The 64,505-nt window shown below is 49.0% G+C and overlaps 1 protein-coding gene across 1 annotated transcript; it reads right to left on the bottom strand.

The window, feature by feature from the left end:
• Positions 1-20,392: 20,392 nt before the first annotated feature.
• On the bottom strand, positions 20,393-55,741 carry LOC145359226 (uncharacterized). The gene is made up of 15 exons (XM_080213714.1): positions 55,639-55,741; positions 46,933-47,680; positions 43,966-44,117; positions 40,976-41,075; positions 35,672-36,038; positions 34,596-35,107; positions 33,813-33,899; positions 32,784-32,912; positions 31,292-31,381; positions 31,059-31,136; positions 30,175-30,252; positions 28,639-28,807; positions 27,484-27,552; positions 25,804-25,830; positions 20,393-22,626 (listed from the first exon to the last, which is right to left on the bottom strand). Exons 2-15 carry the CDS (start codon positions 47,561-47,563, stop codon positions 22,485-22,487), a joined length of 2,631 nt encoding a protein of 876 aa, XP_080069840.1. The 5' UTR covers positions 47,564-47,680; positions 55,639-55,741; the 3' UTR covers positions 20,393-22,484.
• Positions 55,742-64,505: the final 8,764 nt, after the last annotated feature.

The following is a 64,505-nucleotide window of genomic DNA, read 5'->3' as shown; positions in this document are numbered from 1 at the left end:
AGAGAATTCCAGAGATTCACCACCCTTTGAGTGAAGAAGTTCCTCCTCAACTCCGTTCTAAACCGCCCCCCCCCTTTATCTTGAGGCTGTGCCCCCTAGTCCTACTGTCTTTTTTGAGCGGGAAGAGTCTCTCCACCTCTATCCTATCCATCCCATTCATCATCTTATATGTCTCAATGTGATCTCCCTTCTCCTCATTTCCATCCTAGATAGCTGCCTGAATAGTAAAGTTTCTCCTGAATTCCTTCCTGGATTTATCAGTGAGAATATTTGATCATTGCCCCTATCTCTGCACTTCTCCACATCTGAAAACCCTGGACTGTGTGATGTGTGCAGGAGAGCAGGCTCGATGGACCTGTCAGGGTACAGTATCGTTGGTGGCTCCTGTTCCACACTCCCTCCACCCCCACCACCCCACCCCACCCCACCACCCCACTGGGATTTTACAAGGGGCAGCCGGGCATCAGGTGGTCACCCAGAAATGACCAATTGAGGCTTTAAGAGGCCAATTTCAGGTTACCCAATCTTCAGCCTCGTTATTCTTTCCTGAGAGTTATAACCTCAATAACTAGATACAGCCCATTGGATAAGAAACTCTGTGGCCAGGGTGACTTTTGAGCACACGAGCATTCTTCACATGAATTCCTGGGCTGAGCGGATTGTTCAGTTGACTAGAAGGAGCCTGTATGAGTGTTAGAAGAATGTGAGAGGATCATATTGATATGGATAAGATTCTGAGAGGCTGTTTCAAAGAATCATAGAATATACAACATGAAGAAGGCCCTTCGGCCCAAACGGGTCCATGCCAATCAAAAAACCTGACTAAGCTAACCCAATTTGCCTGCATTTAGCCCATATTCCTCTAAACCTTTCTGATCCATGTATCTGTCCAAATGCCTTTTAAATGTTGTCAATGTCCCTGCCTCAACCACTTCTCCCAGCAGCTCATTCCACACACGTACCACCCTCTGCGTAAAAAAAAGTTGCTCCTCAGGTTCCCATTAATTCTTTCCCCTCTGAACTTAAACCGATGCCCTCTAGCTCTCGATTCCCCAACCCTGGGAAAAAGACTGAGTGCATTCACCCTATCCATGCCTCTCAGGATCTTATACATCTCCATAAGATCATCCCTCAATCTCCTACACTCCAAAGAAAAAAGTCCTAGCCTGTCCAATCTCTCCCTATAACTCATTCCCTTGAATCCTGGCAACATCCTTGTAAAAATTGGTGGAAAGGCAAATTGTGCGGAGGGTGGGGAGAGTCTACAGAAGGATCTAGATAGGCTGGGCGAATGGGCCAGGAAATGGCAAATGGAATTTAATGTTGGCAAGTGCGAGGTGGTCCACTTTGGTAGGAATAATGGTAGGAAGGATTATTACTTACGTGGAGAAAAACTGCAGCATGCGATGGTGCAGAGGGACCTCGGGGTCCTTGTGCACGAGTCGCAAAAACCCAGCTTGCAGGTGCAGCAGGTGGTCAGGAAGGCGAATGGGATGCTGGCCTTCATAGCGAGGGGGATAGAATATAAAAGTAGGGAGGTCTTGCTGCGGCTGTATAGGGCATTGGTGAGGCCGCAGCTGGAGTACTGTGTGCAGTTTTGGGCGCCATACTTACACAAGGATATTTTGGCCTTGGAGGGAGTGCAGAGGAGGTTTACTAGGCTGATGCCGGAGTTGAGGGGGTTGAGCTATGAGGAGAGGCTGAATAAATTAGGCTTGTACTCATTAGAGTTTAGAAGAATGAGGGGAGATCTCATTGAGACGTATAAGATGATGAATGGGATGGATAGGATAGAGGTGGAGAGACTCTTCCCGCTCAGAAAGGATAGTAGGACTAGGGGGCACAGCCTCAAGATAAAGGGGGGGCGGTTTAGAACGGAGTTGAGGAGGAACTTCTTCACTCAAAGGGTGGTGAATCTCTGGAATTCTCTGCCCGTTGAAGTGGTGGAGGCTACCTCGCTAAATATTTTTAAGATGCGGGTTGATGGGTTTTTGATAAGAGAGGGGATTAAGGGTTATGGGGAGAGGGCGGGAATGTGGAACTGATCCACTTCAGATCAGCCATGATCTTATTGAATGGTGGGGCAGGCTCGAAGGGCTAGATGGCCTACTCCTGCTCCTATTTCTTATGTTCTTATGTAAATCTCTTCTGCACTCTCTCCAGTTTAATAACATCTTTCCTATAGCAAGGTGACCAAAACTGAACGTAATACTCCAGGTGTGGCCTCACCAATGCCCGGTACAACTGCAACATAACTTTCCAGCTTCTGTACTCAGTGGCCTGACTGATGACGGCCCCCGCCCTATTTCCTAAAGGCGGATCAAGTTTTGTCCTTTCCGAAGTCGGACCCTCCACATGCTGCCTGATGAAACTTTCCTCAACACACTTAACAAATCCTACCCCATCTAAGCTCTTAACACAATGGCAGTCCTAGTCGATGTCAGGAAAATTAAAATCCCCTATTGTGAAACTCTATTACTCCTACAAGTCTCCCCAGTCTCCCTGCATATTTGTTCTACTAATTGCCGTTGACTATTTGGGGGCCTATAGGCCTAAAGGAGATATTTTAAGGGGAATCAGTATAAACACAAGTCTAAACGGAATGGAGGATAAGCTGATAGGGTGAGGCCAATAATGATGGAAGAAGCTTGAATACAGTTCCCTAGCACGGACCTAGTTGGGCTGAAGGGCCTGTTCCTATTCTATCCAGTTACTGTTATTTGTTTAGCCGGCAGTGCAGCAATCCTCCAGTAATGCCCTGGAGTGGAGCTAAACCACAGAACAAATAGGAATCCGTTCAACCTCTGACCCCTGCAAGCCACATCCGAGGTTGACTAATCCTCGGTCATTGACCAACAGAATGTAGATGATGCTTGTATCTGCGCACACTCAAAGTCTGAGTTCCAAGCCACCATCAACATTTTCACCAAGGAAACAGGAACTTGGGCCTTACACTAAACATCTGTAAGACAACGGTCCTTTACTAACCTGCCCCACCACACAGTATTGCTTCCCCCACCCGCTTATCAAAATCCATGACGAGGCCTTGGACAATGCGGACCACTTTTGACATCTTGGGAGCCTACTGTCAACAAGGGCAGATCTCGATGATGAGGTTCAACATGATCTTCAGTTGCCTGAGGAAGAATGTGTTTGAAGTCCAGGACCTCAGACCTCAATCTCATGGTCTCCAGCAGGCACCTCAGAACACTGGAGAAATATCACCAGTGCTGCCTCTGCAAGATGCTGGAAATCCATTGACAGGATAGGCACATCACCATCAGTGTTCTCACTCAGGCCAACATCCCTGGTATCGAAGCAATGGTCATGTTTGATCAGCTCTGCTGGGCAGGCCACACCATCCACATGCCTGACACGGGATTCCTCAAGTAAGCACTCGACTCAGAATGTCAATGAGGCAATCGAGCATCAGGAGGGTGGAGGAAACGCTTCCAGACACCCTCAAAGCCTCCTTAAAAAAGTGCAACGTCCCCATGGACACCTGGGAATCCCTGGCCCAGCAGTGCCTGGAGCATGTGGGTTAGTGTGAGGGTCAGTGTGTGGGTCAGTGTGTGGGTCAGTGTGAGGGTCAGTGTGTGGGTCAGTGTGAGGGTCAGTGTGTATGTTAGTGTGTGGGTCAATGTGTCGGTCAGTGTGTGGGTTTAGTGTGCATGTTAGTGTGAGGGTCGGTGTGTGGATCAGTGTGTGGGTTTAGTGTGTGGGTCAGTGTGTGGGTTTAGTGTGTGGGTCAATGTGTGGGTCAGTGTATGGGTTTAGTGTGTGGGTTTAGTGTGTGGGTCAGTGTATGGGTTTAGTGTGTGGGTTTAGTGTGTGGGTCAGTGTATGGGTCTGTGTGTGGGTTTAGTGTATGGGTCAGTGTGTGGGTCTGTGTGTGGGTTTAGTGTGTGGGTCAGTGTGTGGGTTTAGTGTATGGGTCAGTGTGTGGGTCAGTGTGTGGGTCAGTGTATGGGTTTAGTGTGTGGGTCAGTGTGTGGGTCTGTGTGTGGGTTTAGTGTGTGGGTCAGTGTGTGGGTCAGTGTATGGGTTTATTTGTGGGTCAGTGTGTGGGTTTAGTGTGTGGGTCAGTGTGTGGGTCAGTGTATGGGTTTATTTGTGGGTCAGTGTGTGGGTTTAGTGTGTGGGTCAGTGTGTGGGTCAGTGTATGGGTTTATTTGTGGGTTTAGTGTGTGGGTTTAGTGTGTGGGTCAGTGTGCGGGTCAGTGTATGGGTTTATTTGTGGGTCAGTGTGTGGGTTCAGTGTGTGGGTCAGTGTGTGGGTCAGTGTATGGGTTTATTTGTGGGTCAGTGTGTGGGTCAGTGTGTGGATCCTATGGTCACTGTTTCGATGGAATAATACAGTTCTTGTCTGATTAGCAGCGATCAGATTGGGTGGAATTTGGGGATTGTTGGTGTAAACTCTGGCAGCGAAACAGTTAAAATACTGGGTTTAATTTTCTCCTAAAATGTGAATGCCTAGTTTTGCATTTGAACTTTTAACTCGGGCTTTCACCCAAAGTGTTATTCAGTGCAGGACCTGCTCAGTTTAAGCTGAAACTTCTGGACCAAAAACAGAAAATAAGAATTGCTCTGGAGTGAGAGCAGAATCACAATATTAATTACTCGAATCATTAAAGCAGACAGCTGGCCAGTGACTGCAATGGAACCTGGCACACGCAAACATTCAGAGACTCATTAAAAAACTGTCTGTAGTGGAACAAAGTTCACTATTCTGACCAGGAATATTCTCTGTTGGATCTCAGTAATCCAGGAGAACACTGGCAGTTCCCAGGACCTTGCAACTCGCAAAGATATTCATAGAATTCCGGATCTGCTGATGCCAATCCCAAACTTCGAAGTTACAGAACCTTTTGCTCCTTGGGGTGGGGTGTGTCTCTGTTCCCAGTCTCTGGGGTGGTCTCTGTTGCAGAGATGCCGGCGTTGGACTGGGATAAACACAGTAAGAAGTCTCACAACACCAGGTTAAAGTCCAATAGGTTTATTTGGTAGCAAAAGCCACTAGCTTTCAGAGTACTGCTCCTTCGTCAGGTGAGTGGAAGAACCCTGATGAAGGGGCAGCGCTCCGAAAGCTAGTGGCATTTGCTACCAAATAAACCCTGTTGGCGTTGTGAGACTTCTTACTGTGTAGTCTCTGTTCCCAGTCTCTGGGAGTGTCTCTGTTCCCAGTGTCTCAGTGCTGTTAGGGAGGGAGTTCCAGGATTTTGCTTCAGTGACAGTGAAGGAACGGTGATATAATTTCAAGGCAAGATGAGGAGGTTATTGCTAATTACTGCCTGGGCTGACCCTGTGCCCTAAATTCCCACTTGCCCAGTTAAAATCCCAGCTTGTGTTGACATATCGAGCAGATTAAGAATTGGAAACTTTAGAGCAATGGTTACAATTCTGACTCATGGTCATCAAACTGAAACACTGGGGGAATTTTCCCACCCGCCTGCCACGGGAATCGGAGCAGGCGAGGGCAGTCATGGGAGGCTCTGCAGAACTCTGGTGGGATTGTATGGCTTCAGGACGAGTAAGGCTGTAAAATTCTGTTCATTAACCCTTTCTCACTCCACAAACGCTGACTGACCTGCTGACTATTTCCAGCATTGGGCGGCACAGTGGCACAGTGATTAGCACTACTGCCTGATGGAGCCAAGGACCCAGGTTCAATTCCTGGCTTGGGTCACTGTCTGTACGGAGTCTGCACATTGTCCCCGTATCTGCGTGGGTTTCCTCTGGATGCTCTGGTTTTCTCCCACAGTTGGAAAGACATGTTGGGTAGGTGGATTGGCCATGCTAAATTCTCCTTCAGTGTACCTGAACAGGTGCCAGAGTGTGGCGACTAGGGGATTCTCACAGTAACTTCATTGCAGTGTTAATGTAAGCCTACTTGTGACTAGTAAACAAACTTTAACATTGTCTGTTTGTTTGGCAGTGGTGGAGGTTGGTGTGACTTCAGCTTTGAGCTGACGGTCGCTGCACTGGGGGACTGGGATCTGAACGGAGCCGAGTGTAGAAACCAACAGGATTGTGGGAAATGGGTGAGGGAGGGAGGGAGGGAAGGAGGGAAGGAGGGAGGGAAGGAGGGAGGGAGGTTACTGATTGGAAAGAATCAGAGGATCAGACATGAACAGGGAGCCGTGAAGTGTCGAGACGAGAGGGCACAGATTGAAAATAATAGTCAAAAGAAGCAAAAGCGATATTTGCAAAAGATTTTCACCCAGTGAGTGGCTTGAGTGGAATGCACTGCCTGAGAGTGCAATGGAAAAAGGTTCAATCAGGAATTTTAATAGGAATAATGATCCATTGGGAAAAATAATCGCAGGGTTACAAGGAGAAGGCAGGAAATTGGCACTAGATGAGGCTCATACAGAGAGTTGTTGTAGATATGATGGGCTGAATGGCCTTCTTTTGCACTGTAAGAACTCTGGGAGGTGTCATTGGCTGAGTAATCCAGTGCGTCAAGCCAACGGAGACACAGGGTTCAAATCCCACAGTAGTAAGAACTGGAATTTAAATTCAGTGAATATAAATCTGTAATATAAATCTGGAATATAAATCTGGACTATAAATCTGAAATATAACCAGGAATACATATTTGGAATAAATCTGGAATATAATCAGGAATATAAATCTGGAATAAATCTGGAACATCAATCTGGATTGTAAACCTGGAGTATAAATCTGGAATATAAATCTGAAATATAATCAGGAATATAAATCTGGATAACAATCTGGAATATAACTCTGAAATATAAATCTGGAATATTAATTTGGAATATAATCTGGACTATAAAGCTTGTCTCAGTACTGGTGACCAGGGTGATTTTCTGTGTCATCACCGTGTGTTACCTAGCAGAGGATGTACTGCCAGTTCTGAGCTTCTGATCCTGCTTTGGTCAACAGGGATTCCTGCCCTCTGCACCCGCCCCCACCGGGAGACCCCCGGCAGGGTTCACCATCAGCAGAATCCCACCAGTGGGATTGGCTGGTTTAGGGAAGGAAATCTGCCATCCTTATCCGGTCTGGCTGACATGTGACTCCAGAGCCACTCTCACCTGCCCTCCGAAATATCCCAGCCAGACACTCAGCTCAAGGTGCAATTAGGGATGGGCAGTGAATGCAGCCAGTGACCAACCTCCCAGATAGGAATAAAGAAAATGAAACAGTAAAATAACAACAGGACATTGAGGATTAATCTGGGGTTGGATAAGATGGAGTTGAATGTGGGCTCATTCACTGGGGGAGGAAGGAGAGGGGACACAGAGTCACACTGAGGTTTCATCATCAGTGTTTAATAAATCACCTCCAGCTCGTTGGGTCCCAGGCATTCCAACGAATCGAGAGCGAGAGAGAGAGAGTGAGAGAGGAAACAAGAGGGACAGGGAGATTTATTGTGCAATGAAATAAAAGCAAAATACTGTAGATGCTGGAAATCTGAAATAAAACCAGAAAATGCTGGATAAATTCAGCAGGTTTGGCCACGGCTGGGGAGAGAAACCGAGTTAACACCTCGAGTCTGGATAACTCTTCATTAAAGAGAGGGAGAAACTTTACTCTGTAAAGGGGATGGGGCTGGAGCAGAGTAGAAGTGATGTGGGTATGCCGGCGTTGGACTGGCGTAAACACAGTAAAAAGTCTGGCAAAGTCACTTGCCTGGGTTTGCAAAACCTCACTTACTGTACTGTCTGGAGACAATACACATCTCTTCAACCTGTGATCAGTGCTCCTTCCACTCACATTATCAGCCACTTCAGGTCTTGAACAGCAGGTTAGGTGTAAAGATTCGCATTCTAATCAGTAATCTGTAAACTGTCTGTGCTTTATATGCTCTGTCTGAGGCCAGAACTCTCCATTCGCCTGACGAAGGGACTAACCCCGAAAGCTTGTGAGTCTATTATCAAATAAATAGGTTGGACTAAAACCTGGTGTTGTCAGACTTTTTGCAGAGTAGAAGGTCAGTGAATGGTGGGAGCACAGACAGATTGTAACAAAGATGTGTAGGTTTGATGGAGGTGGCGTTAATACTGCGAGAGGGGCTAGGAATGGCATAAAGGGAAGGTGCAGAATGTGTTAATGGGAAATAAAGCTCCATGCTGAGTGACGGCTGGCCCAGTGAGGGTGGTGGGGTGGGGTGGGGGGGTGTAAAAATATTTAGGATAAAAAGAGGCCTCCAGGTGGAGGTGAAAGGTCACAGTCTAAAGTTGTTAAACTCAGTGTGGAGTCCTGAGGGCTGTAACCTGCCAAATTGGAAGATAAGGTGCTGTTGCCCAGGTTTATTGTACAGTCAGACTCAGTGACACAGCATCCAGCTGGAACAGACAGAAATCCACCACAATCTTACAGATTATTTCACAACCCTGTCCTCAAAAAACTACAACCACAACCGCTGTGGAAATGGGACTCATTGGATGGATTTCTTTACAAAGAGCCAGCATCGGTACAATAGACTGAGTGGCCTCCTCCTGTACTGCGTTGGTCTATTTATGAACGAACATTCAATAACAACAACCTGCATTTATATAGTACCTTTAACAGGGTAAAATATCCCAAAACATTTCACGAGAGTGTTTTCAAACAAAATCTGCCTCGGAATCTTTTTTCAAAGGACGCGCATCCTACCAATTCTTTCCTGATACACAAACCAACAAGTTTCTGGGATCCTCCTTGTAAAATCTCTCTGCACCCTCTCCAGGGACCCTTCGATAGCGTGAAGACCAGAAATGTAAGGCATAGCGGCAAGTTGTTAGCACTGCTGTCCCACAGAGCCAGGGACCCGTTAGCGCTGCTGCCCCACAGAGCCAGGGACCCGTTAGCGCTGCTGTCCCAGAGCCAGGGACCCGTTAAGCGCTGCTGCCCCACAGAGCCAGGGACCCGTTAGCGCTGCTGTCCCAGAGCCAGTGACCCGTTAGCACTGCTGTCCCACAGAGCCAGGGACCCGGGTTCAATTCCAGCCTCAGGTCACTGTCTGTGTGGAATTTGCATGTTCATGGAATCATAGAATCCTACAGTGCAGAAGGAGGCCATTCAGCCCATCGAGTCTGCACCGACAACAATCCCACTTAGGCCCTTTCTCCGCAACTCCACATATTTACCCCACTAATCTCTCTAACCCGGGACATTAAGGGGAATTTAGCATGACCAATAGACTAACCTACATATCTTTGGAGTGTGGGAGGGAACTTACACAGACACGGGGAGAATGTGCAAACTCCACACAGACAGGGACCCGAGGCGGGAATCAAACCCGACCCCTGGTGCTGTGAGGAAGCAGTGCTAACCACTGTGCCACCGTGCCACCCCCATACTCCCTGTGTCCACGTGGGTTTCCCCTGGGTGCTCTGTTTTCTTCCCAGACTACAAAGAAGTGCAGGTTAAGTGGATTGGCCACAGTAAGTGCGTGGGATATGGGGATAGGGTGGGAGAGAGGGCCTAAGCAGAGTCCTCTTTCAGAAGGTTGGTGCAGACTCAATGGGCTGAATGGCCTTTCACTGCATTGTTGGGATTCTATGGATTTAATACAGTTTCAATAAAACACTTGTAATTCTCTCCCTGGACATACTGGTGTCTGATTTGCCTGTTCTAACTGTGGTGTAATCTTAGTCTCTGGGGCTCCTGAGTTCCCCAGCTCATGGGAACTGACACCTTCCAATAATGGGGTTTTGGAAGAGAGGGAAGTGGTGAGGTTCAGGGAGGGAATTCCAGAGTTCAGGAATGGGGTAGCGGGAAGCTGGGCTGCCAATGGTGGTGCGATTCAAACTAGGGAGGTGCTGGGGGCCAGAACTGGAGGATGCAGAGATCTGGGAGAACTGTGGGACTGGAGGAGATTTCAGAGATAGGGAGAGCCGAGACGCAGGAGGAATCAGAACATTTTATAATTTATGAGGATTTTATAATCCAAATGAATAGACGGGAGAGCCAAAGATGTAGCTATAAAACTCAGGCAGAGTGAAATGGTTTCCACATGGTGTTTGATGATGTTGTTCTGCAGGATGGGAGGAGCACTGCTGCCAGTTTCTGCCAACTGAATGCTGACCACATTTTTCCATGGCGTTCGATAAATTACTGACTGGGCAGAGATTCCTTCACTCCCAAAGTGTGACCCTTGGCTGTGGGAAATGGGATGTTGGGTGTGAGTAATCCGACATTTACAGCTCAGAGTAAAATTCCCAACACCTCCAGCTCTGCATCTGGGATTTTGCGAGTGAGCGGAGGACAGCAATCTGATATAAAAAAATCACAGTCACTCTTCAGCTAACATCAGGAAGAAGTCTCACAACACCAGGTTAAAGTCCAACAGGTTTATCTGGCAGCACCAGCTTTCAGAGTCTCAGGCTCCTTCATCGGATGATTGAGGAGATCTGATCACAAGTAGGGTACACATAGACACAAACTCAATTTACAAGATAATGGTTGGAATGTGAGTCTTTACAGGTAATCAAGTCTTAAAGGTGCAGACAATTTGAGTGGAGAGAGGGTTAAGTACAGCTTAAAGAGATATGTATTGTCTCCAGACAGGACAGTTAGTGAGGTTTTGCAAGTCCAGGCAAGTCATGGGGGTTACAGATAGTGCGACATGAACCCAAGGTCCCGGTTGAGGCCGTCCTCATGTGTGCGGAACTTGGCTATCAGTCTCTGCTCGGCGACTCTGCGCTGTCGTGTGTTGTGAAGGCCGCCTTGGAGAATGCTTACCCGAAGATCAGAGGGGGAATGTCCGTGACGATTTCAGGTTACTTCAGCCAGGACTGTTCCTGGCTCTGTGGCAGATCAGGAGAAACACAACTAGAGGCCACACAGTGAACAAAGTGATGGGTTTCGGGGGGGGGGGGGTAAATTCAGGGGCAGGCGGCTGGGATTGGGAATGGGGCAGGAGTCCATGTACAGGAACTCCCCATTTCTTAAAGTTAGGACACACAGCCCAGCATCTGTGAATCAGACAATGTGTGAGGTTGGACAGTGCGAGGTCAGAGGGTGTGAGGTCGAAGGGTGTGAGATCAGAGAGTGCAAGGTCGGAGGGTGTGAGGTCAGAGGGTGTGAGGTCAGAGGGTGTGAAGTCAGAGGGTGCAAGGTCGGAGGGTGTGAGGTTGGAAGATGTGAGGTCGGAGGGTGTGAGGTCAAAGACTGTGAGGTCAGAGGGTGTGAGGTCAGAGGGTGTGAGGTCAGAGGGTGTGAGGTTGGAAGATGTGAGGTCGGAGGGTGTGAGGTCGGAGGGTGTGAGGTCGGAGGGTGTGAGGTCAAATAATGAACAAAGAACGAAGAAAATTCCAGCACAGGAACAGGCCCTTCGGCCCTCTAAGCCTGCATTGACCATGCTGCCCAACTTAACTAAAATCCCCTACCCTTCCGGGGACCATATCTCTCTATTCCCAACCTATTCATGTAATTGTCAAGATGCCCCTTAAAAGTCACTACCGTATCCGCTTCCACTACCTCCCCCAGCAACAAGTTCCAGGCACCCACTACTCTGTGTAAAAAATCTGCCTCGTACATCTCCTTTAAACCTTGCTCCTCACCCCTTAAACCTGTGTCCCCGAGTAATTGACTCTTCCACCCTGGGAAAAAGCTTCTGACTATCCATTCTGTCCATGCCTCTCATAATCTTGTAGACTTCTGTCAGGTCTCCCCTCAATCTCTGTCGCTCCTGTAAGAACAAACCAAGTTTCTCCAACCTCTCCTCATAGCTAATGCCCTCTGTACCAGGCAACATCCTGGTAAATATTTTCTGTGCCCTCTCCAGAGTCTCCACATCCTTCTGGTAGTGTGACGACCAGAATTGAACACTATATTCCAAGTGTGGCCTAACTGAGGTTCTATAAAGGGTGTGAAGTCAGAGGGTGTGAGGTCAGAGGGTGTGAGGTCAAAAGATGTGAGGTTAGAGGGGTTAGCTCTCAAAATGACACAGGAGGCCATTTGGTCCATCATACGTATACCAGCTCTTTGAAAGAACTTTCCAATTTGTCCCCCCTTCCCCCCCCACTCCCGCTGTTACTCATTCACCCCCGGGCCTCCATAAAACCCTCCCCTTTGGATCTCTCCAATTCACTTTTGAAAGTTATTCTTGAATCTGCTTCCACCGCCTTTCGGACAGTGCATTCCAGACCACACCAATCCCCGCTGGGTAAAGGAATGTTTCCCTATCTCACCTCTGTCTCTTCTGCCGATTCCCCTCTATCTGGGACCATCCTGCCAATGGAAACTCTTTCTCATTACCTACTCTATCAAAACCCGAAAGATTTCCAATGCCTCGATTTAATCTCTCTTTGACCTTGTGTGCTGGAAGAGGAACGATCCCAGCTTCTCCACACATTCCTGGCAATCTCCAATCCTTTGGGCCTTTCCAATGAATTATTGGTGTTAAATTTCCAATTGGCTGCCTGGTGTTGGAGGATCTTTGTGATGAATGAATTGTGCAGCTTTCTCAGGTGGTGAGTTCCAAATCCCAGCTCTGGGTTTAAGCTGAGGGTGATGGTGATGCTCAGTCCAACTCTCTCCCAGTGTCAGGACAACGTCCCACACAGTCACTCCAAATCTTCCAAACACCAAGAATCAGCCAGGATTGGACAATGGGAAAGAGAATTTAGCCTTATCCCATTATCAGGTCACAGTTAGATAGATTAGAAACTGCAGCAACAGTGCAGTTTGTCTTTGCAGTTGATGTTGTCTACATGGACTTTAGCAAGGCCTTTGACAAGATACCGCATGGTAGGTTGTTGCACAAGGTTAAATCTCATGGGATCCAGGGTGAGGTATCTAAATGGATATAAAATTGGCTTGATAATGGAAGACAAAGCGTCGTAGAGAGTTGTTTTTCAAACTGGAGGCCTGTGACCAGCGGTGTGCCTCAGGGATCAGTGCTGGGTCCACTGTTATTTGTCACTTATATTAATGATCTGGATGAGACTACAGCGGGTATGGTTAGTAAGTTTGCAGATGACACCTGGATTGGTGGCGTGGTGGACAGTGAAGAAGGTAATCCAGGATTACAACAGGCTCTTGATCAATTGGGCCAGTGGGCTGACGAATGGCAGATGGAGTTTAATTTAGATAAATGCAAGGTGGTGCATTTTGGTAGATTGAACATAACATAAGAACATAAGAAATAGGAGCAGGAGTAGGCCAACTAGCCCTTCGAGCCTGCTCCGCCATTCAATAAGATCATGGCTGATCTGTTGTGGCTCAGTTCCACATTCCCGTCCTCTCCCCATAACCCTTAATCCCCTCTCTTATCAAAAACCCATCAACCCGCGTCTTAAATATATTTAGCGAGGCAGCCTCCACCACTTCAACGGGTAGAGAATTCCAGAGATTCACCACCCTTTGAGTGAAGAAGTTCCTCCTCAACTCCGTTCTAAACCGCCCCCCTTTATCTTGAGGCTGTGCCCCCTAGTCCTACTATCCTTTCTGAGCGGGAAGAGTCTCTCCACCTCTATCCTATCCATCCCATTCATCATCTTATACGTCTCAATGAGATCTCCCCTCATTCTTCTAAACTCTAACGAGTACAAGCCTAGTTTATTCAGCCTCTCCTCATAGCTCAACCCCCTCAACTCCGGCATCAGCCTAGTAAACCTCCTCTGCACTCCCTCCAAGGCCAAAATATCCTTGCGTAAGTACGGCGCCCAAAACTGCACACAGTACTCCAGCTGCGGCCTCACCAATGCCCTATACAGCTGCAGCAAGACCTCCCTACTTTTATATTCAATCCCCCTCACTATGAAGGCCAGCATCCCATTCGCCTTCCTGACAACCTGCTGCACCTGCAAGCTGGGTTTTTGCGACTCATGCACAAGGACCCCGAGGTCCCTCTGCACCGTCGCCTGCTGCAGTTTTTCTCCACGTAAGTAATAATCCTTCCTACCATTATTCCTACCAAAGTGGACCACCTCGCACTTGCCAACATTAAATTCCATTTGCCATTTCCTGGCCCATTCGCCCAGCCTATCTAGATCCTTCTGTAGACTCTCCCCACCCTCCGCACAATTTGCCTTTCCACCAATTTTGGTGTCATCAGCAAATTTTGACACCCTACACTCGGTTCCCTCCTCCAGATCATCTATATAAATGGTAAATAGCTGAGGCCCCAGCACTGACCCCTGGGGCACCCCACTAGTCACCATCCGCCAATCCGAATAGCACCCATTGACCCCCACTCTCTGCCTCCTATTTGACAACCAGTCCTCTATCCACGCTAACACCCTACCCCCAACTCCATGCCCCCTTACCTTCTGCAATAACCTCTTGTGAGGTACCTTGTCAAACGCCTTCTGAAAATCAAGAAAGACCACATCCACCGGCTCTCCTCTATCCACCGCCCTACACACATCCTCATAGAACTCCAGTAAATTTGTCAGACATGACTTCCCCTTAACGAAACCGTGCTGCGTCTGCTCTATCAAGCAGTTCCCCTCAAGATGCCTCGCTATTTCCTCCTTGATGACGGATTCTAACATTTTACCTACAACAGACGTTAAACTAACAGGCCTATAATTCCCCGCCTTTTGCCTGGCACCCTTCTTAAACAATGGCGTAACATTAGCCGTTTTCCAATCTTCCGGCACTTCCCCGGAATCCAGCGACGTCTGGAAAATAACCACCAAGGCATCCACTATCACCTCCGCCATTTCCTTCAGAACCCTCGGATGCATTCCATCCGGTCCTGGGGACTTGTCCACAATCAGCCCCTCCAGTCTGTCGAGCACCACCTCTCTAGTAACAGTAATGTCATTGAGACCCTCCAGTCCTACCACCTTTCCATCTCTAACATCCGGCAAATTATTCACGTCCTCCTCCATGAAGAACCAGGGCAGGACTTACTCAGTTAACGGTAGGGAGTTGGGGAGAGTTACAGAACAAAGAGATCTCGGGGTACATGTTCATAGCTCCTTGAAAGTGGAGTCACAGGTGGACAGAGTGGTGAAGAAGGCATTCGGCATGCTTGGTTTCATTGGTCAGAACATTGAATACAGGAGTTGGGACGTCTTGTTGAAGTTGTACAAGACATTGGTAAGGCCACACTTGGAATGCTGTGTACAGTTCTGGTCACCCTATTATAGAAAGGATATTATTAAACTAGAAAGAGTGCAGAAAAGATTTACTAGGATGTTACTGGGACTTGATGGATTGAGTTATAAGGAGAGGCTGGATAGACTGGGACTTTTTTCTCTGGAGTGTAGGAGGCTGAGGGGTGATCTTATAGAGGTCTATAAAATAATGAGGGACACAAATCAGCTAGATAGTCAATATCTTTTCCCCAAAGGGAGGGGAGTCTAAAACTAGAGGGGCCAGAGGGGCCATTTCTTCACACAGAGGGTGGTGAGTCTCTGGAACAAGCTGCCAGAGGCAGTAGTCGAAGTGTGTACAATTTTGTCATTTAAAAGGCTTTTAGACAGTTACATGGGTATGATGGGCCAAACGTGGGCAGTGGTAAAAACTGTGTGGCATAGACAAGTTGGGCCGAAGGGCCTGTTTCCAACCTGTAAATCTCTACAACACGAGGTGATTTATAGATAATATAGATATATGGATGTTACAGAGATAGAGAGGATTGTAGGGGCTGGAGGAGGTTACAGAGATAGGGAGGGGCGTAGGGTCAATGGCAGGGTTCTGAGGAATGTGGAGGAACAGAGAGATCTTGGGGTTCAAATCCACAGTTCTCTGAAGGTTGCCAGTCAAGTGGATAGAGCCGTGAAAAAGGCCTATAGTGTGTTAGCGTTTATTAACAGGGGGTTTGAGCTTAAGAGCTGTGGGGTTATGCTGCAACTATACAGAACCTTGGTGAGATCACATTTGGAATATTGTGTTCAGTTCTGATCACTTCACTATAAGAAGGATGTGGAAGCATTGGAGGGAGTGCAGAGGAGATTTACCAGGATGCTGCCTGGTTTGGAGGGTAGGTCTGATGAGGAAAGGTTGAGGGAGCTGGGGCTTTTCTCTTTAGAGCGGAGGAGGATGAGAGGGGACTTAATAGAGGTTTATAAGATGATGAGAGGGATAGATAGAGTGGATGTTCAGAGACTATTTCCTCAGGTGGATGTAGCTGTTACTAGGGGGCAGAACTATAAGGTTCATAGTGGGAGATATAGGAGGGATGTTTGAGGTAGATTCTTCACTCAGAGAGTGTTTGGGGTGTGGAATGGACTGCCTGCTGCCCTAGTGGAGTTGGACACTTTAGGAACTTTAAGGTGGTTATTGGATAGGCACACGGAGCACACCAGAATGATAGGGAGTGGGAGAGCTTGATCTTGGTCTTGGACAAAGCTCAGCACAACATTGAGGGCCGAAGGGCCTGTACTGTGCTGTACTGTTCTATGTGTTATGTTCTAAGATGCTGGAAAATCTCAGCAGGTCTGTAGAGAGAACAGAGCTAACGTTTAGGGTCTGGATGACCCATTGTCAGAGTTGGCTCTGTTCTGTCCTCACGGACACTGTCAGACCCGCTGAGATTTTCCAGCATTTTCTGTTTTTGTTTCAGGTTCCAGCGTCTGCAGTATTTTGCCTCTATTTGAATAGAGGACTCATTGAGTTTGTTTCGCTGCTGTCATGGTGTTTTAATTTGGTCACATGCTTCCTCCTCTCTGCTCCCCGACTAATTGAGGAATTCTCTGAGACGTTCTGATGTGGAATGGCTGCAGTGAGAGTGATTAATGAGAATCAGAGCTCTCGATTTGATTCTGTGTCGCTGATGTGAATCAAAGTGTGGAGTGTGTCTCCCCCCTGTGGCTGCTGTGTGTCTGAGCGAGTTGTGGTCACCCTGTCCCTGATGTGTAAGGGAGATATTTGCTGAGGCCATTCACAGCTTCACCCCCTTCTATCCTTCACTCAGACTCTGCCTGATTTTGTCTTTTTCACTTTCCTCCATATCCCTCCATCCCGTTCCCCAATAAAAACCCTTCAACCTCAGTATTGAAGTTTTCGGTTGATCCAGGATCTGGGCCCAATTTTACCATGGCGTTGCACCTGTTTTTGGGCACGAAACCTTGGTAAAGTCGGGTGTGAGGCAAATAGCGCGATCCGCGCCCACATCCGTGCCGCCTCCCCCCCTTTACCAAGGCCCGAAACTGGCCACAATGGGGACCCTGTCCAAAACAGGCGCCATGGCAAATTAAGTGGATTTGCATGCACTTAAATTGACTCAATGTGCTGTCCACCCAACTTTACCGGGACTCCCCCCTTTACCACCCCATTCGCCCATCCAGAACCCGCGTGAAACAGTCATGCTCCATATAAGTCCGATTCGGACACTCCATTTAGTGAGGAGGTCGGTGCCGAGCTCTCTGTTTGAAATTGGGAGGTGGGGAGGGTCCTGCTATCGGTTTGGGTGGTGGGGATGAGGGGATGCGGGGGGGTCAGTAATGTTGTGGGGGTGGGGCAATGTCTGTGGGGACCAGGGGGAGGCGTTATCCAGTCCTGGGAGGGATGTGCAGGGGAATGTTTTTCTGTTTGTTTCTCTGCACACGTGCAGTTGGGGGTGCCGATCGGAGCTGCAGGGTTTCGGGGGCGTTAAGCCTCGCCCACAGACTGCTGCAGCGTGATTCGGAATCACTGATATTTTTGCAGGTGTGTGTGGGGGCGCCTGAGAACGGGTTAAAATTCGGATCTGAAACACTTCCAGTTTCAAGTCCGCCCAGCACTTAGAATCAAAATGGTAAAATCGGGCCCAGTGTGGGAAGAGTGAATTGCAGATTTCTGCTCTTTCTGTGTCAATATGTTACCATGTGTGTGTTACTGTGCATATGTGTCAGTGTCACTGTGTGTGTGTGTCAGTGTGTCACTGTGTGTGTCACTGTGTGTCAGTGTGTCACTGTGTGTGTGTGTCAGTGTGTCACTGTGTGTGTCACTGTGTGTCAGTGTGTCACTGTGTGTGCGTGTCAGTGTGTCACTGTGTGTGTCACTGTGTGTGTGTCAGTGTGTGTGTGTCACTGTGTGTGTCACTGTGTGTCAGTGTGTCACTGTGTGTCAGTGTGTGTGTGTGTCACTGTGTGTGTCAGTGTGTGTGTCACATTGTCAGTTCTGACAGTTTGATTCTCACCCCCAGGTTCTATCTCCATTGTTCTGGATTCTCTTCCCATCAGAAATTCCTCTCTATCGACCCTTTAATCAGGTTGAAAAGATCAACCAATCCCTCTCTAATCTTCTTTATTCATGGGAATTCCATACAACCTGACCTGACACTTTCACTCTGTTACCTGCTGGAACTCACTCAGAATCGCTTTAAACCGGTCTCGATACACAGACTGGGAGCGGGTCCTGGTGTCAAACCTCCCCCTCTCTCTCTCTCCAGTCACAGTCCTGATGTTTGGTGGTGTTAGTGATTTTGATGGGATTAATGTGAGGGAGGAGACAGTAAACAGAACACAATGTCTCCACCTCCATGATTTCAATTATCCAAATTCCTCTTGTTGCTGCAGGTATGTGTACCCCCACCGCACAGACACATTGTCTAGACCACAGAGTGATCCATCCCTCAGTGCACTGCTGTCAACATTATCCCAGTAACCCTTTCCACATCACCCTCACACTGGCCTCACCCTGATAACCAAACCAGGAGAAATCACTGCACCCAATCCTGAACATCCCAGAGGATCCACTCACATTTCTCCCAGAGTGATTAATAAGGAGTCACTGGGCAGAGGCTCCGTGTGGGACACAGTGCGGGGAAGCTCCCGGGATCTTTACCAATCCAGCTGGGCCCCGGGTTCGGTATCTTGAACTCAGGCTGGAATTAATGTTGGTGTCAACTCTTTCCTTTGAATCAGTCCAAAGATGTGCGGGTTAGGTGGATTGGCCATGCTAAATTGCCCCTCTGTGTTAGGGGGACTAGCTAGGATAAATGCATGGGATTATTAGGATAGGACCTGGATGGGATTGGGGTTGGTGGGCCGAATGGCCGCTTTCTGCACTGTAGGGATTCTATGAGACCAGGTCCCCACTCCAGAGAGGTGGAGAGAATGAGTTAAGCTGGAATTTCTCAAGGAGAGAATCCAGTTGCAGAGACACAGGACAGAAACACATTGGCTGTGTGAGCCTTTCTTTAAAAAAACAACTTTCCAATGTTTGATCCCAGAATGATTTTTATACAGTTTTAATGTTTAAACTGATTAGGATGTGATACTAACTGTTCAATTATACACTTTAAATAATACACTTTAAACTCTTCAAAACAAGGAGGTTTCTCTGTCCCTTGCAATTGGACAATCATTACCTCACACATCAATAAACAACTTGCAATAATTCATTAGCGAATCACACTGGACTAACCTGATTGAGTTTTTGATGAGAATATAGGGGACATGGTTAGTAAGTTTACAGATGACACTAAGATTGGTGGCATAGTGGACAGTGAAGAAAGTTATCTCCAATTGCAATGGGATCTTGATCAATTGGTCAGTGGGCTGACGAATGGCAGATGGTGTTTAATTTAGATAAATGCGAGGTGATGCATTTTGGTAGATTGAACCAGGGCAGGACTTACTCAGTTAATGGTAGGGTGTTGGGGAGAGTTACAGAACAAAGAGATCTCGGGGTACAGGTTCATAGCTCCTTGAAAGTGGAGTCACAGGTGGACAGAGTGGTGAAGAAGGTATTTGGCATTCTTGGTTTCATCGGTCAGAAGAACATTGAATACAGGAGTTGGGATGTCTTGTTGAAGTTGTACAAGACGTTGGTAAGGCCATACTTGGAATACTGTGTACAGTTCTGGTCACCCTATTATAGAGAGGATATCATTAAACTAGAAAGAGTGCAGAAAAGATTTACTAGGATGCTACCAGGATTTGATGGATTGAGTTATAAGGAGAGGCTGGATAGACTGGGACTTTTTTCTCTGGAGTGTAGGAGGCTGAGGGGTGACCTTATAGAGGTCCATAAAATAATGGGGGGGTGTAGATCAGCTAGATAGTCAATATCTTTTCCCAAAGGTAGGGGAGTCTAAAACTAGAGGACATTGGTTTAAAGTGAGGGGGGAGAGATACAAAAGTGCCCAGAGGGGCAACTGTTTCACACAGAGAGTGGTGAGTGTCTGGGAATGAGCTGCCAGAGGTAGTAGTAGAGGCGGGTATAATTTTTTTTAAAAAAGCATTTAGACAGTTACATAGATACGATGGGTATAGAGGGATATAGGCCAAATGCAGGCAATTGGGATTAGCTTAGGGGTTTTACAACATAAGGGTGGCATGGACAAGTTGGGCTGAAGGGCCTGTTTCCATGCTGTAAACCTCAATGACTCTGTGTGGAGATGCTGGCGTTGGACTGGGGTGAGCATGGGAAGAAGTCTCTCTACACCAGGTTAAAGGCCAACAGGTTTATTTGGAGTCACGAGCTTTTGTATCACTGCTCCTTCCTCAGCTGTGTTTTGGATGAACTCAGGCTTTGTCCACCTAACCCTTAAAATGTGTATTTGGACCTTCAGAAGGTGTTTGACACAATGTCACGGAATATAATTGTTGGCAAAATCAAAGTCCATGGGATTAAATATCCAATCATCAAAAATACGGCAGCAAGGATTGTGGGAACGAATTATTTTTCAGTTGAGATGGAAAAACACAGATGGTGTTCCCTGGGTCAGTGTAAGGATCACTGTTCTTTCCAATAGATATTCATGACCTAGGTTTGGATCAATAGGACCTCATCTCAAAGTCTACAGATGATATAAACTCGGAAATGTCATAAACAACAAAGAATAGTAACAAATCTCAGGAGGACAGACTGGGGAAATAGACAGTTTAATGCAGAGATGTGTAAAGTGATAGATGTTCAAAGGCGGAAGGAGACACAGATTAAATAGTATAAATTTAAACCAAGATGTTAGAACAATAAGTTTACAAAGTTAGACTAAATTGTCCAGTTAGGTCTCAGCTAGAGGACTGTGTTTAATTTTGGGTTTCACCCTTTAGGGAGGTTTTCAGAATCTAAGGGAAGGTGCCAAGGAGATTTACTGGAACGTTTCCAGGGATCTGAGACTTCAGTGAATGTGGAGAGTTTGGAGAATCTGGGATTGTTCTCCTTGGAGCAGAGAAGGTGCCGAGGCCTTCCAAATCAGGAGGAAATGTGGTGAGAATCGGGAAGGTGAGTTAACCAGAGGGGCTCCGATTGAGAGTGATTGGAAGTGAGGATCTGTATGGCAGTGCGTGGTCAATGATCGGAAGGTGTGGACTGTTACGTTCTGTAGAGAACTGGATCAATAACTGAAGACAAAATGTTGACAAGGTTGTGAGGTAAAGGGAGCACTTTCAAAGGGCTGGCACAGCTATGGTGAGCTGAATGGTCTAATTTTAATATCCCAGTATCAGAGTGTCAGTTCCTCCCTCAGGCTCCTGACTGGAGATTGCTGTAGCTCATCACTGAGACATGGTTAAACACTGCACACACTGAACAAGTTTAAACTTCAGCAATGTCCCTCGGCACTCCCTATTCTCAGTAACTCGGGTGAAAGGATTAAGGGTTCCAGGGTGAAAGTCAGTGTCAAAGTGGAATGAAGGAGATCAAGAACGTTGTTGAGATGAGATCAACATATCACAGGATGTCCAGCAGGAACTCACCAAGGTTCTTTCAACAGCACCTTCCAAACCCACAACCACTTCCATCTGGAAGGGGAGCAGGTACCTGGGAACACCCCCACCTGGAGATTCTCCTCCAAGTCACTCACCATTCTGACATGGAAATATATCATCCATTCCTTCACTGTCGCTGGGTCAAACTGCTGGAACTTCCTCCCTAACAGCGCTGTGGGTGTACCTACACCACAAGGACAGCAGCAATTCAAGAAGGCAGCTCACCACCACCTTGCGTGGGTTGGCCACACTAAGTTGCTCCTTAATGTCTTAAGTTGTACAGTTAGGTGGATTAGATGTTACGGGGATCAGGTGGGTGTCTGGGCCTTGGTAAGGTGCTGAGGTGGTGCAGACTCGATGGGCTGAATGGCCTCCTCCTGTGCTGTAGGGATTTTACGATGACTGATGGTTTACAGGGAGAATCCAGGATGGGTAACAGATGCTGGCCTAGCCAGTGACACCCACATCTCAAACTGTACACGTCAAAGCTATGGAACATTTTCATTTGGTACATACTACACAGATAGAAAACAGATGCTGTGGTCTCAATATAAAAGGACTTATTAAAAAGTGCACACATTGCAGACACTGATACAGAGCCACACTGGAAGATTATTTCATCACAGCCTCCTGTACGTAAATAACTCGAAGGCTGCTCTCAATGAAAGATCCATAATGACTCCTTTAGTGATTAGCTGCATTTAGTAAGCAAGAGGCAACACTTGGCATCCCAGAAACCTTTACGGAATCTCTGACACGCTCGCTGGGATTTCAGTGCCAATTTCTTGGTTTCCCAATGATGGATGTTCAATAGTCCAAATGCCATGTGCCAGGCTCCAGGACTGAGCGACACTGGCAGGCAATAACTCCCGGTGTACCAACACGCCTGGTGTACCAACACGCCACGTACATGTGAGTGTTCTGTGGAACTATCTGCTACTTCTGTTGTGGTTGCAGTAGGATTTTGCACACGAGATTGATAATGAAATGAGCAGAATGATCTTGTTCAAACTCTGCAAACAGGTGACAGACATTTTCTGACGAACTGCCTTGTTTTTTCGCCACAAATGCAAATATTCTGAAAATAAAATAGAAAAATGAATCATCAGAACATTCAACATTTCAAAATGTAAAAACTCTAAATCACCCCCAAAACTAAATCATTAAACCGATATCTGAAAGCTGGATTTTCATTCGTTCTCCCCACGAGCTGCAGGAATTGGGGAAATTCCCTCTTGGATAACTCAGCCAGGGAGCAAGCAACGGGGAGGGAGAGGGGGGGGCAGTGGCTACAGGCTGGAGTCGGGCCAACTGACCCTGGTAAACACAAGAGGCAGACAGAGGGACACCGGGCAGTGGACACTGGAGGCAGACACAGTAAGGAGTCTCACAACACCAGGTTAAAGTCCAACAGGTTTATTTGGTAGTAAACGCCACAAGCTTTCAGGGTTTGCCCCTTCATCAGGTGACTCACCTGAGTGCTGCAACTATACCAGACCTTGGTGAGACCACATTTGGAATATTGTGTGCAGCTCTGGTCACCTCACTATAAAAAGGATGTGGAAGCATTGGAGAGAGTGCAGAGGAGATTTACCAGGATGCTGCCTGGTTTGGAGGGTAGGTCTTATGAGGAAAGGTTGAGGGAGCTGGAGGTCTTTAGAGTGGAAGAGGATGAGAGGTGACTTTATAGAGGTTTATAAGATGATGAGGGGTTGATAGAGTGGACGTGCAGAGACTATTTCCTCGGGTGGATGTAGCTGTTACTCGGGGGCATAACTATAAGGTTCATGGTGGGAGATATAGGAGAGATGTCTGAGATAGATTCTTCGCTCAGAGAGTGGTTGGGGTGTGGAATACACTGTCTGCTGTGATAGTGGAGTCGGACACTTTAGGAACTTTCAAGCAGTTATTGGATAGGCACATGGAGCACTCCAGAATGATAGGGAGTGGGATAGCTTGATATTGGGATTGGACATAGCTTGACACAACATTGAGGGCCAAAGGGCCTGTACTGTGCTGTAATGTTCTATGTTTCTCTGAACCCTCTTAATCTTGTGTAAATAAACATTGTGAAAATTACAGCAGAGGTCAAAGATCCAAAACTGTCAATCAAGCAACATTTTCCCTGGACTCAATAATTCACATATCGAATGGATTGCTGGCCTCTCAGCCAAGCCCATTTTACATTCCTCACCTCGATTGGTGGAATATATTTAAAGGGGTGTCAACTCGATGCAGACGTTTCCAATGCTCGCGCAGTCTCCCACGGTCACTCACTCAGCCTCCCACGGTCACTCACTCAGCCTCTATTATCACGTGCCCTGATCCGCATTTCCTCTAAAGCCCGGGATCAGGGTGTGGGATGGGGATGGTAGAGGGAGGAATTAAAGGGGCAGACACTTCCTCCAATTTGTTGGTTGGACTTGTGTCCCATTAACTCCAAGTTTGTGCGTGACCCTTTAAAGGTGGTGCTTACAATGTTCTAGAAAGTTCTATGTTGATGGATTAGTTGGCTAAAGGTGAGGAACTAAAGATGATGTTCGGAGTTAAAATACACAATAGCCATGATTGATTTAAATGGCAGGCAGGATAGGCTTTTGGGGCTGAGTGGCCTCCTCTGTCCCTACGTTCTGTCAAGGCCCATATATGGCAGATGGCGTTTAATGCGGAGAAGTGTGAGGTGATTCACTTTGGCAGGAATAACGGATGTGTAGAGTATAGGGCTAATGGTAGGACTCTGAATAGTGTGGATGAACAGAGGGATCTAGGTGTATGTGTACATAGATCCCTGAAAGTTGGGAATCAAGTAGATAAGGTTATTAGGAAGGCATACGGTGTCTTGGCGTTTATTGGTAGGGGGATTGAATTTAGGAGCCGCAGCGTCATGTTGCAACTGTACAAAACTCTGGTGCGGCTGCACTTGGAGTATTGTGTGCAGTTCTGGTCCCCACATTATAGGAAGGATGTGGAGGCTTTGGAGAGGGTGCAGAGGAGGTTTACCAGGATGTTGCCTGGTATGGAGGGAAGGTCCTATGAGGAGAGACTGAGGGATTTGAGGTTGTTTTCGTTAGAAAGAAGGCGGCTATGAGGGGACCTTATTGAAACATATAAGATGATTAGAGGTTTAGATAGGGTGGACAGTAATAGCCTTTTTCCTCTGATGGAGAAAGCTAGCACGAGGGGGCATAGCTTTAAATTAAGGGGTGGTAGTTATAGGATGGATGTCAGGGGTAGGTTCTTTACCCAGAGGGTGGTGAGGGATTGGAATGCCCTGCCTGCTGCAGTTGTAAATGCGCCTAGTTTGGGGGCGTTTAAGAGATCTGTGGATAGGTTTATGGATGGTAAGGGTTTGGTTTAGGTTAGAGGGTCATTGCTTTTTAACTGGTCGGCGCAACATCGTGGGCCAAAGGGCCTGTTCTGCGCTGTAATGTTCTATGTTCTATATATTGCACTCGGTGCTCACAATGCAGCCCCCCCAGCCCCTTCCCATCGCAGGTCGGTGAGGTTCACCAGAGGGAGCGTTTAATGATAAATGCGGATTGTTAGGCATCATGTTGCATTATGGGTTTGTTTGATGTCTCAATGAGGAGATCGAGAATCGTGCAGTAAAACATGAATCATTAACTATTTATAGATCCAGGTTACTGCTGTGCATGGTGCTGCAGTCACGACGCAGGCTGCTTCCTGAGTCTGTGACCATGTCACCCTGTTCTTCTTACATTGGACAGCCCCCCATTAACGCTTAATCTGCCGAGGACCAAACATCACAATGGCGAGCAGGCACATACAGAATCACGCAGCGTCACGCAGTGTCACGCAGCGTCACGCAACACCCATGTGGCTGATTGACTAGCTCCTCAGCTTGTAAGCACAGACACTTGCTGCCATTGGTAGATTCTCTCCAATAGGGAAGAGGATTCCAATGGGTTCACACTGAGTGTGAGCCAATCAGGGTGCTCGGTGAGCAGGTTAATTGGGACGTTGTTAGCTGTATAACAAACTGGGGCACAATCCAGCAATGCTCCCCTGAACCCTGAACCCTGACGCTCAGCCAGCTTCCAGCAGGGGCGCAGGTCTGATTTAACCCTCTCCTTGCTCCTGCAAAGTCAATTCAGTCTAAGGCTGGAGAAGGTGCAGGGCAGACCCAGAGCCCTGGGCGAGTGTCCAGCAGGCAGACTGCTTCCGGCTGGACAATGAGAGAGTGCGACACCGACATTCACAAGAGCCTGTCGTTGCTCTTTGAGCGGATTCTTACCTGGACGGTTCGTTATCCTTTCGCCACCTGTAAAATACAAAAGAGAAAAGTGGAAATGCCTCTTGGTGACTCTCTGATTCCGCGGCAGTTTTAAAAGATTCACCTGCCTGCAATGAATGACTTTGACTGTTGCTATGGAGAAGGACAGCACAGGAAGATCCCACAAACAGCCATGCACATAATGCTCAGTGAAGCTACACTTGATCAAATAGTTTGAGGGATATTGGTTCCCATTGACCAGGTTAGTGAAGAGGTTAACTCCACATCTGCCTCTCCTATACTGGCACAGGGAGATTAACCCGTTAACATCTCAACTCTAACCGCAAGTCAAAGATTGTTGAGTAAAGCTGACTTTCCCTCGATTAGTGAGAATTTCTAGGGTTACGCTGCCTGAAGTGTGTCTGCTCCAAGGCTGGATTGGTTAACAAGCTGAACAGGCCAATCAGCCTGGGGTTCTGGGAGGGAGAGGGAACAGAAATACCACAATTCACCAAAAACTTCAAACCAGAAAACAGATCAGTGGAAATGAGTAACCAGTGCTGGCAATGTACCACTCATCCCAGAGAAGAACTGTCTGAGTACTGGCAGTGTGTAAATAATCAGTGGATTGAGTTCAGGAGGAACAGGTTCCTGAATCTCTCCTTCACTGGGAGATTCCTCACCTCATTACCCAGATCTCAGTGATAGGTCAGTAACTGGGTCATATAAATAAGAACATAAGAACATATAAAATAGGTTTATATAAATATAAAAATGATTTTAAATCTGGCAATGTCCAGGTTCACTGGATTAATGAACACACACCTCACTGCTGATAAATGTTAACTTGCTGCACACAGCCATTCTAACGTGACTAATCTGGGGTTTCAGAGAGGGATCGAAACTCGAGTCAATGTGTTTGCCGCCTGTCTCTGTGAAGCCTGAGCGTCTTCAGAACAAACGTTAAACTAAGGTTCCTCTTTGCCACTTGGAGAACGGTGGGAAGTTCCTTCCATCCCCCCACTGCCCCGGTCCTCCTGGATCCAATATTTATCCCCCAGTCAGCAGCTGAGGGACAGGTCTGACCCTTTCTCTGATTGTTGTTTGTGGGATCTTGCTGTGTATAAATTGGCTGCCAACTTTACCAGCACTACTTGGCCAAGTGTTTTTGGGGCTTCCTGAAGTTGCGAAAGGTGCTATCTGAATGCAGAGCTTTATTTCACTGATGGAGGAAGTGCCCCTTCCCTCAGGATTAGTTATCTTGATGGTCAAACATTGACCCTCACAGCTGGTTCCCCATGGACACCACAGGCAGCTGTTTACCTCTGGGGTAGAAATCTGCTTCAAAACACATTAATCATTCTGTCTGCCTAAAGTGTTTTTTTTAGTTTGAACATTGATGTGTTTGGTGGAGCTTCAGAAGAGGAACAGTCATTAAGCCCGGGTGGGGCTCTTTGCTATGACTTCAACACTGAGTCCAAACTTGCCTCACTTGGTTTAGTAACGCCTCCAATCAGTGATGTTGAAATACAGTTTCCCTCTGCCCAGATACACGTCAATCCGAGCCAGTAGCTTTGCCCCGGTCTCAGCTCGCTGCCGTCAGTGTTTAAGTTGCAGTGGGGTGTGGTTCAGGCTCTCTCTCACTCGCTCTGCAGTTTAACATCAGCTGCACCTGCACAAACACATGGGTTACCCACTCACCTCCTTTGCAGAGGGTCCAGACCACAGTGACTGACGGAATTAACAGGATAATGACGCCTGAAGAAAAGTCTGCAAAGAGAAAGCAGAGGGAATTAAGGGAGATTTAAATCACCTCAAACACAAACCAATCAAATCAACAGCTAAAGGTGGTGAACCCTGTCACTCTGTACATCAGATTAACCGGTTCTCTGTCGATTAACCCCTTAAAAACACAACTGGAAAAATCTCCTCTGTGGAATGTGGTTGAGGATCTAATGGGGGTGGGAGTGGGGGTGAGGTGGGAGTGGGGGTGAAAGGGGCCCTTCAGCTCAGCTTGGAGCCCCTCCCAGTTTCACCAAACCCCTGCGGCAACTCACTGCAGCTCCTGGTCACATCCCCTTACCCTCACCTGATGAAGGGGCAGCGCTCTGAAAGCTCGTGCTACCAAATAAACCTGCTGGACTTTAACCTGGTGTTTGTGAGACCACTTACTGTGATTGGGGGGGGTCAGGGGGTTTGAATAGCAGCAGGGTCCCACACCCACGCACTGGCTATGACTTTTATTCCTGAGTTTCGGGACTGTGTCAAATCAGTTGACAAGATCCCGAGGGATTGTCCTCAACCCAGTCTGCTCGGGAAACCGGATACAGATTGGGTTGTGGGTGAAGGTCTCCGGATTAATGATGTTTCAGATCTTTCTGAAGGTCCACTTGTGTGAGACTGGGAGCTACAGAAATACTTTCTCCTCTGCCGCGGACCCTCAGACCGGCCCCTCCTGTCTGAGAGAGCCCCTCCCTCGGCACTCACCCAGACGGTGCCTGTTCCCAGGCTCCCCACTCGGCTCCATATCCTGCTCCTGTTCTGATGTTCCACAGGGAAGGGAGTCAAAGGCAACCAGATTTCACTCTGTGCCTGTAGATCACCCCTCCCTCCTCACCCCTCCCTCCTCACCCCTCCCTCCTCACCCCTCCTCACCCCTCCTCACCCCTCCTCACCCCTCCCTCCTCACCCCTCCTCACCCCTCCTCACCCCTCCTCACCCCTCCTCACCCCTCCCCCTCACCACCCCCACCCCTCCTCACCCCTCCTACCCCGCTGTCACGCTAGGGGGAGACAGCAATCCCTGGAGGAAGGTGGTCTTTACCCCGACAGGACAATGTAAGCAGAAGCCCCTCACTTTCTCTTGCTGTCTGTCAGGGTGATGCCTTGTTCCGACACTTTAAACTGGACGATGGCAGCTTGTGGCAGTGGCTCCTTTTCCAGAGTGAGCGAAGCGGCTTTGAGAACAGCTTGTGGGCCAGTCAGAGACTCCATGGTTACTGAGTTCAAATACAGAACAGAACAGACTGCAGAGGGAAGAACACCCATTAACATCCTGCACTCGCTCCAAATAAAACTCACTGCATTCCCATAACACCTTCCCCATCCACAGGGCAAACCAGAGAACCTCACAGCCAATCAGACGCATGTTATCTCTGTCACCAAAGCTGTGATGTAGGAGCCACGGCAGCAAATCTGGACACAGCAAGATCCCATAAACAGCAGTGTGAGAATGGCCAGAGAATCGGTTCAGAGATTCTGGCTGAAATATTTCCCTTCGGATCACGGGAGGAATTTCCTGTTCTTCAAAATCTGGGCCTGTGATTCTTATAGTGACCCGGCTGGGGTGGGGGGTGGGCTGGAGAGGGGTGGGGGCAGGAGGGCTGGGGTGGGGGGTGGGCTGGAGAGGGGTGGGGGGCAGGAGGGCTGGGGTGGGGGGCAGGGGGGTGGGCTGGGGAGGGGGAGGGGGGAGGGGGGCGGGCGGGCTGGGGTGGGGGGGTGGGCTGGGGAGGGGGGGCTGGGGGTCCCGGTTTAATGACCCCCCCCCATAGGGAGTTATTCAGTAACTGTCCTTGTGGAAACCAGATTGGCTGTGTGTGTATATATATATATATATATGTAGAGAACGGGGGCTCCATAATCACCCCGAAAGCCATCCCGGCTGTTACCATGGTGATGGTGTAAATGGGGCATCCCAGTCGCTGTGTCAGTAACTCTGTAGCATCTTAATGAAAAATTATTCATCTACATTAAACTGAGAGGCATCTCAGGGAAGGTCTTGACAGCAGTGAACCTTCACACAGACTCTAATCCAGTCTGAAAAGTCTGGAATCTCAGTGAGACACAATCCGACAGGTCCTCACTTCGGGCAATAAATCACCAGGTGCTCTCAGATCAGGTATTTCCCCCCGTTTCCATCAGGTCTGAGAGAGGGGGTGGGGGGGGCTGATCCTGCAGAAACTGGGAACTCAAATATCAAATACCCGCTCGCTGCTTATTCCCACACAGTCTCTCACCCCTTACTCATTGGTGCCAACACTGATTCTGAGGGTATTAACCTGTACCCTTGTATCGCAGTGACGGGGGGTGGGGGATTTTAACCAGAACCTCCCCTCTCTCCGTGGCGGGGGATGGGTTTAATCTCTCAGTGATGGGGGGTGGGTTTAACCTGTACCCCGTACCCCGCTCCCTGCTCTCGGTGACAGTGGGGGTTTAATCTCTCAGTGACGGGGGGTGGGTTTAACCTGTACCCCGCTCCCCGCTCCCTGCTCTCGGTGACAGTGGGGGTTTAATCTCTCGGTGATGGGGGGTGGGTTTAACCTGTACCCCGCTCCCCGCTCCCTGCTCTCGGTGACAGTGGGGGTTTTAATCTCTCGGTGACGGTTACACTGACCTGCGCTCTGCTTTCTCACCGGAGATTTGCTGTCTGTCGATTCAGGGCTGCTTTCTTCACTTTTATCATTGAAACATTCTGGAAGATGAGAAACAGTTTATTAAGGGGAGGGGAAGAGCGAGCTCTCACTGTCAAAATGTTCCGGCTCATTCACTGGTCCTTTTGACTCACTCTCCCCTTCTTCCTCCATCTTATAGCCCCTCCCCCAACTCACCCAAAATGTCCCAGTGAGTCTGGATGTGAGGGTCTCGGCCCTTTGCAGGCGGAGGTCAGCGGTCAGAGCCTGGGGTCAGGACCAGAGCCCAGGATCCAGGGGTCAGGGTCAAGGCCTGGGGTGGTAGGAGTCAGGGTCCAGGGGTTAGGCCTCTGTCTGCTTGGGTACGAGTGACCACAGCCCTCACTAGGATTGGGCCTTTGATTTACTCTTCCTTCTCTCAAAGACCCCAGAGCTCCCAGACAGCTCAGTAAATGTGTGAAGCACCTAGAACCTCACTGCTGCCAATTGGGGTCTTGGTGAATATAATCGGGAGGGTCAGGGTGGAGGGTAAAAAGAAATAAGACTGCAGAGTGGACAGTCCAATGTTTAAATATTGTCCCCACAGTTCGATGATGAAAGGGCGGTGAATTATTGGAGGTTTTATTGTTATGAAGCAGCTCTTAGTGGGGTGGGCTCTAACCCTGACCTTATCCCATCAGCAGCCTTGACTGAGGCCCAACTTGACCCCTGACCTGCCCTTGGCCCTACCCCGACCCCACCCTGAACTTGGCCAATACTCCAACCCAGCTGTGACCCCCATAGCCTTGACCCAATTGTGACCCCTAACCCTGACCATTCCTCATCGTGACCCCTGTCGTGTGACAGTTTTGCTGGTTTTGGTCCTCACCTTCCTTGGGTAAGTTCAGTTTGCATGGTAAACTCATGGCAGAGATGCAGTGCTGGTACACAAGAGCTGACAGGCTCCCTGTGGGAGAAGAGACCATGGTTAGTCGTTAGATTCTCAGTATGTCTCAGCGCAGCGTGAGGGATAGTTCGGGAGGGGGGGGGATACAGACAGTGACTCCAGACCGACAGGATGGGCAGTAACTGAAACACAGGAGCCTGTGGAATATTTCTTACCGAAATAGGGCTCCTGGTTCGATCCTTTCAAACACACTCCTTTCCGAGAGAATTCAATTAAGAAATGTCGAATTGACTCATTGGATGAACCTGTTTACAAAGGAAAGCAGAGAATTAGAAATTGAGAGGTTAGCTATCTTTTTATTCTCTTTATAGTATATAATTATCTAAACAAATAATTCTGAAGCTCATTCTCATATCTGTCTATTGTGTCTCAGTGTCTGTCTCTCTGCCCATCTCTCTCTCTCTACCTGTCTCTGGCTGTCAATCCTTTTCTTCACATAACCCCAGTATTGGGATGGGTGAGAATGACTTTCCCGGGGTTCAGTCTTGCTTCTTGGTCTTAGACCAAAGATAGCATCAATTAAAGGGCAGTAATCTGAGACCCTGGTGACAGTTAGCAATCCCGGAATGAGTGAGTGTGTGTGAGCTAAACCCCAAAACACAGCAAACTAAACACCCCACCAAGAAAATCGGCAGCGAATCGATCCCTAGCTCAGAGTAACTCAGAGAGGCCCAGCACGGTGACTCTCTCTCTCACTGACTCTCGCTTTGATAGCCCCATCGAACAGAGGGAATGTTTCCTGCTTCCAGGGTCTATTCCACCTTTTGGATCAGGAATCAGAGAGTGGAACACATAACGTCCACAGTTTCCATCCATTCATCTCAATTGGATTTGTACATTCACCTTTGCCAGTAAGTCAGACTCATTACTGAGACTGTCCAGACAGGAAGTGTTCTGTTTATACTCATCAGTGAAATAAACCAGACGTCTCACTATCTCCTTGGGCCATCTTCACCTGCCCAGCACACTCAGTGGCTTTGAAAACTTCCTTTGCAAAGCAGACTGAGGTCAAACAATAACTTCCTTTTTAAATACATGTTCCTCAGAGTTACTGAACACAACCCCTGTGGATAACGGCTGCTCTGTAATCAGTGATATTACAATAACATAAAATACTGCAGCTGCTGGAATCTGAAACAAGAGCAGAAAATGCTGGAAAATCTCAGCAGGTCAGAGTGGCAAAGGGTCACCCAGGCTCAAAGTTAAAACTGGAGGGGATAAACTAGAGGGTTTAAAATGAGAGGGGAGAGATTCAAAAGTGTTCAGGGGAGCAATTTTTTCACACAGAGGGTAGCGAGTGTCTGGAACAAACTGCCAGAGGTAGTAGTAGAGGCGGGTACAATTTTGCCTTTTAAGAAGCGTTTAGACAGTTACATTCCCCCCCACCCTGGGCATAACAAAATCACCGTCCTGTTCAGCAAGTTAACAAGTTCAGGTACTCTCATCTGGGGACTGGTTGTAACAATATATACATACATGACCAACATATCCCACACAATATATTACAATATATACACAGCTACTTACTGATAATATATGATGCAGACCTCCCTATATAATATATAGATATACCCTGTTATAATATCTGATCTGCATTGCCTCTGTTACAATATGAAATGTGTATTTGTTTGGATTTATTGCTCACACCTGAACTTTCCTCTGGATTCTTGAGGTTTGCTGAAGGGACTTTCACGGCCAATCCGAATGAGCCGATGTATGAGGAGCTTTCTCGGATAACGAATGAACCTGGCTCTTTATCTTCCAACATCCTAATCGCTGCAACACATTGAAGAAGTACAACTTAGTCCCATACAACAAACACCCAAAGTCTTGGATTTATATATCTCGTTTCATTCTCATGTCTTGAAAGGCAGCACAGCACTGCTGCCTCACAGCGCCAGGGACCTGGGCTCAATTCCGGCTTCGGGTCACTGTCTGTGTGGAGTTTGCACATTCTCCCCATGTCTGCGTGGGTTTCCTCCGGGTGCTCCGGTTTCTTCCCACACTCCAAATACATGTGGGTTAGGTTGATTGGCCATGCTAAATTGCCCCTTAGTATCGAGGAGATTAGCAGATAAAAATGTGGGGTTAATGGGTGGGACTGTTATTGATGCAGGCTAGATGGACTGAATGGTCTCCTGCACTGTAGGATTCTATGTAGTCACTGTTTGCAATGCAGAGATTTCCTACATTTCAATCTCGGTGGTTGTTATCCGGTTATCTCCTTTATTCTTCCAATTGAGTTGATGTTGGGGTATGGAGGTAATGCATGTTGGAAAGGGTGGCATCACCCTGTACACATGCACTTTCCAGGAGTGGACCCTGGATAGAGTTCATCTGCTCCGATTCCTGTGGCAGGCGGGATTCTGACCAGTGTGTCAGGCACTTGGTTTGAATGTTATTTGGAACTTATTGGCCCAAGTCTGAATGTTGTCCAGATCTTGCTGCTTGAGTATCTGAGGAGTTGCGAATGGTGCTGACATTTCATTTACTTGCTGAGACACTAAAGGGGTTGACAATCTTGGTAATGAACACACACACATTTGCTCAAGCCCAATGGGACAGCCTGGATTCAGCCTCCTGCTTGGGGAATTTAAATAACTGTATCCGATTGTTATAGAATGAAATAGATTCCAGATAAGTTGTCACAAGAATTGCACTCAGCGTTGACCTTACCTTGATCTCTGCTGAGGTTTGGTTTGTACCAATATTTAGATGTGTCTTGTACAAATTTAATCGTAGGTTGTGCATCATGTGGGAGATCTGTAGGAATGAACAAACAAGGGGGTTAGAGAGAAATGAGTTACAAATTGGGGAAATATATCAACATCATGAACAATTTCAACTTTAACATTGTCATAAACATTTATTTTTATTCATTTATGGGACATGGGCATTGCTGGCTAGACCAGCATTTATTGCCCATCCCTAATTGCCTTTGAGAAGGTGACGGTGAGCTGCCTTCTTGAATCGCTGCAGTGCTGTTAGGGAGGGACTTCCAGGATTTTGACCCAGGGACAGTGAAGGAATGGTGATGTATTTCTAAGTCAGGATGATGAGTGATTTGGAGGGAAATGTCTAGGTGACGGTGTTTCCATGTGCTTGTTGCCCTTGTTTCTCTATGTGGTTTGGTTCACTAACATTATCATTAGCAACTTCACCATCAATAGCACGGATATCAACTGCATCAAGAACGTGTCAGCAAAGCATCCTCAATAACTTCATAAAGGATCAATTAAATTCTGTCTTAAAGAGGAGGAAACATTGGGATTTGACAGGTGGGATGGTCAAAACAAGGGATTTGAATACATTTTTAGAGTTGGGGGGAACATAGTAAGGTGAAGATTGGGAAGGAGTTACCCAGATACCAACGATGCTCAGAATGGGACACAGGGCAGGGTGATTGGCTAGTGGAGAGTAACAAGGTGCAATGAATGAGTGGGACTTTGATTGTCTTACCTTCGAGGGAGGTGGTGCTTGGAGTCTTTGACAATCCAACACTGGAAAAGGCATTGAGGGGAAGGCTCAGAGTGCTTGAAGAACTCGACTGAAGTCTTTGATTCTTCAACTTGCGAGAGTTTTGGTCCAAGTATTGAGTGCTTCCATTTACCAAGAGGATTGGGATATCGGTAAAGGAACTGGCAGTAGATGGTGGGCAGCTGTTGGAATGTTCTTTAACCTTGTACGTTGTTTTACCATGGTCCACCGATGGCCGGGCCCGCCTGCTGCCAGAGGCTGCTTGGTGAACAGTATTGTTCGCTGCTCTGTGGGAGTATGGCACCGTCCCGTAATTGACAGGGCTGCCAGAAACCTGCTGCAGATGTTGGTCACTGAACGAGCTCTTGGACGAGCTGGGGGAGGCAGGGTAAGGACTCTGTAGGTTCACAAACGATCCTGCTGATCCGTACGTGCTGCCAGTTGATTGATAAATCCCTCCTCCATCTCCCTCATCACTCAGCAATGATTGGGAACTAAGAAAAAGATAGAATGTACGTTAGTGCAGCCTGTTCACAGCTCGAGAAACTCCCAAAGTGTTTTACACCCAATTAATCATTAAATAGTCACTGTTGTAATGTAGGAAAACACCAGCACACAGCAAGATCCCATAAACAACAATGTTGTAATGGCCCTTTCTGGCTGGGTGTGGGGGTTTCTTTAAGCATTGATTGACAGAGAAAAGTTGTCCCGGATTCGGGGGAGAACTTCCTTTGTGAAAGACCCCAGGACAGCTAAAGGGGCAGATTGGGCCTTCGTTTAAGATCTTGAGCAAAAGCTGATGTTTCTGACAGTGCAGCATTCTTTCAGTACAGCATTGACAGTGACAGCCTGGATTATATCCCCAGGCCTCTGGAGTGAGGTTTGAGCCCACACGCGATGGAAGAGTGTGAGAGAGTCGGGTATTGGATCTCAGCCAACATAACAAGAGCTGATAAAGAGAATCTAAAATCCATTTAGTTGATAAGCGTTCCAATTTCCATTACTGCTTTACACCCTTAGGAATTGCTTTGGTCAGAAAGAAACGAGAGTTCCTGTACCTTCCCAACGTGTCCCAGGCAGGCGAGGTGGACAGTAAGGAGAGACCACTATCCGCGTGATTGGTGTAGCCAGTCTTGGGCAGCTTATCAGAACCTGCAGATGTGGACAGGTAGGAAATGGCAGGTTCTCTCTCGGTGTTTGTGTGTACAGGTGAGGTGCCATATTGCGCAGTTACAGTCGGCAGAGGGTTGATGCTGGAGGTGCTGTGGCTGTTGGGTGCCGGGACTGGTATGGGTTGTGAACCATTCTGCGGAGTGATGGAGACTGCAGCAGAGCACAGATCCGCCGGAGACCGGAAAACATTCATCGCTGGTCGGTGTGGGAATTCCGTGGGCTGACGAATAAACGTGTTCATATTGCGGGAACCTGGAGAGAAAAATAAGTGAAGGTTTTTTAAACAATTTCATGTTGTTTGTTCCCTGTTCTGAGAATGTTAATATTTTAGACTAAAGGTGAAGGCATTTCTCAGTGAATCTGATCACCTCTACATTCCCTCTGCTCCATATCTCACTCACACCCAGGCAGACTCTCACATACTGGAGACAGAAACCCTGCTTTACTGAGAGGAAATCTACTCTGACACAAAGCTGCCTTTCCAATCCACACTGCGGATGATGGCGCAGTGTTTTACACAATTTAAAATAACCCGGATAATCCAATTCCCAGTGTACAAAAGGGGAATTATAATCGGGTAGTTTTGAGATTGGCTGAAACCGGTGAGAAATTCACCTCCATCGATGTTACAAAGTAAAGCAGTTCCCCCGATCTTACTGATTTTGGTGATTGGTGTAAATTGGGGTAGGTTATTCATGAGGGTGATTGAGTTGCTAAAGATGGAATTCTCTCGTTTTGAGGCTAAGTGCGGTGAGGGAGGAGCTCCGTTGGTGCCTTTGCCTCTGGACGGAATGGTGGGATCCCGCACCAGATTCTCCACTTGGAACCTCATTAATTCGGCACAGGCAGGTTACCCTCCAACCCTCCTCACAGCTGATTCGCCCACCCACAGTCAGCTATTGAGTTCAAAGGTCCCGATGCTATATTTAAACACCAGCCCAGGACACTCATCTCCCTCTCTCCAGCCCAGCCGTCATCACCAGACTGTGCAGGATGTCAGCAACCCAGAGGGTAAAGGCTAGCAGCCTGGGCAGAGCGGTGTACCGGGCCTCAGGAGCAGCGTGGCACTGGGGCAGAAAGGCTTTGTTACACTCACCACTAAGTATTTTGCAAAGTGAGGACTGTCTTGTGCCCTCCACTCTTTTTACTAATCGGGTTTCAGAGCAATGTGATTTCACGCTGGCGAGATGCGGGATTGGGGAGGCCTGACGGAATGCTGGCCGCTGTTTTAATGGGATTCATGAGATGAAAATGAATGCAAACTGCATTCCTGCCAGCCAGCAGGAAGACTGATCTGCCATTGGGAGAATTGCAGCGGGATTTAATGCCAGCAGGTCTCTGACGTTGTGGCTCCTGTTAGATTCTCCTCTGCTCCCGTCACCCGCAGGGTGGGAGAATTCTGTCCGCAGCATCTTTTACACTATAGGCTAAGGTCAAAAACATCACCAATCTGTGAAGGTATTGGACAATAACCCAAGCCACCCTGACCCGACCCCCAACCCCTGACCCATCCCCACCTCCACAACCCAGACCCCCAACCCCCACCCCCCGACCCACCCCCACTGCCCCAACCCCCATCCCTCCAACCCACCCCCACTGCCGTGAAACCCCACCCCCACTGCAAAAACCCACCGCCCCTACCCAACCCCCAACACTGACCCACACCCATCCCCCCAATCCGCATGGACCCCTCCGACTCAACACCCACCCCCCGGACCAGACCCCCCCCCCACTCCGACCTGACATCCGCCTCCCTCGACTCAACATCCACCTCCCCGACCCCGACACCCGACCCACCCCCACCCCCCCGGCCCAGACACCACCCCCCCGACCCACCCCCATCCCCCCCGACTCAACACCCAACATATTCAGCCACCCCCTGCCACTCACCCCGACCCCTGATGCTACCCAGGCCTCCGCCATCCACCCTGACCCTCCAAATCCAGCTGCTCATTGCCACATTGATGGTGCCAGTGGAATGTCTCTGGGAAGGAATCTGATTGATGTTGTTTCTCTCCATCCCTCGCACCCTCTTCTGCAGGAAGATCCGAAAATTCCAGCTGGGATCCGCTCCAAACTTCCCAATAGCTCACTTCTCTTTTTCCCTCCGATGCCTGTCCCACTTTAATCCCACTGGCATCAACCCCCAGCACCCATGGCTGTCCCCTGTCCCTTTAACCACAACACGTCAGGCAGAAATCCAGAGCTTCCAGGGAGAAGGGGATTGTTTGGAATGTGAATTGTGATCTCAATGGGTGCAGCAGATCTTAAAACTGCTCAAATACACAGTCTGGACTTATTAACAACTTTATAAATCCCTTTGACAGTTGTTATAGCAACGGTTGATAATACTGGAGTGGCATTTGTTGACCCTCTGGGTTTGTTCTCAGTTTGGTTGCTGGGACACAGTCAGGGACAGTGAGAATGTTGGACGCAGTGAATTTAATCAGAGCTGTCAGTGTTAATAACACCTGGACTCAGTCACATCCCCAGTATTCAGCCTCAGACAGGGAGCAGTGAATAGACAGGAACCCACAGCCTGCTGGAACATGTGTTACTGGAGTGAGCTCAGTCTGTTAAACTCATGGATATAGAGAGATTACTGCTTCAACAAAGAGAGTGTGAGACAAAAGTGAAGTTCGATTAGAAGTCGCTCTGTTTACAAATGGGTCACTGAGTTGTCCAGCATCTACTGCCCATGTTATACCAGCATCCTTCCTCAAAGCTGCACATAATATTCCACGTGTGGCCGCAGAAAGGCCGTGTATAGTTGCAGCAAAACATCTCTGGTTCTTGTACTCGAACCTTCTCACTATGAAAGTTGACATATCATCTGCCATTGGAACTGCCAGCTGTACCTGCGTACTTAATTTTAGCAACTGATGTACAAGGACACCAAAGAACAAAAACAAAGAACAACCCAGCACGGGAAACAGGCCCTTCGGCCCAACGAGCCCGCGCCGCCGCATCACCCTACACCTATTCTACCCTGCATGTCTACGAATGGGACCCTACTCAGTCAGATTCAGGGAAGAAATAGTGTCAATTTGGTGGAAACCAATTAGCCTAAGAGCACATCTTTGGGGTGTGGGAGGAAACCGGAGCGCCCGGAGGAAACCCACGCAACCACAGGGAGAATGCGCAAACTCCCACAGACACAGGCCCAAATCCATGTGTCTGCACAGCTAGCAGTGCTAGTCACCGAGCTGTTGTGGAGCCCGTCTATCGGTCCAGGATCAAGCACACACACCGACATGAAGTACTAGGCCACTCCTGGACTTCCAAGAGCAGCCCACGCACAACCCGCCGTGTGCATGCCCCTCGCTTGACACGAGGTGGACCTCCACCTGTGGAATAAAGACAAAACATATTAATCATACAGCCTGCCCTTCCGGTTTCTCCCGAGGTTTAACCCTATTTAATAGCCCCTACCATATCCCTCCATTCTCGTTTCACTCATGTGCCTATCTAACTGCATCTTAAACGAGTCCAACGTTCCTGCCTCCACCACCCTACTCGGTAGCGCATTCCAGACCCCCACAACTCTCTGTGTAAAGAACCTTCCTCTTACCTCCAAATTATACCTCCCCCCCCCTCACCCTTAAGTGATGACCTCTTGTGTTCGTACCCAGTCTAGGGAGCAGTCTCTCACTATTAACTCTATCTATTCCCTTCAGTATCTTATATACCTCTATCATGTCCCCTCTCAATCTCCTTCTTTCCAAGGAGAATAGCCCCAGTCTCTTCAGTCTCTCCTCGTAACTCAGTCCCCCCATGCCAGGCAACATCCTGGTAAACCTCCTCTGCACCCTTTCCAGAGACTCCACGTCCTTCCGGTAATAAGGTGACCAGAACTGGACGCAGTACTCCAAATGCGGTCTGACCAACGTTCTGTATAACTGAAGCATTAGACGGCAGCTTTTATACTCTAAGCCCCTTCCTATAAAGGCTAACATCCCATAAGCCTTCCTAACAACGTTCTCCACTTGTGACACAACCTTCATGGATTTGTGCACCTGCACTCCCAGGTCTCTCTGTACGTCTATACTCCTAATCGGCCTACCTTTTATCACATAGCTCCTCTCTGCATTATTCCTTCCAAAATGCATCACCTCGCATTTGTCAGGATTAAACGCCATCTGCCACCTATCTGCCCACTGCACCAACCTATCTATATCCTGTTGTATCACCTGACAATCCAGTTCTGTACCCGCCAACCCTGCCATCTTGGTGTCATCAGCAAACTTGCTGATCACACCACCTACTCCCTCTTCTAAGTCATTTATGTAGACTACAAAGAGGAGAGGTCCCAGTACCGAGCCCTGCGGCACACCACTGGTCACTGGCCTCCAGCCCGACAAGGTACCCTCCACAACTACCCTCTGTCTCCTATTTCCCAGGTCTCATTGCACATTTCCCTCTCTCAATCCATAGCCATTCAGATAATCTGCCTTCCTGTTTTTGCTACAAAGTGGATAACCTCACATTTACCCACGCTATGCTGCATCTGCCATGCATTTGCCCACTCACTCAACTTGTCCAAATCACACTGAAGGATCTCTGCAACCTCCTCACAGCTCACTCTCCCACTCAGATTTGTGTCATCTGCAAATCCTGGACTTCCTAATCCACGGACCATAATCATTAAAGATTGGCACCAACACCTCCTCCACGATCATCTTCAACACTGGTGCCCTGAAAGGCTGTGTCCTCAGCCCCTACTATACTCCACTTTGACTGTGGCCAAATTCCCTGCCGCACTGTCAGAGGGTCAGCGCCGAAGGAGTGCCGCACTGTCAGAGGGTCAGCGCCGAGGGAGCGCCGCACTGTCAGAGGGTCAGCGCCGAGGGAGCGCCGCACTGTCAGAGGGTCAGCGCCGAGGGAGCGCCGCACTGTAATAATCTAACTGTAGTTCAGTACAGTAATGCCAGTTGGTTATCACAGTGTGGGGAAGTTGCTGTTGTATCAGCGGGCGGGAGATTACAGTCTGGCTCGAGCGAGGTGGGGTGGGGCATTAGAATTCCGGCCTGTGTCTTTGTCATTTGGTGATTTGATCTCAGGGAACTGTCAGTTTTTGTGTCTGAGGTTTTGGTTCGGATTCTCTGGCCAATGCTGGTACATTCCGGACACATGTTTTTGTTGAGTAACCCAGACAGAATGTGTAAACTCCACATGGTCTCATGTCTTACCTGAAGACGTGATGCAGAATTGTGAAGGTGAGGAATTGGCTAAACCTGGGGCAGAGTGTGTCTGTCCAGCATTGAGAATGTTGCATCCAAGATTATTGGGCTGCAGAGAAAACACATTAGTTACAAGTAAATATTCAAATAGCTGGCAGTGTTGTGTGTGTTTGAACAGGAGATGATTTACCTGCTGTGATATCTGCTGAGTTAGTGCAAACAGAGCCAAGAGTGAGGTATCCTGTGATGTATAGAATAGTCCACATACTGGGTGCTGACTGGCATAGAGTGAGTGGAACCCAGGCACACAGACCAGAGTAACTTACTGAGGTGAAGTTTTGGATTTTCTGTTTCCAAGCCCCTCCTGTATAAGAGTGACTAGACTGGGAATACACATCAGTGGCTCTCAGGACTATGTGCTGAGGGATGCAGTAAAGTTTGTACTGAACCCCCACCCCACCCCCCGGATGTATGACTCACTGAACGAATATGGTGAATATCACATAAACCACAATGGTAGGGATGGCACAGTGGTCAGCATTGCTGACTCACAGCACCAGGGATCTGGGTTCGATTCCCAGCTTGGGTCACTATCTGTGCAGAGTCAGTACAGTCTCCCCATGTCTGCATGGGTTTCCTCAGGTGCCCTGGTTTTGTCCCATAGTCTGAAAGACGTGCTGATTAGGGGCTCTGACTCAAACAGGTGCCAGAGTGTGACAGCTTAGGGGAATTTCACAGTAACTTTGTTGCATTGTTAATGTAAGCCTTACTTGCGACGAATAAATAAACTTTATTGAGGCACCTCAGTAGGAATGCAGTGACGTGGACAATCAAAATAACATTTGTATTGATCACTTTGAAATGGAAGGAATTTAAACATGGAATTAGGAGGCTAAAAGGGGCATGAAATGTCCTTAGTGAACAGGGTCAAGGAGAATCTTAAGGTTTTTGTGCATATATTAGGCTCAAGAGGGTAACAAGAGAAAGAGTAGGCCCACTCAAGAACAATGGAGGGAAGTTAGGCGTGAAGCCACAGGAAGTGGGTGAAATCCTTAGCGAGTACTTTGTGTCAGTATTCACCAAGGAGAAGGATATGACAGAAGTTGCTTTGAGGTAGACAAGTCCCCAGGGCCAGATGGAATCTATCCCAGGTTACTGTGGGAGGCAAGGGGAGAAATAGCTGGGGTCTTAACAGATATCTTCACATCCTTTTTGAACACAGGTGAGATTCCAGAGGACTGGAGAATTTCCAGTGTTGTTTCCTTGTTTAAGAAAGGAAACAGGGATAATCCAGGAAATTATAGGCCAGTGAGCCTGACATCCGTGGTGGGGAAGTTTTTGGAGAAGATACTGAGGGACAGGATATAGGCACATTTGGAGGAAAATGGACTAGTTAGTGATAGGCAGCATGGTTTTGTATGGGAAAGGTCATGTCTTGCCAACTTGATTAAGTTTTTTGAAGAGGTGACAAAGATATTTGATGAGGGAAGGGCTGTGGATGTTTATATGGACTTCAGTAAGGCGTTTGATCAGGTCCCACATGGCAGACTGGTACAAAAACTAAATTCACATGGGATTCGGGGTGGGCTGGCTGGATGGATACAGAACCGGCTTGGAAGAAGCAGTGATTCGAAATCTAGTGGCTTTTGCTACCAAAAAAAACCTGTTGGACTTTAATCTGGTGTTGTGAGACTTCTTACTGTGTTATAGAAGACTGAGAGTAGTGATGAAAGGGTGTTTTTCAGAATGGAGGTCTGTAGCCAGTGGTGTTCCGCAGGGATCAGTGCTGGGACCTCTGTTGTTTGTAGTATATATAATGATCTGGAGGAAAATGTGAATGGTCTGATTAGTAAGTTTGCGGATGACACGAAGATTGGTGGAGTTGCTGATAGTGCCGGGGATTGTCAGAGGATACAACAGGATAGAGATAGATTGGAGACTCAGGCACAGAAATGGCAGATGGAGTTTAATCTGGATAAATGAGGTGTGATGCACTTTGGAGGATCAAATTTAGGTACGAATTAATATTGTAAATGGCAGAACCCTTAGGAACATTAACATACAGAGGGATCTGGGTGTGCAGGTCCACAGTTCCCTAAAAGTGGTAGCACAGGTGGCCAAGGTGATTAAGAAAGCCTATGGCATGTTGGCCTTCATTTGCCACGGCATTGAGTACAAGAGTTGGGAAGTCATGTTGCAGCTATATAAAACCTTGGTTAGGCTGCATCTGGAGTATTGCGTGCAGTTCTGGTCACCCACACTGCCAGAAGGACGTGGAAGCTTTGGAGAGAGAGCAAAGGAGGTTCACCAGGATGTTGCCTGATCTCGAGGGTGTTGGCTACGAGGAGAAGTTGCATAAACTTGGATTGTTTCCACTGGAAAAACAGAGACTGAGGAGAGACCTGATAGAGGTCTACAAAATTATGAGAGGCTCAGACAGGATGGATAGTCAGAGACATTTTCCCAGGGTGAAAGAGTCAATTACAAGGGGCACAGATTCAAGGTGAGAGAGGGAAAGTTTAAGGGAGATGTGCAGGGGAAGTTTTTCACGCAGAGAGTGGTGGGTGCCTGGAACGCGCTGCCAGTGGATGTGGTAGAGGCAGGGGGGCAGCAACATTTAACAGGCATCTGGATGGGTGCATAAATGGGGAGGGAATAGAGGGATACGGACTGAGTGAGGGCAGAAGGTTATTTTTAGTTCAGTTAGGACATCATGATCGGCACAGGCTTGTCCCTGTGCTGTACTCTGTTTGTCTGTAACGTCCTTTCAGATATTTTATAAGTAAGATATATCTTTGCAAATAGAGCAGTCTGGGATTGGACTGAGATAAAAGGTACTCGAGGACTGGGAGTCATTTTTAAAATAATTACTCCAGTTCCAGGATTAAAGGTGATTTGTTAGCAAGGGGAAAGTGTGTACTTGGTGGTGTATTGATGCGATTGAGCTGTGATTGTGTTCAAGGATTGACAGACACACACTGTACTGGAGGGGTTCCTACCATTCTGTGATTGGCACTGCTGTTTGGATTGGCAGGGGTTTGGATGGCCGCTGTTGGTAAGTTTGATTGGCGTTCTGCAATAATCGACGTGTTGTCGCCTTGCTGATTTCTTCCCATTCCTTTTGAATCCCACTCATCGTAGATCAGAATTCCTGCAGCAGAAATGCAGAGAAGTCAAACTCCCACCCGGTGAGAGGCAACGGAATGGAGACAAGCTGCTGGAGCGGGATCGCAGGGAGAGGGCAGCTCCGTGAGATGGACTGGGAATGGACATGGGAAAAGCGCGGATACATTCTCCATTCTCACACTGACCAGAATCAGAGCAGGTGCCCCTGATAGACACCTGATGAGCAGGACCCACATAAGGTGCCCAGATAAGTACAGCACGCAGAGAGGAGAGGGCCACCCTCCACTGGCCCAGGGCTGCCCCCCAATACAGCTACTTGAGATGGCCTCCCTGGCACTGTCTCCCCGACACAGGCACTCGACAAGGACCCCCGACACCATCACCCTGATACAGCCTCCCCACCCCCCCCCCCCCCCCCCCCCCCGACATTGTCCCCCCTGCTCTCCTGACACTGCCCCCTGGTGCCACCCCAGGCTCTGCCCAATGTTTTGAAAACCTACTTAACCACTTTGTCTAAGTGGTTAAAATACAGCGGAAGAAGCTGCACTTGAGGCCAATGGGATCCACCCTGTTTTCCCGCTCACTGTCACACTCCACAGAAAATATTCCACTCCTGCACTGGGATTGGAAATGGATTTGGGATTTGGACTGGGATGGGGATTGGGATTGGGATGGAGAATGGGGATTCTTCACCCCAGCCTTGTTTTCAGCCCCTCATCTTTACACAATACTTGTGTTGCTGTACACAGCCTAAACTGGTGTGTGCTTATCAAACAGGGTACACATAGTGTCAGTGTGTATTTATCACACTGAGTACACTCGGAGTTTGGTGTGTATTTATCACACTGTGTACACTCGGAGTTTGGTGTGTATTTATCACACTGTGTACACTCGGAGTTTGGTGTGTATTTATCACACTGAGTACACTCAGGGTTTGGTGTGTATTTGTCACACTGTGTACACTCGGAGTTTGGTGTGTGGAGAAATCTAGCACGAGGGGGCATGGCTTTAAATTAAGGGGTGGTAGTTATAGGACGGATGTCAGGGGTAGGTTCTTTACCCAGAGGGTGGTGAAGGATTGGAATGCCCTGCCTGCTGCAGTTGTAAATGTGCCTAGTTTGGGGGCGTTTAAGAGATCCGTGGATAGGTTTATGGGCGAGAAGGGATTGGTTTAGGTTAGTGGGTCATTGTTTTGTAACTGGTCGGCGCAACATCGTGGGCCGAAGGGCCTGTTCTGCGCTGTAATGTTCCATGTTCTATGTATTTATCACACTGAGTACACTCAGGGTTGGGCTATATTTGTTCTGTATATTCAATGCTTTACAGTGCAGACTGTCAGAGTAAACACTATTCTCTCTGAGCTGCACCCTGACGATATTTACCTTCCAAAGGGAGGGACAGGAAATCACTACAGAACAAAGACATCTCTACAGCTGCATGTGAGTGACTCGGGGGCAAACAGCTTCGAATGAGCAAGCTGACACTTGTGGACCTCCTGCAATCTCCCCACCCTGCTGTCTCCCAGCTGCTGACTGTGCAGGCATCGTCCTCTCCTCTAACCCTGCCTTGTGTCTCCATGCGGATAGCAAGAGTATCTCTTCCTCAGAGATTATCAGAGCGGAATCCATGCTGGCCCTTTCCCAGTGATGCACATTGTCCAGGAAAACTAACACTCAGCAATCCTGATCCCTGCCTGTTTATTGCTGCCCCACCCTGGGATTTAAGACTAAGTGCAGCCTCCAAAAACAGACCCAGTTATTGAGAACAGTTGATAAGATAGAACAAGAGAGAGGCTTGGTCTGTCAAACTGTGTGACTGACACAAATCTGAAAGAGAACCAAAATCTGCTCAATGCTGCTTATCCAGTCCTCCAGACTCAAAACGCTCACTCTGCTTCTCTCTCCACACAGGCTGCCAGACCTGCTGAGTTTATCCAACATTTTCTGTTTTTATTACAGTAATTCTTCAAGTGAACATGGATTCATTTGAACAATATTCCAACTCACTGAGTGAATCTATTAGAATGACACAGCAGTGCAGCCCGGAAGGAGGTCGATGAGCTTATTAAATTTATGTTGGTTCTTTCAAAGAGCCATCAGTTTTCCCACCTCTCCCCCAATTCCCCATCGCCCAGTCTGAGATCACCCAAACCAAACCAATCATTCTCATTGATGTAGCCCAGGAATCCACTACTCAAATAGCCAGAGCCTGAATACAACCCCTAAGCTGAGCATGACCTTTAACCTCAACATAGCTCAAATGTTGGATAATTAGTCTCAGTCCCAGGCCAGGAAGAATTAGGGATCCTGAAACATGGGCAGTGGCACAGTGGTCACACTGCTGCCTCACAGTGCCAGGGTCCCAAATCCCAGCATGGGTCATTGTGTGAAATTTGCACGTTCTCCTCATGTCTGGGTGGTTTCCTCCTACAATCCAAAGATGTGCAGGTTAGGTGGATTGGCCATGGTAAATTGTCCATTAGTGTTGGGGGTATTAGCAGGGTAAATATATCAAGTTGTGGGGCTAGGGCCTGGGGGAGACTGTTGTTGGTGCAGGCTCGATGGGCTGAATGGCCTCCTTCTGCACTGTAGGGATTCTATGAACTCCTGTAAGCTGCTTCATGGAGGCTGCCTGATGCATCAGGAACCGATCATTGGGACCTCCTCACCCAGCAAAGCACTCAATCTATAATCATAGAACAATCAGAATTATACGGTGCAGAAGAGACCATTTGGCCCATTGAGTCTGTACCAGCATGTGTGAACCACCTGACCTCCCAGCAGTAAAGATATTCCACTGCCCAGTCCAGCTGATACTGCATTGGGATGTTGGATATTTACCTGGGTTGTGTCCATCCAATGGGGGTTCCTCGCTCCTGTCTGGGAATCCATTGCTGCGGCTCGTGAGGTAGCTTTTCCTCTCAAAGTTGCCAATTGGCTGGAAGGTGGGGTCCAGTTCCAGAATTAGGTTGTTGAGGTTTTCAATTGTTGCATCTAAGCTGGGAGATAAGGGATCATCTGCAGCAGTGTTTGGTTTCGAGGTTTCCATCTTTCTCCTGTATTGCTCTGAGGTATTGGAGAGCTGGTGGGGACCGGGGTACGGTTTTACCTGAGCTGTGACTGGCTGCCGTGTTCGGTCATGGACCGGAGGTTTCTGATTGGTGAGGGACTTGACTGAGAAGGTTTGGGATCTGCCCAGTGCAGACTGACAGCTGCTCTGTGACTGGTAGCTGGGGAATGGGGGTGACACTGTGACCTCCCGACAGACCCATTGCTCAGTGGGACAGTGGCTGTAGGATTCTGTCCCCGGAACGGAGCCTGGCCCTGGGTAGGCTACTCTCGACTGACTGCAGTTGGCAGAAGTATTCAGGATGATGGCTTCCAGCTGAGGGGAGACACACTGGGTTTGGCTTCTGTCCGTGTGAATGGTGTGGGTCGACATGACATCAGGGAGGAGTGTACTGTCCTTCATCCGTGCCTGAGGATGGAAAGTGTCCTCACAAACTCTGATACCAGCTTCCTATCGCTGCCCTCGTGGGTGTTGGGAGTCGTTGACAAGTGTTTACCAATGAGGGATGTGTCCACAAACCTAGAAAATCAGATAACACCGTTAATAATTTGCAATCGATGTTAAACACAAGCTGTTAAAGAAGTTTTAGTAAATTACGGTGAGGCAATGGCGTAGTGGGATTGTCACTGGAGCCAAGGTGATGCTCCGGGGATCCGGGTTCAAATCCCACATGGCCTACATGTAATTCCAGATGGCTGACTCTGAAATGGCCCAGTGACCCAATCAGTTTAATTAGAAATGTGTAATGAGTACTGGCCCAGCCAGCAACACCCACATCAGCCGACATAAAACACTTAGGAATTCAACCCCTAGGCAATGCAACATTCTGGCAGAACCGCACCAGCCCCAGGAAAGGGAGTCAAACTCACAGCCTTGTAACTCAGGCACGGAAGCTACAATTCAACCACAGCCACCACCTTGAAATCAGCTCAAAGCCTAGACCAAAGACCCAATCAAATCTCTGCAAGAATCTGACCAGGTGAACCATACTGAATTGACTAGCAGAGTAAGGACAGAGTTAACTGGCCTCTTCCGCTTTCTATGTCTGGTGTCCTCTGGATTTGTCATTCCTGGAACAGTGGAAGTTATTCTCTATACTCTGGTGGTGTGGTGAGGTCTCAGTTAGCTGGATCTCAGTGTGGTAATTAACTACTAACTGCATTCAGGAGATGGACATGGAGGGAAACACAACAGGAGCTGCCCTGACCTCCAGCCAGTGAAAACTCCGACTCAGGAAGTAATGAATAAATCCTTCAGCAGATTTTAAGTAACCTACAGCTTTGTACAATTCACCAGTTACTCTCTTATTGTCATGTGGACACAGAGACACTGGCGGTTCTGAGATTACAGTAAAAAGTCTGACACCAGGTTTTAGTCTGACAACACCAGGTTTTCGCGAAGAGGCAGTCCCCTCGAAAGCTTGTGGGTATTACCAAATAAATCGGTTGGACTAAAACCTGGTGTTGTCAGACTTTTTACTGTGTTTACGCCAGTCCAACGCCGGCATTCCCACATCGGTTCTGAGATTAGGCAGGATACAGTGGAAGGATTAGATCACTGTTAGAGCATTCACTGTTCAGAACCCTGAGCCTCAGGGCATGGTTATGGTGTTAACAGCAACTTGGAATGACGGAGCTATTGATGTGACTCAGAATGAACTTGCTTACAAGACCCATCCCAGTTACTATGACTCTCAAATAAAACTCATGAATTCCTGGAGTAAATAAACCTTGTTGTGTGAGGGGAGGCTGAGCTGGGTGGGTCTTTACTCACTGCAGTTTCAGATTCAGATGGGCTGGACGCTGAGGAGACGTTTCCCTCTGGGGAGAATCTAAAACAAGCGGTCACTGTTTTAGAAGAAGTGGGTGTACTGTTTAAGATGAAGCAGAATTTCTTATGTCAGAGGGTGGTTAGTTTGGAATTCTCTCCCTGTGAGAGTGTTGGGGGTGGGGGAAGGGGAGGTGGGGGGGAGGTGCGGTGTGGTGGCTGGCTCACAGAGTCATAGAGGTTTACAGCATGGAAACAGGCCCTTCGGCCCAACTTGTCCATGCTGACTTTTTTTTAAACCCCTAAGCTAATCCCAATTGCCACATGTGGCCCATATCCCTCTATGCCCATCGTACCCATGTAACTGTCTAAATGTTTTTTGTCATTCATTGAGAATCTTCAAAGCTGAATTAGGTAGACAGTCACAGGTTATGGGGTAGGCAGCACGCTATCAGAGCAGCCATGGTCCTATTGACGGCACAGCAACTTTGAGGGGCCGAATGGCTGCCTCTTGCTCTTTATTTCTTAAGATCTTGTGTTGTAATGTGAAACTAAAACCTGTTTTTGTGAACACAGGAACAGAAGGAGACAACCCAGTCCCTCGGGTCAGTTTGGCCTTCACTCCGATTGTAGATCATTCACTATCTTCACTTTATCTACTCGCCTTCATTCGATAACTCCTCAAGTGTTTAACCAGCTAAACTTTACAATCTCAAACTTCAAATGGACCATTGACACTCTTTCCCCTCCCCCCAACAGCTATCTGGGGGAGGGGGAGAGCTGCAGGGGCTCCCAGATTTCCACCCGCCTTTGTGTGAGTCGCTTCCTGACTTCACCCATCGGCCCTCCCATCCGCCCCTCACCCCCCCGCCCCTCCCCACAACCCCCACGTGCACCCCCACGTACCCCCCACCCTCCCACACACCTCCCACCCCTCCCCACAATCCCCATGCACACCCCCACATACACCCCCATCCCCGCACCCACCCGAACACCTCCAAACCCCACGCACTCACCACCCCTCACCCCACCCCTCACCCTACACCCCTCACCCCACCCCATTCACCCCATCACCCCCCCATCCCAACTCCTGAATATCCCGGTTGGAATTGTGGCACTGGTGCTGACTCCCTCAATCTGAGAATGGAGTTTTGATCAATTCTATTAAATCCTTCAAACACCTTTAACCCCATCCTATACATCACCCCTTCATCTTCGCTTTTTAAATTCAGCGCCCGGTCTCCAGTTAACCGGACGTCAGTGCGCTCAGTTGCTGCATTTTAACTGATGTCCTTCCCCCCTCAACCCACTGCCCGAAACCAGCCCATTGGGTAAGAACAAGATGGAGCTGTGATGCCTCCACAGTCAAACAGCTTGATGCTATCCGGATGTACACAGATAAACTGATGACAAGAACAGCAGACCAAGGGTCAGGCAGCATCACAGCCAAACTCCCCTGTCCCCCACAGCACCACCCCCCACCACAGATCCAACCCCCCCCACCACACACACATAGTCATCCCCATCCCCACACAGCCACCTACCCCCCCCCACACACACACACACACACACACACACACACACACACACACAGTGGGCACTTTCAGTCAGGGTGTTGGGGGATGGGGGGGTGGGGGAGAGTGTGAGCCCCTCTGTCCCAGCTAACTCCTGCCCCTGAGCTCCTCAGCCAACTCCCTGATCCGAGCTCAGTTTATTGTTCTAATTTGAGATCACGCTTCATTCCTGAACTCACTCCATTATCTTCATGTCCTGAACAGAATCTGGAATCTCAGTTCCTCCCATTGGCCATCCTGTTTCCTTCCACAGAGAGAATGATTCATGCTCTCCTGTCAACAGGCTGTGAATAGACTCTGGGTGCGGGACAAGCTCTTTAATACTGTGCCCAGAATTGTTTTCTTGCTGCCGCACTCAGTCCCAGCCTCTCATTATTAAACCATCTGCCCACAGCATTCCAGCTCATCTCACTCACATTGTCCCCAGCAGCCAGTGGACAGCTGCTCACAATGACAGGAACTTAGCTTCTAACTGTAACTTCCTCATTGCAAAACGCCAAACAACAGCTGAAGAAATCACAGTTTCATGTCCCTTTATTCAACCCGAGAACTCGTGTGTCTTTCACTCTTCAAAATTAACATAGATTGTTGTAGCATTATCGATACAGAGTAAAGCTCCCTCTACACTGTCCCCCATCAAACACTCCCAGGACAGGTACAGCACGGGGTTAGATACAGAGTAAAGCTCCCTCTACACTGTCCCCCATCAAACACTCCCAGGACAGGTACAGCACGGGGTTAGATACAGAGTAAAGCTCCCTCTACACTGTCCCCCCATCAAACACTCCCAGGACAGGTACAGCACGGGGTTAGATACAGAGTAAAGCTCCCTCTACACTGTCCCCCCCATCAAACACTCCCAGGACAGGTACAGCACGGGGTTAGATACAGAGTAAAGCTCCCTCTACACTGTCCCCCATCAAACACTCCCAGGACAGGTACAGCACGGGGTTAGATACAGAGTAAAGCTCCCTCTACACTGTCCCCCCATCAAACACTCCCAGGACAGGTACAGCACGGGGTTAGATACAGAGTAAAGCTCCCTCTACACTGTCCCCATCAAACACTCCCAGGACAGGTACAGCATGGGGTTAGATACAGAGTAAAGCTCCCTCTACACTGTCCCCCATCAAACACTCCCAGGACAGGTACAGCACAGGGTTAGATACAGAGTAAAGCTCCCTCTACACTGTCCCCCATCAAACACTCCCAGGACAGGTACAGCACGGGGTTAGATACAGAGTAAAGCTCCCTCTACACTGTCCCCCCCATCAAACACTCCCAGGACAGGTACAGCACGGGGTTAGATACAGAGTAAAGCTCCCTCTACACTGTCCCCCCCATCAAACACTCCCAGGACAGGTACAGCACGGGGTTAGATACAGAGTAAAGCTCCCTCTACACTGTCCCCATCAAACACTCCCAGGACAGGTACAGCACGGGGTTAGATACAGAGTAAAGCTCCCTCTACACTGTCCCCCCCATCAAACACTCCCAGGACAGGTACAGCACGGAGTTAGATACAGAGTAAAGCTCCCTCTACACTGCCCCCATCAAACACTCCCAGGACAGGTACAGCACGGGGTTAGATACAGAGTAAAGCTCCCTCTACACTGTCCCCATCAAACACTCCCAGGACAGGTACAGCACGGGGTTCAATACAGAGTAAAGCTCCCTCTATACTGCCTCTCTCTTCCCTTCTCAACCTAGCTCAAGGGTGAGAACTTTTTCAGTTCCCCGTGTTCAGTCATTAGGCGACCACTGACCTAAAAGTTGTGCTGGGTGGGGAAAGACCCATCAGTGACCATTAAATGGCCTCCTGTCCAAGGCTCCTTCCACCTCCTTGTAAAATCGCATACAGTCCTAGGTGGGGGGGGGCTCTCCGGGTGGATCCCTCCAAGTGGGATTGCTCCCAGGGAGAATCCTGTTCATTGTATTTTCCACTCCTCATCCCTGTGACCACACTGGGTGGAGGGGCTGTGGGTCTGGCTTTGAGGCCCCCAACCCCCCACCTCCTCGCTGCTCATTCCTCTTTACACTTATATACAAGCCCTTCATTGCTGAACCCTCCCTGGGATCCTGCTGTGCCTGTGGACTGAACTCCCAGCTTGGGAAATGGATCACTGGGGAAAATCTCACCCTACTGGAGCTCCCAACCCCCTAGAGAGAGAGATATGTGGAGCTGCTGGTTAGCCTGTTGCTGGGAAATTGCTTCATTTAATGGTTCAATGTGTGGGGAGAGTTATTTCTAATCTGCAGACTCTGTACAGGAGATTTATTAACTTCATTCCTGTGTCCTTTACTTCACTGCTCACATTGAGATAAACCATTCCAGAATCTCTAACTGAAACTATATCGTGTTTCCCAGAAATCTCACAGGACAATAGCCGAACCCTTTTTTTTCTGTGAATTACCCACTCTGATATAAACTGACATTGGAACGGGTATACATTCCTATCTCTCCATTTATTCACCTGCGATTCCAGCTTCTGGTTCTGAGTTTTGAACTGTTTCAGATGCTGGAGCTTTGATTAAACACTTTGAACCCGGTTAGTTTGGTAATTGCTTGTTTAGAGTGTTTATCTGATGGAATAGTTTAGTGTTACTCACTGTACACACACAGTTTGGAAAGTCATAAACACATGTCTATCTCACCTGGAAAGTGCTAAATGAAAGGTGATTTTATCAACATATCCGCCGCATTTTTATTACGTTTTATTTCTCCCTTTGGCTCAGTTGATTTGGAACTCTGGCACAGGAGTGTGTGTCGGGAAGTGGACAGGGAATGTGCTGCTTTACTCGGTCCAGACTGAGAATCCCATCCAGTTTCCCAGACAGAAGCTGCTCCACTCAGTGCCCTTCTACCCTGACTGTGAGTAACCGACGGCTCACTGGAGATACTGTCCCCCTCCCCCATTCCTCCCCCCTCCACCCCCTCTGCCCCTGCACCCTGCCTTCCTCCCCCTTTACCCCCTTCCCTCACCACCCCACCCCCTCTCTCACCCACTTGCCACCCCACCCCACACACCCTGCCCCCCTACTCTCCTTGGCTCCACCCCACCCCCTCCCTCTCTACCCCATTCCCCTCCACCCCACCCTGCTCCCCCACCCTTGCTTCCCCCCCACCCCACCCCCTTCCCCACCCCCCCTGCCCTCTACCCCCTTCGCTCCACCCCCACACCCACCCCAACCCACCCACCCTGCCCTCTACCCCCTTCACTCCACCCGCACCCCATCCCACACCCCCTCCTACCCACCACCCACACAAACTCTCACACTGCCCCACTCCACCCACATGGGGGAGTCCTGTATTCATGGGGTGGTTCTGTGTCGGGGGCACGAGAGGGTACTGTGTCCATGGGGTGGTTGTTTGGGGGTGCTGGGGGAGGTACTGTGTCCAAGGTGGGGTTTTATGTCATGGGGGGGAGTTCTGTGCCCATGGGGGGGGTGGCGGCATTCTCTATTAGGGACAGGGATGGGGGGAGTGATCTGTGTTGGGGTCAGAAGGGTGGGGGTGATGTGTCCATTGGGGGTTGTGCTTTGTGTCAGGGATGAGGGGGTGGTACTGAGTCCATTGGGGGTGCTCTGTGCCAGGGACGGGGATGGGGGGCGGCGATGGTACTGTGTCCATGGTGGGGGGGTGGGGTGCTCTGTGCCAGGGACAGGGACGGGGCAGGGGGGGTGGGGGCGGCGGTGGTACTGTGTCCATGGTGGGGGGGGGGGTGCTCTGTGCCAGGGACAGGGATGGGGCGGGGGGGTGGGGGCGGGGGTGGTACTGTGTCTGTGGGGGGGTGGGGGGGGGGGCTCTGTGTCAGTTTTTATTGCTGGTGATCAGGAAGCCCCTCGTTAGAGGAAAGCCGTTGTTGCGGCTGGGGTGGGGCTATTTCTTCTGGAAATGCTGGAAAATCGGATGAGGAAAGTCAGCGGTGTAACTGGGAAGCTGCAGATTGTGGGAGGCAACACAAAAATACCCGGAAAATTCCATCCATGGAATCAGACAAAACCATTCATCCCTTCCATTTGTACTGGCTCTTTGGGAGAGCTTTCCCATTCATCCCAATGTTCCTGCTCCAACACCTACAAGGATTTCCCATTTTACTCTATCCAATTCCATTCTGAAAGGTACAATTCGATCTGGTCAGACAGAATGTTCTAGATAACAGTGACTCAGTGTAAAAAATCTCATCCCTCTCTCTGCTCATTCTGATAAGAATCTTCAGTCTGTATTTCACTGAGATTCCTGCTAAATATCATTTCAGAGACACTTTCTCCACAACTATTTGCCACAAAATGAGTAAAAGAAAATTTTAGATAAACCTCGTCCTGATGGAATTGTTAATGGATAGCGAGGGAACTGGATCCTGAATCCCGATGTGTGTCCTTGTCACCTCAATCTCAGTGTACGTACATCACTGACCCACGGTAAGCTCAGCGACCCTTCCCCCTTGTTCTGATCTCCATCCTTCCCTTTTTTCACTTGTTGTTCCTGTAAACCCGCCCTTTACTGATTCCTCTCTTTACCGGGATGAATCCCTGCCCTTCCCTGGCAGGATAATCCAATTACTCGCCTGCTTCCAGCACAGTGGGTTAGCACTGCTGCCTCACAGCACCAGGGACCCGGGTCCAATGCCTGGCTGGGGTCACTGTGCAGAGTCTGTACATTCTCCCCATGTCTGTGTGGGTTTACTCCGGGTGCTCCAGTTCCCCCCACAGTCTGAAAGATGTGCTGATTAGGGTGCATTGGCCATGCTAAACTGTCCCTTGTGTCAGGGGGACTAGCTAGGGTAAATGCATGGGGCTATAGGATAGGGCCTGGGTGGGATTGTGGTCGGGAACAGTCTCGATGGGCCAAGTGGCCTCCTTCTGCACTGTGGGATTCTGTGATTCTAATCAGGACCACACAGAAAGCTAACTTTCCAAAACATTTCATTGTAATTATCAACCAATCTCATCAGCAGAAAGCTGGCAGACGCCTTAACTCCCTTCTCCTTCAATAATCACTCTCCAGATCGCCAGGTTTATCACCCATTTCATCTCCCCTCACACGCCATTTACTGCTTTTTTTTTCTATGGATTTGAATCATTTCTGAGATTTTCTCATCTTATCTAAAAAGAGACAAACCTGCGGACACTCACCTCTGAAGTTTGCTGAGTTTCTGTGTTGTTGGAATGAGGGTCCCTTGCTGCTGTCAGTGTTTCAGTTTGACTCCACATTACTTTCCCCGTGTCCTGCAGATCTTTTAAAGGCTTCTCCCACCCACAGGAATGAGTGTAGTTGCTGCAGGAGGGGTGGGGCTGTTTGAAAGCAGCACACTCCAACTTTGAGAGCTGAGATCAGCCAAGCAACCACTCCCTCAGCGATTAACAGAGCAGACACATTGCAACACACATTGCCTACTGCAGCCCAGAACAAGCATCACAGAGCCAGCATCTCGTCATAGCAACCTACCCTTTCCAAATCAAACCATCACCCTGACTGGATGTTAAAAATTAGTGATTTCAATGATTTTTGGTGCATTTGATGGGGAAAATGCAGAGGGAGCTTTACTCTGTATCTAACCCCGTGTTGTGCCTGTCCTGGGAGTGTTTGATGGGGGGACAGTGTAGAGGGAGCTTTACTCTGTATCTAACCCCCGTGCTGTACCTGTCCTGGGAGTGTTTGACGGGGGACAGTGTAGAGGGAGCTTTACTCTGTATCTAACCCCGTGCTGTACCTGTCCTGGGAGTGTTTGATGGGGGACAGTGTAGAGGGAGCTTTACTCTGTATCTAACCCCCGTGCTGTACCTGTCCTGGGAGTGTTTGATGGGGGGACAGTGTAGAGGGAGCTTTACTCTGTATCTAACCCCGTGCTGTACCTGTCCTGGGAGTGTTTGATGGGGGACAGTGTAGAGGGAGCTTTACTCTGTATCTAACCCCCGTGCTGTACCTGTCCTGGGAGTGTTTGACGGGGGACAGTGTAGAGGGAGCTTTGCTCTGTATCTAACCCCCGTGCTGTACCTGTCCTGGGAGTGTTTGATGGGGGACAGTGTAGAGGGAGCTTTGCTCTGTATCTAACCCCCGTGCTGTACCTGTCCTGGGAGTGTTTGATGGGGGACAGTGTAGAGGGAGCTTTGCTCTGTATCTAACCCCCGTGCTGTACCTGTCCTGGGAGTGTTTGATGGGGGACAGTGTAGAGAGAGCTTTACTCTGTATCTAACCCCGTGCTGTACCTGTCCTGGGAGTGTTTGATGGGGGACAGTGTAGAGAGAGCTTTACTCTGTATCTAACCCCGTGCTGTACCTGTCCTGGGAGTGTTTGATGGGGGGACAGTGTAGAGGGAGCTTTACTCTGTGTCTAACCCCTTGCTGTACCTGTCCTGGGAGTGTTTGATGGGGGACAGTGTAGAGGGAGCTTTACTCTGTATCTAACCCCGTGCTGTACCTGTCCTGGGAGTGTTTGATGGGGACAGTGTAGAGGGAGCTTTACTCTGTATCTAACCCCATGCTGTACCTGTCCTGGGAGTGTTTGATGGGGACAGTGTAGAGGGAGCTTTACTCTGTATCTAACCCCGTGCTGTACCTGTCCTGGGAGTGTTTGATGGGGACAGTGTAGAGGGAGCTTTACTCTGTATCTAACCCCATGCTGTACCTGATCCAAATAGAAATATTTCAGTTGTATAATGAAACAATTTCTTCTGACTATTTGCCCTCAGTTGAAAATTTAATTTTCCTGCCGGAATTACATTCAAATCCAGGTCGAGATGGAAGTTCAGTTTCTAACTTCTGTACTTCGCTCTTGCCAATATTCAGAGCTTTATCCCATTCCAGTTTATGATTAACACCACACTGAATGCACCAATTATTTGAAATTGTGGACAGGAATGCAATGGAAAGCACGCTGTGGCTGGGATAATTGCAGTGTCGGTGTATAATCTGTATTGATGAAGAAATTATTGGAGCAAGTTTCTGTGTGAAATTAATCATTGTGACAAAGAGACAGCGGCTGGAGATTTGAGTTGCTGTTTGTGGAAGTCCAACTCCCTATCACACTTGCACTGATAAAACTCCTCATCAAACACTGAAATCCCTCAAACACCTTCGCAGCACAATGGCACGGACACTGAAGATCGAAGCCTCCACTCATTTAGCCTGTCATCAGCTTGGCTCAGAGAGTGAGCACACGTCCCTCGCTGGAAAGCAGGGTCAGTGTTGGTGTGCTTCAGGGCAAGCTTGTCTGATCCCCTGTCACTATGATGGGTTAGACATGATTTCCTTCACCTTGACATTAGCTCAATGATTATGTCATTGTCAGGAGAAAAGACAGGCAGGATGTCAAAGTGACCAAGGCTGTGTGTGGTGCTGACTGCTGGACAGATAACAGGCTCATTGTCTCCAAAATGAGGCTCTGCATCAGACCCATGAGGCGACCACAAGGAAGCAGGGTTATGAAAAGAATCAATGCGGCCAAGCTAAAGAACCCCAGCGTAGCTTCAGAAGTGGCTGAAGACTTAGAAATCAAGCTTTGGGAAGCAAGGATCCATTCCTCAGGAACGTAAAGATGCTTCCGTCATACACCTCTACGAGAGGAAGGGCAATCGGCAAGTATGCAACAACCACCGAGGAATCTCGCTGCTCTCCATCACAGGAAAAACCCTCACAAGAGTCCTGCTAAATCGTCTGGTCACTCATCTGGAGCTGGGCCTGCTTCCAGAGTCACAGTGTGGCTTCCATAAAGGTTGTGGGACTACTGACATGATTTTTGCTGCGCGCCAACTTCAGGAGAAGTGTCAGGAGCAGAATCGCGAGCTCTATACAACCTTTGTTGACCTTGTGAAAGCCTTTGATACTGTAAGCCGACAAGGCCTGTGGAGGATCATGTCAAAGTTCAGCTGCCCCCCCAAATTCATTCAGATGGCACGCCAGTTCCATGATGACATGATGTCCAGAATACTGGATGGCGGAGAATCCTCTGAGGCATTCCCAGTCACCAATGGCGTCAAACAGGGCTGTGTGCTCGCACCCACACTGCTCAGCATGATGTTTACTGCCATGCTGAATGATGCCTTCCAGGATAGTGTTGCTGGAATCAGCCTCAAGTACAGAGTGGGTGGAAGCTCTTCAACCTGAGGAGACTTCAAGCTATTACCAAAGTGAATGAGACTGTTCTGAGAGATTTCCTCTTTGCCGATGACGGCGCTCTGTTTGCTGGCTCAGAGCCAGAGATGCAAGTCAGTGTGGACAAATTTTCCATGGCTTGTGACAACTTTGGGCTCACCATCAACATTTAAAAGACTGAAGCCATGCACCAGCCTGCTCCTCATGCACCATACACAGAACCCATAATCACAATCAAAGGGCAGAAACTACAGGCAGTGGACCAGTTCACTTACCTTGGCAGCACCTTCTCTCAAGTAGTGACTATTGATGCAGAAGTTAACTGCAGAATAGCAAAGGCAAGTTCTGCTTTTGGTAGACTGCGCTCCATGGTATGGGAATGTTGAGGAATCAGCCCAGCAACAAAACTGAAGGTCTACATTGCTGCGGTACTCACTACCCTCCTGTATGCCTGTGAAACGTGGACTGTGTATCGAAGGCAAGCAAGACAGTTCAATCATTTCCACATGACTTGTCTTCGCAGAATATTACACATCAGATGGCAAGACAAAGCACCAGACACTGAAGTTCTCTCTAGAGCAAGTCTACCATTAGTCCACACACTGCTGATGAGAGCGCAGACCCGGTGGGCAGGTCATGTCATCCGTACGTCAGACGAGCGCATACCCAAGCAGCTCCTTTTTGGGGAACTCTCTGCTGGAAGACGCTCAAATGGAGGGCAGAAGAAATGTTTCAAAGACACAATCAAGGCCTCCCTGAAGTCACTTGACATTGACACGACCACCTGGGAAACACTGGCACAAAATCGCCCTACCTGGCACTGCCTCATCCACAAAGGCTGTCAAGCTTACAAAGCAAGGTGTATTGCTGAAGCACAACTTAAACGCAAGCTATACAAGTCCAGAGCCACCAGCGCAACAACTACAGCATCTACACAAGTCTGTCCAATATGTGCCAGGACATTCCGTGCCCAAATTGGCCTGATCAGTCATCTTCGGACACACCGCAACCAGCCTCAAAATGACTAATGGTGTTGAGGTTCTCAATGACGATGATGTAAGTTGATGTCACAAGTGGCTCCCTCTCTTCAGGTGTTTTTGTTTTCTCCGTCATCAATGGTCACCCTCTTCAGGAGGGAGGGGGAGAACAGCTGGTCACCCGGGGTCACCATTTAGCCAATGCATCCAACCTGCACGTCTTTGGACTGTGGGAGGAAACCGGAGCACCCAGAGGAAACCCACACAAACACGGGGAGAATGTGCAAACTCCACGCCCAAGGATGACCCGAGGCTGGAATAAAGAAGTTTTGATCAGTTTCCAGGTGAACAAATGACTGTCACATTCTAACCTCTGTAAATAAAACCACTTTCACCGCTTTAATGTCCGCTGTCCTATCTCAGTCTGGTTTTTAAAGCTTACTGATCGCACACCTTTCTCCCAAAGTATCTGTCCTCCAGACACCCGACACCCCTGAGTGCTTCTGCAGGGTGAAAGGTTAGTGGCAGAGCCTTTGTGAACCTTGTGCAAGCACAGCCCCACCTGTCAGACTCAATCCCAGGTCTCGAGCATGGTCGCGTCTGCCAGCTGTGCCTCCTTTCAGTTTCCCAGCTGCAATGACCTGCATCTCCACCTGACCCCTGACCCAACTCCCATGCTGCACCTGTCCCTGTCCAACTCCAGGCTCTGTTTACCTTCCATCTGACCAGTCTGGACGTTGTCACATTTTCTCAGCATTCCTCTGATACTTCCCCTTCCGCAGTCGCCCTCTCCCTGTCTCTATCACCATTAACTCCCCCAGCATCACATTCAACCTCCACACTGCAACCACCCCAAACTTCAACCTCTTCTCCTTTGAGGATATCCAGGTAAATGTACACACTGCCTCCCTACCCGAAAATCCCATCCCTGTGTACATTGATCTGTCTGACCTCCCCCTGTCCACCTTGGTCCATGTCTACTCCCATGTCCGTACCAATGATCCTCACCCACACCCTCACACCCTCACGTTCCCTCTTCCCCTGTAACTTTAACCATTCCCACCTACCATCCCATCTGACTTTTCAGCCCAGGAGTTAATACTGACTCTCCCTGTCAGCACATTCACCTGGATATTCCTCCTCCCCCCTTCACACCTCCAGACCTTTTCCCATTTTCCCTGCTGCTGCCATTGAAACCTTTTCCTGGATCCCATTTGTCACCCTCTTGGTGAACCCTGGTGTCTCTGAGGGCCTCAGCTTCGTCTGGTCTGCCTTGTTCTGAAGCCTCTTCCTAGTCGCCTCAGTTTCCTCAACCTCAATCCTTCCAATCTCCTCCTCATTGGAGGAGACCTCCACCTTGGAATCCGACAACTCCTCCCCGCCTTGCAGACTGTGCACCATGATCCATGAGACTGTCTGGGGAGTGCTCAGAACCACATCTTCACTCTGCCAATGTTTGTGTTGCGGAACCAACATTGTGACTGTTTCTCAGCTGGATATTGTGACTGCCATAGAACCATCATCAACCACATCACCTGTGAATACCCTTTGTCACCGAGGAGGCTCGACCTCTAGACACTGTGTGGCCCCTCAAAGATTTTCGAGATCTGTGATCTACTCAAGATGTGTGAATCATGGCAGCTTCCTGGATATTTCACACAAAGCTGCAAGATTCCTGTGGTCATAGACCTGCTGTACATTGAACGAGCCTTTCCCGTTGAGATGTTGGAGTGTTTTTTGCCGGGGAGATTTTATAGCCACATGAGTGCCGTTGATGGCACGTTGCGCCTGTGGAGATCCAGAGACGGTTCCCAGTGCTCTGGGTCGCAGCTGGTTTAATTTCTGACCAATTCAATGTCATTATTGGCCTTGGCGAAAGGGCATGGTGACCTCCTGAACGCACCTGCGTTTTCAGGATTACAAAGAGGTCCCAGTGGGTTCCTGAGAAGGATTTTCTGTGTAGAAGTTAAGAGCAGTGATGACTCTCAGAGTCACTGGGAATGGATTCTATCCCCCCACCCCACCCCGTATCCTGGCCTCATGGCATCAATTACTGTACCTGGACATTGGAGGTGTCGGCGACACTGTCTCTCACTCAGATTTATACATTCTCTACACCCTGGGTCCCCAGAGCCCCGGAAATACAATCTTTCTGTTGGTCTCATTCTGTGTGTGCAGAGGGGGCCCGGCTACCCTTTGACCATGTAGCTGAAGCTCCTTCCGGGCACTGGTGTCACCGCACTCCCTCCTGCCTGTCACTGGTCACTCAGACACTAATAAACCCAGCCACAATCTTCCTGAGCATCAATGAGCCAATCGGAGCCCCTTCAGGCTTTACCTGTGCTGGTGATTACCGAGTAACTGGGTTCAAGGCTTTGGTTCCAGTGTTGGTATCTAATCGGCAGCACTGAGGACATTTCACAGTGCCCCTCCCTACCCTCACCACCTTACCACAGAACCAAGTGGCACAAAATTGCTTTGACCAGGCACTGGGATCCTCAACAATCACAGGGAAGGAACTGAGTGTGGGGAGGAACTGAGATAGTTTGAGGGTGGGGGGTTGGGGATTGGTGGGGGGGGGCGGTGTTGGGGCTGAGGCTTCTCATCTGTGAATGTGCCAGGAGCAAGATTGCGAGTTCCTGTCTCTAACACACATCTGCAGTGGGACCAGTCACCCAGCTGCTCCCACCCTCCTTATACCTCTGGCAAATACCACACTGGGAACCAGGGGTTAACACAAGGGGAATGATTGGTGAATAACTTGTCTCAGTTGTGCATCCCTCCTCATTTGGGAATACACAGTTCAGTTCAGTGCCCCTCTAATCCCCATCCCCCACCCCCTGCCTCCAGCACAGCACGACTCCTCTCTGAATAACCTCAGCGCTCACCAGCTGAGCATTTCCTCAGTTTCATTTTGTCAGGTTGTAAGTTGCTGAGGTTTTCCCACCAGCTTGGGAAATCCCCTCCCCACATTCCGCAGGGGTTCACATTCCCCTCCAGCCTCCCCCCTCCTATCCGTGATCCTGTTGTGGTCGATATTCCCTGTGTTGATTGAGTTGGAGATGCCAATGCCCCACGTGGACCATCCTGAGGCCTATTGCACAGTGAAATATAGAAACCCCCCCCCCGGCAACTCCTCACTGCTCTGACTTCAGACCTTTGACTGCCCCCAGGCTACCCTTTCCCCATCTGTAGCTGCAGAGGCCCCCACTGTGAATGTGCCACCCGTGACCCTGTGTTATGTTGGCATCCCAGACAAACTGACATGCCTGATGGTCTGAACACGCTTACACACAACATGCTGAGTGTGGCTAACATGGGATTGTCATATCTTCCTCATGCCTGGACTGGGACAAGGACAGTCTTTGCAAGGTCAGCGAAAGTCACTCTGCCGTGTTCTCACTCGGGTCCCGGCCCTCCCCGCTCTGGCCCAAAGATCTGTCCCTGCGCCGTGCCCCCACTCACATGCCTGAGTTCAATTTCCCCACACCTCACTCTGTCCCAGTGACTCTCGCCCTGCACCACATCGCCAGCCCCTACCCCTGCCCCTGCCTTACTGCTGCTCCGCGAGGCAGAGCCTTATCACAGTCTCTGGAGGGTGCTGCACACACACCCAGCCACTGGTTCTGAGGCACTGTGCTCATTGGCCACTGGTTCTGAGGCACATTGCTCATTGGCCGCTGGTTCTGAGGCACTGTGCTCATTGGCCACTGGTTCTGAGGCACATTGCTCATTGGCCGCTGGTTCTGAGGCACTGTGCTCATTGGCCACTGGTTCTGAGGCACTGTGCTCATTGGTCGCTGGTTCTGAGGCACTGCGCTCATTGGCCGCTGGTTCTGAGGCACTGTGCTCATTGGTCGCTGGTTCTGAGGCACTGTGCCCATTGGCCGCTGGTTCTGAGGCACTGTGCCCATTGGTCGCTGGTTCTGAGGCACTGTGCTCATTGGTCGCTGGTTCTGAGGCACTGTGCCCATTGGCCGCTGGTTCTGAGGCACTGTGCCCATTGGCCGCTGGTTCTGAGGCACATTGCTCATTGGCCACTGGTTCTGAGGCACATTGCTCATTGGCCGCTGGTTCTGAGGCACTGTGCTCATTGGTCGCTGGTTCTGAGGCACTGTGCCCATTGGCCGCTGGTTCTGAGGCACTGTGCCCATTGGTCGCTGGTTCTGAGGCACTGTGCTCATTGGTCGCTGGTTCTGAGGCACTGTGCCCATTGGCCGCTGGTTCTGAGGCACTGTGCCCATTGGCCGCTGGTTCTGAGGCACATTGCTCATTGGCCGCTGGTTCTGAGGCACATTGCTCATTGGCCGCTGGTTCTGAGGCACTGTGCTCATTGGCCACTGGTTCTGAGGCACTGTGCCCATTGGTCGCTGGTTCTGAGGCACTGTGCTCATTGGTCGCTGGTTCTGAGGCACTGTGCCCATTGGCTGCTGGTTCTGAGGCACTGTGCCCATTGGCCGCTGGTTCTGAGGCACTGTGCCCATTGGCCGCTGGTTCTGAGGCACTGTGCCCATTGGCCGCTGGTTCTGAGGCACTGTGCCCATTGGCTGACCAGTGTTGGTGCCAGGTACAGATTGTTTATGTAGCAGTGTGACACACATCGTTCTGATTGGACACTGAACCGGCAGATCAATCCAGTGTTTAATTATTATAATGAGTATGCGTGATATTAAAATTACTTTGCCATCGGGTTAGCACTGCTGCCTCACAGCACCAGGGACGCGGGTTCGATTCCAGGCTCGGGTCACTGCCTGTGTGAAGTTTGCACATTCTCCCCGTGTCTGCATGGGTTTCCTCCGGGTTCTTCAGTTTCCTCCCACAGTCCAAAGATGTGTAGGTTTAGTGGATTAGCAGGGTAAATACGCGGCTGGAATAGTGGGTGGGCCTGGGTGGGATGCTCTGTCAGAGAGGCAGTGCAGACTCGATGGGCTG

This window comes from Carcharhinus amblyrhynchos, chromosome 27 (assembly GCF_965287045.1).
Source record: "Carcharhinus amblyrhynchos chromosome 27, sCarAmb.v2.hapA, whole genome shotgun sequence".
Taxonomy (NCBI): Eukaryota; Metazoa; Chordata; class Chondrichthyes; order Carcharhiniformes; family Carcharhinidae; genus Carcharhinus; species Carcharhinus amblyrhynchos.
The sequence above is the reverse complement of the archived record's forward strand: the minus strand, read 5'-3'. Positions and strand labels throughout refer to the sequence as shown.

What these genes read in the sequence shown, in the direction of transcription:
- LOC145359226 (XM_080213714.1), bottom strand. Translation starts at nt 47,563, where the DNA reads ATGAAGGACAGTACACTCCTCCCTGATGTCATGTCGACCCACACCATT. An exon ending in AAGCACCACCTCCCTCGAAG is followed by an intron (nt 33,900 to 34,595) that starts GTAAGACAATCA and finishes TCATTCCTACAG; the next exon opens with ATCTCCCACATGATGCACAA. An exon ending in GAACCAGGAGCCCTATTTCG is followed by an intron (nt 31,137 to 31,291) that starts GTAAGAAATATT and finishes CTTCTCCCACAG; the next exon opens with GGAGCCTGTCAGCTCTTGTG.